Genomic DNA, 72,089 nt, shown 5'->3' on the forward strand with positions numbered 1-72,089 from the left:
TTTGACATCTACAAAACGGGAGAAATTCAAGTTAGTTGATTCAACCTTTAATATAACACCCAAATGAAATATTAAGGCTAGGATCCAACACAATATTCTACAACTCGGAAGAGGGGTGCCGTGATCCAGTTGCAGAACATTTGAAGGTAGGTAAATGACGATTTACCAATTTCCACCATGAAAAACGAAAAAGAAATTTAAGTTTTAAATGAATTGAAACTCCTAGATCTTTTGAGATTCATTGAAATTTTCAATGACATGTTTAATCTCGATTATGCCATTCAAGTTTGTGACTGGGATGCCGAGGATCAGTAACAACGTGTAGATAACCATGCAAATTAGCTTGGTACTCTCGAAGATGTCAATCACATAATCAATGTGCCGGTTAACCACACACGCTCCATTGATCTATGATAATCTACGAGCTACCCATTGCCATCCTTCATTGGTCCCATATTAGTGTGTCGCTTAACCACATACGCTCCACTAACGACCAACAAGGTGCAATGTGCAATTTCATGGATTAGCACCAACTCCACATTTTTCCTAAAGTAACTAAGATTTGGGAATTTATAAATATGTTTAGTTACTCCGTATTTCATTATACTTATAATGGAAGATTGTGTCCTATCCTACCCGTTCGGCTAACGACCCTCCACTAGTCAAGGGTGCGGTGGGTAAGAGTGGATACCCAATGGCGGTCATTTTATAGGCCGCTTCCTTAAACACCCCTTATAGACCAACTTCATGAATGAGGCCTACTAACGGTAAGACTGACATTTACTTATACATATATAATATTAAACTTTTAATTTTATATAGTATAAGGGTGTATTTTATATTTTTAAAATACTAGGTGGTTTAATCTATTAATAAATTAGACTTTTAATTTGATTAAACTTAAACCATATACTTATTGATTTATTAATTATCTCTTTTAATTAGACAGTTAATTAACTTAATAAAACCATAAGGGTGTAATTTGAACTTTTCAAAATACTAGGGTTGTAGAATTCAATATTTCAAAATTAATACTTTTTAATTAAATTTTAAATTCCAAAACTTGAGGACAAATTTTGAAACCTTTCAAAATATTAGGGTTTAACTATTTAAATTTCAAAAACTAAAACTTTTAAGTTCAAATTTAAACTATAAAACCTAAAGGGTGTAAATTGAAACTTTTCAAACTTACTAGGTCAAATATTTGAATCATAATAATCCTGTATTATCCATATTTAACCAAATCCATTAATTTTGATAAGGATAATCATACCAATCATGAAAAATCGATTTTAGGCAAGAAAAACGAGTTTTGGTAATTATCCTTATAAAAAACTATTCAAAAAATCAAAAATCCCGGCAACAGCACGATGTACTCGCCGAGTTCATGCAACTCGCCAAGTTCATGCAACTCGCCGAGTCCACTGATGGACTCGCCGAGTCGGCTTTGCAGACAGTAAAAATTCGACTTTTTGATCCTTTGGCATTTCACTTTTGCATCTATTCAACTAGAAAAACGACCTAGGCTCTGATACCACTGATGGGTTATGGGCATAACATCATTCCTATGGTGTACATGCAACCCCAATTGCTTTGATCTAGGTTTTTCTAATTTGAACATAACAACATTGAATACCAAAACAATGATCCTAAGAACTAGCATACAACAATCAAATTGACATATAAACTAGGGTTTAGATCTTACCTTTCTTGTTATGTAGTAATAACAAGTTCTCCTTGAATATCCTTGACCTTTGAAAGTTAGTGCCTCAAATGTTGCATCTCTAATGGAGTCACAAACACCACTAGCAACAAGATGACTTAGGAGAGGGAGGAGGAGGCACAAAATTCATCCAAGGGCTCTCTTAGAGGGTTAGGGACGAATTTGGTGGCCTAGAGGGTTCCTTTTATAGTTAGGCTTCTAGGGTTATCAACTTGGAAACCCTAATCCAGTTGCTTAGTCCTTAAGCAGCCCAATGGATCCTTCCAGAAGGCCCTTGGACGATTTCTATATGGACTCTCATATAGAATTCGTCCATTGCATCCTTATGGATCCTAAGCCCAACTTTGTAACTATCTTATAATTACAGTATCAGTCCCCTTTATTTAATTAATCTCTTTTGACCACAAAATTAATTCTAAATTAAATCGTGATCAATATCAATTAAACAATATGATTTCTCTTTTAATATATTATTCACATAATATATTAATAAATAATAATTAATCCTCTTTCTCCATAATTCATCTTATCAGTTGCTATGGTGAAGGCAACCCAAAAGGATCATGCTCATAATCAGGTTAAGTACATACCAAAATAGTTATGGGCTTAGACACCTAATCCAACAGTTCTGTCCTTGGAGGTGCATTTGGCATGTCAGGAGGCTTTCCTTCATCGGACACATCTTACATGGTTGAAAAAATGAGGATTGAGTTCCATCCTTTGGCTTCCGAAGCTTACGTTCCACGTTGGGCGGTTATTAAAAGCTAATTACTTTCAGAAGACATTGCCGCTCAGGTGTGGAGTTACTGTGCCCATCCTCCGGACACAATGAAGTTGCTTGCGGCCCAATCGGGTGCATGCATGGCCGGCAACCTTCGGTACGCAGCTGCTCAAACTTTTGTCCTTATGGTTGCTGCCGCTGACCGGGTTTGCCTCCATGGCATAAATGAAACTCAGTTGAAAACTTCGCAAGATGTTGTTGCTAGCCTGAGGGGGGAACTCCGTGATTCAGAGGCAGAATGTCGGAGGCTATCCGAGCAATATTACATTGTGTCCTGTGAAAAGGCTGATTTGGAATATCAAGTGGCCACTCTGGAAGACCAAGCGGAGCGACTTGAAAATCAAGTCAGTTCTCTAGCTCGAGAGAACGGTGTTCTGGCGAGGGAGTTGGCCAGGTACCAACGTCAACTGGCCCGTGCCCGGTTTGACGGTGTTGTTGCCCGTGGCAACTTGCAATGGATGTTGGAAAAGGGCGTGGTCCGGGTAACTGATAAAGTTATCGAAAGTGAGGAATTTGCCAGTGGGATCCAAGGCTTACAGAAGGCGTGCGAGGCCCTTGGACCGGAAAGAGGGAAACAGTTGGCTCGTTGACCGACAACTTCTAGTGAATCTAACGCCCCGGACCTTGACCGTGTCACAGAAAAGGCCGAAGAGGTGGATGTTTCCCTTTCGTCCCTCTCTGAGACAAATTTTGCAGGCCACTTTCGTCTGGGGGAGCTGGACTATGACAGCTTCTGTCGATTCTGTCGTAGGCCGGGTCTGGGAGGTTCTTCCTCGGACTCTTGGGACTAATTCTTGTTTGTCCCCTTTTGTTTATTTTGTAATGTATCCACACTCCCTTGTATTTTATGTGTAATGAAAGATATTGGTTGCCAACGACTAAGAACTGTGTACTTTGTGCTTTGTACTTGGTATATGAATGCTTTTTTTGTATTTTACATTGACCAGTGATATTTTTAGGCTAGGATTATTTGACATTTCTCCTGTAATTCTTTTCTACATATTCCCTTATTTTAGGGTTCGCGTTAATTAGCTAGTGTACGTTTTGGACGTCGTGTAACTGCTACTGTTGGCTTATATGCTTTCGACAACCATTGACTTGTATATTTAGTCGGATTCTTACATTAATTCGCAAAATGTTAGCCTATGTTCTTGGCTATATACTTTGAGCTTTAGCTACCTGCGTTTTGGCTGAGATCGTCAACTCAAGACCTTTTACTGTTTGATTTTCAGGGGAAAGGTTATGAATCTTTTTAGGACACCTTTTTTCATGCCATTAATTAAAGTTTGTACATTCTCAGCTTTGAGATGTTATTGATAAGTTTTAGGTAAAGATTATGATTCTTTGAGACCTATGGTTACATCCTTGTATGGATTTTGCTCAAGTAGCGTAGGTAATCAGCCGTTGTTGTTACTTGGAAAATATACACAACCTCTTTACTTTGTGTTTTTGCAATTGGTTAAACAGAATTCTGGAAAGCTATTTCAAAGCAAAAATTATATTGACTATAAAATGGAAAAACATGAAACATTAGACTCTAAATGTCTAAGTGCCAGGGCGCGGACCTGGTCTCCGCGCTGGCACTTGGAGTATGGTTATTCTATGCGGAGTTTGACCATACTCCCTTTTCTCAGCCTTCGTTTTATTTTCATTCAGGCGCTCTGATGTGGCTGCCTCGTCATAGCCGTGTGTCATTTTCTCATTTCCTCCAAGTGTTTCTTGCTAAGTTGGGGTTCTTTTCTGTTTCCACTACTGGGTTTTGGTGTGAATTTCTCCCATCACCGCCTGTCGAACTATCTGGGGCGTCTAGGGTGTAAACTGCCCTGTTCAATGTTGTGTTTTTCAAAACCGGTGTGATATTTCTGCTGTTGCTTTTCTTTAACACGGACGATGTCCGCCTCTCTAATTTTCGAATGGGTGTGAAAGAGCCGAATTTCATCTTCCATGCTCTATTGGCGCTCACACTTCCCCTTGTCCTTGGCCCAATATGTGTTTTAACCTTGGGGAGTGTCTCCCCTTGACTGGGTGAGAATGTCGTTTGCCCTTTTCTGCACGTGCCAATTAATCTTTCATTTCGCACGGTTATTCAGGGTTTTGTTGTTATCATTAGATACCATGCTTGGTTCTCCTCTACAGCGGAGCTTACGTGCTAGAGTGATTGATGCTCCGTTACTATCTGTATTGTTACTAGTGCCTGGCTTCTTCATCCCAAATGGGTTTTGTTCATCTTCAAGACTGGTGAAGAGTTGATTCGAGTCTCGAATCATTCTTCGCCTGGGCGTGGCTTGGCCACTGATTGCGGGCTGGACTGGTACTCCTGCCCGCGAGTAGGCATTCCCCTGTCTTGCGATTTTTGCTCCAGGTTCTGGCTGAACTATCTTCGTATCCGTGTTTGCTTCTTTCCATGGTTGGGATGTTGTGAGTCGTCTGAATGCATCTTTGTGCCTTTTCCTTGACTCGCTGGCCAGCGTTTCTGCCTCCGCTGATCTCCTCTGTCGATTCTCAACTTTCTGAAAACTTTCACTTTGACACGATCTAATTTCCTTCTTTGTTTCCTGTTGGGTACTGCATTCATTATCTGGCCTTGTTGCTACGACCGTCGCCGACCCATCTCTTGTGCTGAACTTGAGAATGCCATGGAGGGTGGACGGAGTCACTTATAGTTGAAAGAGTGTGGGTCGGCCTAGTAGGACATTATGTTATGCCGGATAATCAACGACCCAGAACTCGAGTACTCTCGTTATCTGCTCTGCCCCATCATGACTGACTAGTGTGAATGGGAGCATAGTTGTGCCTGCTCGCCAGATGCCATGACCACTAAACCCAATTAGCGGGCCCTGCTGTGGTGGTTAGATGTACTTTTTCCACTCGATTGGAAACCGCCGAACGCACTGCTCATAGATTACATTGACCCTGCTTCCATTATCAATGTATACATGCTTAACACGTTTTTGACTAATGAACCCTATGATGTGTAATGGGTCATTCGGATCCCAATGTTCTGGTCTGGGATCACTACTTCAAAATGCTATGTTAAGCATGTTTTGATTGTATACCATCGCACTGGCTTGTTGGCCTTGAAAATTGTTGCATGAGCGAGGCCCAGTGATGGTTAGTATCTCTGGCCTCTTATCATGGCCCTTTCCCCCGTCTTTTTGATTTCTAGGCTGGTGTTGGTCTTCATCAAATTTTATTCAGGGCTCTTTTGCGATGTCAAATATGTTTCCAACCAGCTGCTTCTCATCTATCTCCGTTTTCAACACCATGCATTCGGTGGTATCATGAGGTTTGCTCTTGTGGTACTCGCAAAACTTGGACTTGTCCTTGCTCTCCTTTGATGTAGTTTTGTTGATTGCATGGACATCCGCATGACCATTTCTATTGTCATCTTTGTTGAACGGCCTGTACCTCCTTGACATGTGTCTAGAGTGGCGATTGTGTTTCTGTTGGTTACCTTCTTGCCTCTCCTGCTGAGTTGAACTTGGTCAGGACGCCGCCTCCTCTTGTTTGATGTACGTGTTGGCTACGACTTTGACATTGGCCTCCTTTCTCTCTTCTCCTTCAATTTGTCTTAGGTATATTTCTACTTGGAACTTGAGCTCGTCCCTGGATTTGGGGACTGTCCCTTGCATCTTCTTAGATAGGGCCCCAGAAGCAGACCTTGAGCGAAGGTGCCTGTCACCAGGAACTCTTCATGTCCTGGGACGTTCAAGGTAGCTAACGTGAATCAATCGTAGTAGGCACGAATTGACTCTCCTTCTCTTTGCTTACACGCCATCACAGAGTTGGCGTCCCCTTTTCCTTTCCTCAACTGCATGAAGTTGTTGAGGAAAAGGAACTTCAGTTGCTCAAAATTCAAAATACTACCTGGTCTTAGAGACTTGAACCATTTTCCTGCTTTCCTATTAGGGTGCAGGGAAAATAGGTGCAGGTGAAGCGACAATCCATCTTAAGAGATGTCATCGTCCACTCATAGTTGTCGATGTGGTTATCTGGGTCAGAAGTGTCGTCGTATTTTGGCATGTTCGGTATCATCACAGTGTATGGGATATCGTATTATAGTAGTTCATGGCTGAAGTTAGAGCTTTCACTTCGTATGGGGTTGTCCATGTACGAGTACGACATACCACCATAGGCCATATGTTGCTGCGTCTGGTAGGGGTTCGCGTACATTTGGTTGTACATGACTGTCGTCGAGATGTACGGTTGATATTGTTGCAATTTTGGCTGTGACCCAAATTGTTGAAATACGTATTGCCCTGTTGGGTGAACTATGTGTGGGTTTGCTCTTGTGTACTGTTGTGTGGACGGGTTAAATGGTTGAGCAGTCGCCATGAAAGGGGTGAATTTTGGTGCTGCTAAGAAATGGACGTCAGGTCCGTAGGAGCTGGATCATGGTTGATCGAGGTCTGAACGCCTGTGACTTGTGGCTGAGACACTTCTGGGATTGGACCTTGAGCCTGTTGTACGAACGGGTTGAACACCGGTGGTTGCTGTATGAACAACAGCACGTGGGGCATGCCTGCCATGGTGTGGGTAGATCACCAATGAATATTATGATTGCGGTTGAACATTGTGAGGGATCCAGGTTCCGGTGCCCGAACTGTGTGGAAACGATTGTTTCTGAGATACAGGTATCTCTGTTTGATGTGTTGTGTCAATATGTGGAGTTGTGGTTATGATTGTTGTTAGCTGAGATGGGTTAACTGTTGGATGCCATAAACTGGCTATGTAGGTTGTTGTTGTTTCAGTTGCGGAGCTGGATGGTGTCTGTGAGACTGGCGTGCGATTTGAAGCGTGTTCTTCCTGGATGGAAACTTTGCACTCCGTATAATGGATGTATTGGACGCACCAGTCTTTTCTCCACTGCCCCCGACGTCGCCGGAATTTCGCCTGCCATCTTTGCTCTTTGGTTTTGCTTTGTGGATGTATCGTTCTGGAGATACGCCCGATGGCGCCAAATGTTGTGATATGTTGGAGATGGTAGGATTGAGATCAAGGGTGGGTGTTGAGTTGGTTCCTTCTCCTGATATCACAGTACAAAGAAAAGAGATGATCATTAGACAACGTCCAGGAGTGGTTCCCAAGACGAAGCTCTGACGATCAAGTTAGAATTGATTACGAGAGAAGATAGAGAATGTCTGAGAGAAAAAGAGTCCAGTCCCCTTCCCCGTGAGGAAGAAGGGTTCTTTTATACCTGATTGAGAGGCACGTGCCCCCTAACTGATTCTTTTGAGCCTTCCCTCGTGAGACGAGACGTGGCAGATCCGTATTGAAGGACCCTCCATCACTTCTTTCTATCTCGTTCCCCCATTGGCTAGAGGGGAATCTTCGATATGATGATGATCGTGGTTGTTGCCAGATAGGCAAGTGAAGCTCTCTGATTGGCTTCACGTTTGCCGGGGTATTTCTCCTGGGGAGAAGAGGGTAAGGCACATTTCTACCCCTTAACCGCCATACCAGTGAGTCCATGCAGGCGGAGGCCTGGCCTTGGCCTCAGATTGGGTATGACCAAACTCTAACTAGGCCAAGCTTGGCGCTAGTTTGACTATTCTTCTTTAACGTTTTTCCTAAGGGATACGCTGACATATATATATATATATATATATATATATATATATATATATATATATATACTAGTCGTTACCCGCGCAAAGTAGCGGACGATGAATATTTTGTTTCGACGCTTATTTGTGAGGGTATCCTATTACTGAGTTGAGACATTTGTTTATGAATTTTCATTTCCACTATCAAGGCTTATAGTTTATAGGGAAGACCAATATGGTTTCTATCTAGTAGTGTATCCATGCAATGCATCCGCGATAAATAGTTTCTTTCGACAAGTAGTATTCAGACGACGATTAGTTTACTTTCGACATGTTGTTTTGATTGATCTATTTTTAAATGGTACCAAACTCTCTTTGAAACAAATGTTAAACATTACAATATACTTGGAAGTTGTGTAAGTAAAGGGTATTGCATCTTCTTTTATGCCCTTTCCAGTCGAACATTTTACTTGACTACCCGCGCGAAGCGACAGAGACGATTACTTTCATTCGACAATTAGTTCTATTCGGAAAGATATTATATTTTATGGACCACAAAACATATACATATTGTTATTAGTCGGTTTTGCAGCAACGGATTGTTTCTTCTCGTCAAATAGTTTATTTTTGCGATTATATTCGTTTAAACGATTAGTTTCTATACGGAAACATGTCATCTTCCAAAGAACATGCAATGTATCGAAATTCTATTGCATCCCACAAAGGTCAGACACATTGTTTTGGTATGTTGTTCGTTATCCCGAATTGCAACGTCATTATAAAGTTTTTAGGGTTTTTAAGAACGGGTGGAAATTAGTTTTATTTCGGAAAATATTTTCCAAGCATTAATTAATTTTATTTCTTCAAATAATTTCTTTTTTACATTTCGTTCTTCTATAGCATATCATATTTTTCCCCAAATGTGTTCTTTGACCATAATTTTTTTAAAAGTCAACTATTATTTTACATGTAATTTATGTAACAATAATATAAATTGTTTATCATTATGAGATTGCATCATTTAACCATTCCACTCATTCCCTTTATCGGTTTGTCAACGCTCGATCCTAAAAAACTCGTCCCAAGGTTGCATATGCAGAATGTTTAAGCCCGACCGAAGGTATTTGGGGTTAAATATATAATAAAAGTAAATAAAAAGAAGGGCTAGTTATGCAGGAATTGTATTCCAAATTTAGAGGTTGTGTAAGAAGTGGCAAAACGGAAAAATGAAAATTGAGAGCTAAAATTCGAAAATGCAGGGGGATAGTGTGGTTTTCGAAGGTGGTTTGGCACAAAAAGAAGTTTGGATGTAACCTTTTCTTACAAATAAAGATGACAAGTTTGAGTTGTACAAAGTGCATAAAAAATAATTCTCGGTATTGGAAGGAAAGAAAATGGTATTGGAAAGTTATGAATAATTTTGTATTAATTAAATGTGCTTCTTGGTGCTGTACAAAATGTTTTTTTTATCGGTGGGAAGGTAGTGAGAAAATACACATTAGAATTTGGAAATTATATTAGCTTGATTGGCGTTTGTGAAATGACGATTAAAGCAAGTTCGAAGAAAAAGTGGTATCAATTTTGGATTATGCGAAAGGTTTGGGATGTAAGTCATTTATGGGTTGTATTTTTATCTTGGATGCATTTATATATTGCGCTGTTTAGCCTGGGCAATACAATTAGTGATTTAGTGGCATTTTATTTGGTGTACATCGGATAATTAACACTCCTTCTTTTACATCAAAATTTATTAAAAGGAAAGCGGAACAACGGGAAGCTGGAGAAATACAAAAATACTAAAATGGTTTACAAAATAAAGAACAAATATGAACTAACATAACATCTTTGAATCATCATACTAAAAGCACCAGTACTAAAGAGGCCAATAGAAACTAACATGAAATGAAGAAAATGTCTCATAATAATACTTGTCCAACAAGTGATGTCATTATAAGAATTGATAATAGAATCATACTTTTATACTATGCTCACCTGCTTGATTATCGGAATGATAGGTCTTGTCATGTGTTTTCATTTGTATCTACCACAACATTAAAGTCTGTTTGTTTTCTGTTTTCATCAATTTTTTTCTTCGTGATATCAGAATGAATCACACGCTTTCCTGTAGCAATATTTAAAGGTATTAATAAAATGATTTTTTTTAATAAAATAGATTTTTAAATGGAAACAGACTGGTTGTTACCTAACTTACACTGGTTGCTACCTAACTTACAAATGTTTGATATTTCAGGAAACCCTTCTTTGGTCCTTTTTCTATTAATTTGCAAATTGCAAACCATAGTTCAGTTAACCTCACCACCGAGTTTGCTTTTAAACTTAGAAATTGTAATGTGATCAATTAGACGATCATAAAAGACTGTGTTAAGGTTCTTTTGACCTTCAACCATGGTGGCCGGACTATTCTTTCTGAGGGCAGAATGAGTATGGTTTTTTCTTCCATAGTATCATATCTATTTTCCAATTTCCATAATTGACATTTTAAATCAGATTTAGTAAATAAATCATAAACATGGGCATTAAGTAATCAAACACTGAAGTTGTAAAAACTGTAATCACTTAGAACTACCTCTTTATCATCACCTATTGCCCCAAATATATCTTCTTATGCTTGTCAGGTACTCAGGTGTATCATCAACCTATTCAAAAAAACATGTGTTACAATCGAATGTTTTAAAGAAAATGTACGTTATGTTCATAAGCAATAAAAAAATAAAGAAAGAAGAGTACCTTACCAAGTTAACATTAGAGCAACTTTATCAAATTTTTTTGTAGTAGCTACTACATGATCAAAATTTTCTACAATAGCTACTTCATGGACAAATATGAATATGTGAATATGAAAGTTGAAACAAGCTTTAGTAGATCACCATTCAATTCTTTGACATATGGCCTGAATTGGTTAGTTGTTTACTGAAATTGTTTTCACATATGTTGTGTGTTGTATTACCATATTTTAGCTTGTGTACCATGGGAGGCAATGTCCATCCTTCAACAAACAGATGGAAATCCAAGGATAAATGGTAAGAAAAACATTATAATTAAAGTAGTATAATTACTTTCAACAATTTTTCAATGTAAGGATAGCCAACAAAAAATGACAAATTACCCTTCATAAAACCAAACATCACTTCCACACAGGTTTACCTATAAAACCATAGCTCTACCTGTTGAATTCCCCATTAACATATAAAATTAAGAGACTAAGAACATAGTGACAGGGGGTTATCTGTACACATACACACACACACACACACAGAGAGAGAGAGAGAGAGAGAGTTCCAATAGTTGCCAAAACATAAAAAGACTCTTCAGGAAAGGGAAATATTTTTGAAGAAACAAAATGAAACATCCACCCTCAAATCGAAGATTCTTCCTCCAGATCATATACTATGCTCAACTTAAAATACCCAACTAGTTCATCGATCTGTGTATTAAAGCAACAAACTGAAAAATGGACATCAAATCAAAACCACCTAGAAACAAAAAACCAGCTCTAAAAAATAAATTTAAACTTTTGAACCTGGATATAAAAATCATATCCACAATCAAAGCTATGGAGCCAATTATAAAAATAACATTCGAAGCTATATTACTCAGATCTAAAAATCCAAATAGAAGGTTAGCAATAGATGAAGAAGACATGTAATGAGTTATAGAACCTGATGGGCGGGTGTCTTCGTTTTCAGCAAATCGTGTCATTATTTCCAGCGGACAGTGGTCGCTTAGGGTTTTATTGGGGAGGAGGGAGTCATTCCCTCCCAACCCACTGAACCCACTGCCACATCACTTCTTCTCTTTTATTTTTCTTCATCTTTCCCAACCCACAACACACGGAAACCCTATCTTTTTGAACCCACTCAACCCATTCAATTAAAAAAAATACAAAACAATCAAAGGTAAAATCTTAATTAGCAATAGAGTTACCGGCGGTACCACTCCCGCTTCAATGAGTTGGTTAATTGGTTTCACTAACCCACTTCATCATCTCTCTCTACTTTCTCTCTCATTTTCTCTTGTACCCTGTGTTTTAAAACTTATACCTTAGTTGTTTAGTATTTTTTTTTAATTGAGTGGGTTGAGAAAGATAGGATTTCATGTGTTGTGGGTTAGGAAAGATGAAGAAAAAGAAGAGACAAAAATTGATGTGACAGTGGGTTCAGTGGGTTGCGAGGGAACGATTCCCTCCTCCCTTAGAGATATAGTTTCTTTCCAGCGGACAGTAGTCGCTTAGGGTTTTTGTGATATATATATATATATATATATATATATATATATATATATATATATATATATATATATATATATATATATATATATATATATATATATATATATATGCCCGGATTTCAGATGTTGGATGATGTAGGAGATGGTTTCAAGGGTTCTGAGTGGTTAGGCGGTGGTGATGTGAGAACGTGAGAGGAGAAACAAGAACAAAAGTTCTTCCAATTTGAATGATTCTCCACTGAATTTGGGATTAACGGATTCAATTAGATGAATACAAAGAGCGTCAGAGTGAATGAGAGAGGGTAGAAGAATGAAGAGCAACGTATTTGGCTTTCAAATTCAAAATGAGAATGATGGGGTGATGGGGAAAATCGAATTGCTAGAGATCTGAGGGACACAAAGGTACATATCTTGGGTGGCAATGGCATCATTAGGCAGAAGATGATATGGTGGTGGTTGCTAACTGATCATGATCATGGAGATCAAGGAGGGCGGAGCATTCGAATTTTGAGAGAAAAAATGAAAGAGAGTGTGTGTGGTGTTCATCATTTAAGAGACGAGAATTTTGGACTTCAAAATAAATGTAACTATACTTCCTTGATTTGTGCTTTGAATTGGTCAATCACCGTTCACAAAGTCGATTAAGGAGTCAAAGGGAAGAAAATAGATAATTAGGGAAACAGGTAAATTAGAGAAGTAAAGATATGCATTGGTTTATTGTACATTCAACTAAAAGTTTTGGACGTCTTAAATCTATTTTTAGAAATAGTAAGATATATATATATATATATATATATATATATATATATATATATATATATATATATATATATATATATATATAGAGAGAGAGAGAGAGGTAGGTTCAAATGTTTCTTACATCTATTGTGTACTAGAATGCACCAATAAGAATTTAGTAAAGATTTAATTATTATTTAATCAAATAAAAATATATATTAAATAATTTCCATAATTATATGTATATTAAATGATATCTATAATTATAATTCTTTTTTATGGAAACTAATTAAATTCGTCATTAATGTCAGCAATAATATTCTTTCAGAATGAATTCATATCAAGAAGAATGAGATTGTATTATGGCAGAATGAGGGTGTATTCTAGTAGAATACACCCTCGTTTTTCGTATTCCATGAAACTTTATTACATTTTAAGTGAGTGTGTCCTAAAACATAACACGAATCCATACATAAAAATTTAACATCCCAAAAATACAACCCAAAAATTTTTGTTTGAAAACTTTACTAAACCATAATATCAAATATTAATGGTGTTTAAATAGGGTACACACCCTGAAAATTAGGGCTTCATCCAGACTGGCAGACTCGCCGAGTCCGGAATATGGACTTGTCGAGTCGCCACGCCAACTCCACGTGCTGACCCGCTGCTACTCGACGAGTTAGGGCCACTGACTCGTCGAGTAGCTTCTAAAATAAGAAGAAAACTAATGTTTTAAATGCATACCAGGAACGTGGCGTTACAAAAAACCTAAAGAGTAAACTGCAAATTTGGTCCCTGTGGTTATCAAAAAATGTGGATGAAGTCCAAAATCTTTTCAACTTGCACCACTGGTCCAAAATCGATTTTTTTTTGTGGATATGGTCTCTGTCAAACTTAAAAAGACTATTATACACTTTTAATTTGTTTTTTACATTTATTTTTATATTTATGTCTTTATTTTTGTATTTTAATTATTAGAAAATAAGAAAAACCCTACCTTATCCTATTCCACTGCATCCTCTCTCTCCATCTCTTACTTTCTCTCTCTCTCTCTCTCTCTCTCTCACACACACACACACACTAACACATACACCTCCTTCTTCTATATATTGTCTTCTCCAAACTTCCCAAAAGTGATGAACAAAAACTAGAATCAGGCCATAGAAACCCATTTTCTTCTTCTCCAACTAGGTTTACAAACCCAAAGCATGAAACCCCTTGAACCCAAAAGGAAAATTATTTAAATATACCTAATATAGAGATTCTAGAGAATCAGAAGTCTCTCGTTGGAGCTCTTTTTGGCTGGTGCTCGATGGTTAGGGTTTCCTCCTAAAGTTCGTCAGGTTCATTGTCTAACCACAAAGAAGGGGGGATGAGTTCAGCAGATGAGCATAGACACATATACACTTATTTTAAATTTCAGAGGATGAACACACACACACACACCCACACACAATTTCCTTCATCGTCATAGTTTCAATGGTATTTCTAAAAGTTGTGTGATCTATAAGAATGATCTCATAAAGAAGAGGTATGCAGTGATGGATTTAACCCTAATTATGTGTGATTTCCAGTAAGATGTAGACATAAGAGAAATGAAGATGAAACATGTAAAATCAAACATAAAATTCAGTTTCAGGTGAGATAAGAGAGATCAGAGGCGACAACTGAGAGGGATAATAGGGATTAGGATATGTTGAACTCCCTGAAACCATCGAATTTCTTTTCTTTCTTTTTCCCATTGTGACCTAGCCACTGATGAACTCCCTGTCTCTTTTCTTCTTTCTATTCGCAACCTCTAAATCAGAAATGAGTTGTGACCTTTCTTTGATTTTTCGTTGTCTTGAAGATACATAGGAAGAAGCTTGTCATGGGATCACGAACAGGGATAGAAGGGTCGTTGTTATTTTGTTCATCAATAGAAGGAAGCACTGAGAAGAACATGATGAGTAGGTGAACTTTTTTTGGCAGAGAGAGAGAGAGAGAGATGGTGGTGTGGGATTCCTTTTTTTTTAATTTTTCTAATATTGAAAAAACATAAAAATAATGTAAAAAATTAGAAGGGCAAAAAAGTCTTTTTCATGTTATACAGGGACCATATCCACAAAAAAGATTCGATTTTGGACTAATGGTGCAAGTTGAAAAGATTTTGGACTCCATCCACATTTTTTAGCTAACCACAGGGACCAAATTTGCAGTTTAGTCAAACCTAAATACGAATTCATTCTGAAAAAATGTTATTGCTGACATTAATGACGAATTTAATTAGTTCCATAAAATGAGAAGTATAATTATGGATATCATTTAATATACATACAATTATGGAAATCATTTAATATCTATCTTCATTTAATTAAATAATTATTTAATTTTACTAAATTCTTATTTGTGCATTCTAGCACACAATAAATGTAAGAAACACATTAACCTAAACCTATATATATATATATATATATATATATATATATATATATATATAATTATGGAAATCATTTAATATCTATCTTCATTTAATTAAATAATTATTTAATTTTACTAAATTCTTATTTGTGCATTCTAGCACACAATAAATGTAAGAAACACATTAACCTAAACTTATATATATATATATATATATATATATATATATATATATATATATATATATATATATATATATATATACAATTATGGAAATCATTTAATATCTATCTTCATTTAATTAAATAATTATTTAATTTTACTAAATTTTTATTGGTGCATTCTAGCACACAATAAATGTAAGAAACGCATTAACCTATATATATATATATATATATATATATATATATATATATATATATATATATATATATATATATGGGCACAACATGAAGCTTTTTCCTGGCAAAGCCAAAAAAAAGGTCCAAGAAATTAATTTATTTGGCTTCAGTTGTTTGATTTCAAGGCTAAAGGTGGTCACTTATACATAATCAATATTGATAATATGGAAATTAATAAAAAGTGATAATGATTAACAAGAAAAGCGATAAAACAATAGTTGTACTAAATAAACAAATAAAATCAAGAGATGAATGCATATTTTACTTCATATCTCTATGAAGATCAAGAAAACAAAGGCCGAAACTTACATACTTTTAACATATTGACATTGACAACACATATAAAGGAGAGAGACACCTAAATTGTATTTGAATCTTCATGTCATTTTAAAATAGTTTCATTATCACATATTAAAATAGAGAAAATGAGAAGGCTAAAAAAGAGATAGAGTATCAGTATGAGATCATGAGATTAGACAAGAGAGATATGACTAAGTGTATATCGTGAAAGCGAGAGAGGTCAAGAGTCAAGATGTACTGAGACGTTGAGTTTTATCAAAGGAGTATGATGGATAGCTTGGTCTATGACGGGCAACAATGAGAGCTTGAGACAACAAGAGTCAGAGAGGTGACGGAGACCGCTACCATGTGGTTTTCATGTAACGCTCGATATGTCTGGTAAATGTTAATTAACTAAACTCATTCATTTGGACTATTGGACCCGAGTATGCTGGGTGTACATATGGTACGTCGGGCGTACTCCAATGCATGCATGAGGCAGGGTGTCCCCCCTGGTACATTGGGCGTGCAATGCGTACGCAGGGCGTACGTTAGTCAGGGGCAAACTCTTATTTTTAGTTTTTGCACCCTATTTAAACACATTAAGTCCCCCAAACCCTCACCTTATCAGCCTCCATTTCATCTTTGAGCTATACCTCAAAATCCTAATCCATTTCCCAAATAGATTGAACTTTGAATGTGTGTTTTGGTGTGTATGGTGCATATTGAAGAAGAAGAAGAAGACTTGTAGAGAAGCGTTGGACAAGAGGGAGCTTGTAAATCCAGAGACGAATCACTCTTTCCAGCTTTCCTTTTTCCATTATTTAAGTTTGCAAAACAAACCCTTCTATATGAACCTTCACCAATCAATGCCTTAGATCCAAAATTCTCAATTTTTTCTTTCAATTCATCGAGTGAAAGTGAAGGCACTGCTTTTTGAGCTTCACGTTTGACAGGTGGTTGTAATTGTTAGAGTACATATCCATGCTAAAAAATCTAAAACATATTCAATAGCAACTTCCAATCACATTTACGACACTACCAATCACAAGAAATCAAGTCAAAATAAATTTGTATCCAACAATTTATATTTTCCTCATATATTACATCAATGGTATATGAATCAACATCTACCTTAAACTGGATTCTACAATGAATTTAGTTACCAAATTTCACATGTGCATGCTAAGAGTAAACATACACATATACATATGAATAAATATATGCATATGCATATGCATATGTATAAGAATAAGTATATGCATATATATAAGAATAAGTATATGCATTTGGCAATTAAATACATATGATTATGTTTATGTATACGCATATACATAACAAGTATATGATATATGCATATGCATAATAATAAGTATATGCATAAGAATAAGTATATGCATATGCATATGCATATGCATAATAAAAAGTATATGCATAAGAATAAGTATATGCATATGCATATGCATATGAATATGCATAATAATAAGTATATGTATATGCATATGCATAATAATAAGTATATGCATAATAATAAGTAAATGCATATGAATAAGTATATGCATAAGAATAAATATATGCATATGCATATGAATAACTATATGCATATGCATATGAATAACTATATGCATAAGCCATTTAAATACATAAGAACGTTATTTTGATGTTACGGTAAGTTTTATAATTAATATGGAACGGACCTTCAAACATGAATGATAGTTTAGGGTGATCATTATTTAATTATAATTGTAAAAGAAATTGAACGTTATTTTTGATGTTACATATAACAGTAATATGAATAACTAAAATAAATATAATTGTAAAAGAAGTGTGAAATTGACCTAGTGTCATGATGTAACATTCAAGATTTAGTGGTATGTTCCTTTTTAACTCTTTATGTGAATCCTTTAGAATTTGGTCCCTAGACGAGTACGTTGGGCGTACTCTCTGAGTACGTTGGGCGTATTGGCTCTTTTATGGTCGCTGAGGTACCCACGTATGTTGGGCGTACATGGGAGTATGCGAGGCGTACGCTAAGCAGGGACAAACCCTAATTTTTAGGGTTTGTGCCCTATTTAAGCAACTCATGTTGCCTTGATGGTATCTTTTGGTCAGCCTTCACTATCCTAAACCCTAAGAACGAAACCCTAAGTGCCTTTTGTGATTTTTAAGCTTGGAAGTGAGTTTTGGTGGTGTTTTTGGTAATTTGAAGGAAGAAGAACACCTGGAGGTTGCTTCGGAATGACTTAAGCTTGTAGATCCAAAATCATCATCATCTTTGCAAGCTATTTGAGGTATAAAGTTCTCTACTTGATGATTCCTTATGCTAGATCCAATTTAGGGCTTCATTTGTGCATTTTTGAAACCTTAAGCCATATTTGTGAGTATGGTCTACTCCAAAAGCCATGGATGTTAGATCTTAGAACCTTTGAGGTCCCTTGACCATAAAAATGCAATCTTTATGAGTTATATTGGTCCATGCATGTGTTAGGATCCTTAATATGTTTTTTTTAGTTTTGGGTCCCATTAAGTCATGCATGAGAGTAAAGTTGCCAACTTTACGTGTTAAGTCACCATTTGGGATCAGATCTAAGAGTTTGGCTTACTGACTTAACCGATTAAGTGTCTAATGGTGAAGTTTGGTCAACTGCGTCGTACGCTGGGCGTACCCAACAAGTACGTTGCACGTACTGGCTACCGAGGTAGAACGCGGGGCGTACTCATCAGCCTTGATGTTCGGTTAACTTTCTCGGTATGGGCCATGTCTTGGACTTTTAGGGTTTGGGCCTTGTTGGGCCATTAGAATTTTGGATTTGGGTCATTGCTAGGCTATGGGCCTTCTTGGATTTAGGCCCATGATAGGTTTTGGGCCCATTTAGGAAGTTGGGCCATATTGGGCTTTGGGATGTCATTTATGAATTTGGGCTTTTTGAGCAAATGGGTTAGGCCTTGGTGTTTGCGTGAAGTAAGAAAAGGGTAAAATGGTCTTTTAACATGGATGGTGTACAAGTAATCTAGATTCTTGATTATAGGTTGAGACCCAATTTTTAATTGAATATTATTTGATGGTGTTAGCGCGAGGATTTTCCGGATCAGCAGACCGAGATTTTATCTGAGAGATTCAACAACTTAAGGTGGGTTTCCTCACTGTACTTGGCAGGTCGAAGGCACCAATATCGGCCCATGGTTTATTATGATTAGGATGTTAGTTGTATGCATGACTCTTGCATGTATGATATCTGATATGTATACCGGGCGGGGCCGAATGCCAGGCGGGGACTGATGAGTATATTGTATGTTATTTATCTTTGTGATTTTTGCATGTGTTTACATGTTTATATGTATACCGGGCGGGGCACTATGTCGGGCGGGGCTCGATGTTGGGCGGGACCCACTGTTTACTGACATATTTGTTCTGAGAGTGGCCAGATGCCAGGCGGGGCCCATTATATGTTTGATATGTATGGTATGTGGTATTTTGGGGAACTCACTAAGCTTCGTGCTTACGGTTTTCAGTTTATGTTTCAGGTACTTCTGGATCGAAAGGGAAGAACTCGGGGTGATCGCATCGCACACACCATGATTGTTCCGCATTTTACTTTACTCTGATGTATATGGATGTTTTGATCATACTTGGATTTTATTATGGTTTATGGATATGTTTTGAAGGATGGTATTTATTATAATTAAAAATAAATTTTTTGGCCTTAATTTTTTGGACATTACACATGAGAGTCTTCAAACATGCATAACTTCATTTGGGAGCATATTTTCTCCGGTTTTGCCTACAAGATATATAAATTAAACAAGTAATTTTTTTTTTTGTAATTTTGTGTATAAAAATGAAAATTAAAAAAAGGTACCTTAGATAAGAGCATATCAGTTATATACTTTCCATATTGCTCGATCAAAGTCTTGCATTCTTGGCTCATTAATCCACGAGCACCAATAGCTTGATTGATTTGAGTAACAACCTAAAAATGACGTTCCAGCCAACAAAATATGCATGTCTGAATGTGTATAAATGTATATTTTACCCCTGGAAATAGTAAAAAATACATACTGTTGGACCAACGAACAAAGAGGTTCCAATATCAGCAATTGTTGCACAACCATTGGTGCAAAATCCAAAAAAAGAAAAAAAATAGAAATTTTGATAATTAGAAACTATAAAAACACAATTTAAATATTAGAAAAGATAAAAGAATACCATAAAATTACCAATTGTTTCATTACTAATAAACACATCATTCATTTCAAACTATAACAAGAAAAACAACCAAATGAGTAATAAACTTTTATTAAAAAAAATTAAAAATGAAAATGAATATAAAGAATAGTAACCTGCCAGTAGCCTTTTTAAGTGACAAGGACATAAGTGTGTGCAACTCTGAAATGATTAGTGTCAACACCACCAAACACAAGTTCACCACCTTCATTATCTTTAGTATTTCGATTAAGCCAAAATGAAAACACAGGTTGATAAACAAGACCTTGGTCCCTGAGTTTGTTCAAAATTGCAGTTTTGGTCCCAGATAGTTTCCTCTTACAATTGAACAGATTAACAGAGGTACCAACATTGCAGGAGAGAACTATTTAGAACTAAAACTGAAACTTTTGAACAGACTTAGGGGGAAAATGTAATTTACTCCAAGAAAAAGTTTGGAAAGTGACTGAAGTACCAAACAAGAAGAGCACCCCCAACAGAGATTTCTTGATACCCAAGGCCAAGAATACCATCAAACTTTGCTGCAACAAAATTGTTTTCAGGCTCTTGGGTTGCTTCTATGAAATCTTGAAAATGGGTAATTCAGTAATTGTCAAAATGAAGAAATTTTAATAAAAAGATGCATAATTTCTTAATCTTTAGTCTTTACCTATTCCTTGATGGTAAAATCACCAAATCTTATAAAATCTTGGCTAAAGAAACCAGAGATAGCACCAGTTCCATATTTAATTGTAATAGATTTCCTTGGATGAAAATTGCAAGATCTTAAGCGTCAGTAATAGTAATATCACAAAACATACTTTAGGGTGATAATGATTTAATTAATTTGGATACAGGGTCAAAACATGAATGATAGTTTCACTTAGGCATTTCATCAAACATCTAGAATGTAACTGCTCAATTTCTTCCTTAGGGCTACATAAAAAGAAGTCTTCTTCCTAATAAGGGCATAAGGAACCACTCAAATAAGGTTTAAATCAATCATACATGAATAAAATTCTTGATCCATATCATGTTTGTCAGACCTCTATTCCATAGCTGATTACACAGGTGAATGGAAGTAAAACTATAAAGGAAATGAGACATGGGTTGGGAAATACTTAAATAAGACTAGAGAACATACTGAAAAACTGTTCAACAACGGAAATTAATAGATTGCAACCACACATCTCTTTTTTCCTTAAGCAAATCAAAGTCTCGGAAGGCCAGAGCATGAAGGTTTCTTATCAGATGGTGGAAAATGTTTCATCACCAACATCAACAGAGAGAACCGACCCACATATGTATTCGTGAATTGCTCAAGCGATCCTATCTCAGTAACAACATGATGTGGTATGTATTTAGAAGATAATACTGACTGGATTCAAACAATGTGATTGCGTAGAGATGAGAAAGCTTGTAGATGAACAATATATAAGAGCTTTTGGGTATGCTCAACGGGACAGACCACCATCAATGGTTGGTTGATTTTGACTTGCAAGGAAAATTAATCGATTGCTTTTAAAAAAAATGTATGCATCTGATTGTGCATAGTTCGTTGGTTTGCTCCAATTTAAGGAGTTCGTTGTTGAACTTGATTATATATATATATATATATATATATATATATATATATATATATATATATATAGGCTTAAGTTATTTTGTTTTTACTAACTATTGTGTGCCAAAATGCACAAATCTGGACCAACGGATGGAATTAATCAATAAACATGATTTGAGAGTGTATGATATTACAATGGGATAACATGTACCATATAATCACACAAATTTTAACAAAAGGGTATTTTGGACAATTCATTATATTTATAAAAGGAAATTTTCGAATTTTTAGGAATAATTAATTCTCCTGATTTTAAAATTTTGATTTTTTTTAATTAATTAACTTTTAATTCAAATGTAATTTGTAAACATAACTGATTTTATTCTATCAGAATATTTTTTTGCTAGAATGATGTTCTTTCAGAGTTTTATTCTATTAGAATAATATTGAAGAATAACACAATTCTTGAATCCGAGGTTGAAGAATAACAACATTCTAATATATATTCTTATACATCTGAACTTAAATACAAATTCATACATATTTTTACAGAGTAAAAGTCTTATACAATTTAATATAATTATACATATTCTAAAAGAATATCAACAAAAATGAATAAAATTCTTAAAAAATAACAACATTCTTAAATTGTGAGTATGATCAAACTTTATTTATTCTTCAAGTTATTCCAATTAGGTCTTCAACGCATTCTTCCAGCCATTCATATCACAAATACAATAAAAACTAATAATGGTTAAAAATATGTTACTTGCAGTTAACTATCACTTTATATATTTTGGTAGAATACATAGAATATGACGGAATACATAGAATACATTCAGAATACATAGATTTTATTCTGGCAGAATACATTCTGACAGAATACATAGAATTCATTCAAAAGTTACTGCTAATATTATTTTAGATTCTAAATATAGAATAACGAGGGACAATAGAAATTTGAATTCAAAATCACAAATTGAACCAAAATAATACAAAGACAAATTAATTACATTTTTAAACAACTATATAAAACATGTGTTGCTAGTAATTCTGACAGAATGCATACCACAAATTAATTACCTGTTTGAATGTACTATGTTCTCCATGTTATCATTCAAAATATTGAAGGGTTGCATACATAAATAGAACAATGACATATGATTCTTGATTTTGGTGTGATGGACAGAAACAATAAGCCAACTCCCTCTTTTTCATTCAATTGAATAAATAGAACAATGACATATGATTCTTGATTTTGGTGTGATGGACAGAAACAATAAGCCAACTCCCTCTTTTTCATTCAATTGAATGACAGGAGCAAAACATATTTAATCTAAATCTAGTGTAGCATAAAAAGTAATCTAATGCAAAAATACTTGTAAGAATATTTCTTACGCTAATTATATATATTCCACGTTTGAGATTCAAACCCATTGATATTTACATGTAAATTAGATAAAGCACTTTTGTTATTAAAATCTATATTTAAATGTCTTTCTGTGAAACTTACAATTTGTCTCATACAAATTGATTTATTAGAAATTGCATTTGAAATATAGCTTAGAAATGTTCGGTTTCTAGGAAATAGAATAAAAAAATAGTCGCATTCTTTTTGCTACTTCATACAGTGGTAGGGTTTATAAACGGTGCCCAAAGAATTTTGAGGGAAAGTGAATACTAGCCGAATTAATAACAATCAATTTCCATGATATTATTGAGATATAAAAATCTTGATAATGTCATTGATAGACCAATTTCCAGAAGTTAATTACAACATAGATTAGTTTACCTCTCCTCCACAACATATGAAGATGATGACGTTGGTGCTCGACGATGGTATTGGGCGGCAATGGTTGTCGGACTTGGGGAGGGGAAACAAGGTATACGACAGTGTTGATGATGATGAATGGTCGGTGTTTTGTAGGGTTAACAAACAAATTACCCTAATTTAAAGGATATTAAATGTTTTAAATATTTACCATAATTAAGTGTAGCCAAAATTACTATTACACCCTTTTATGATTTATTATTGAATTTTATTTTTCTTAATTTTGATTGGTTGTTAGAACATTTGAACCCAATTATATATATATATATATATATATATATATATATATATATATATATATATATATATATATATATATAATATTCACTTTTTTTTCTATTTTTATCACGTGGCATGAAATTAAGGAGTTTGCAATCTAAAACCACTAAAATAAGGTATTTATATAAAAAACTGGAATATTGTTTTTAAATGATTTATGTGAGAGATATGGTGTAATCACAAAGAGAAATTAAATATTCTCCTACTTTTTGTTCCTACAAATTCTCATACCCAATTAAATAGTGACATGTATAACATTTAATGTCCATTTAATGAACTTTTAGTATACTTATATGACACATGTCTTGATTTAATTGGGTAGGAGAATTTGTAGGAACAAAAGTAGAAGGATATTTAATTTCTCAATCACAAATGTTGACTCGCAATATGAATCAATCAATGTGATCCTTACTGTCAATGATCTCTACGATATCTTTTGATGCCTTTTGAGTATTTTATCTTTTTAAAAAATATTTTTTCATATGGATATCTTTTGATGCCTTTTGAGTATTTTATCATTTAAAAATTATTTTTTCATGGGGATATCTATAACATGGAATGGATATTATGTTTCAACTGAATTTACAATAATGATTAATGGCGTGTTCGACACGGAGCGTTTTGGAGCGTTTGAGAGCTTCTAGCTTCTAGCGTTTGACAAAACGTTCCGTTTAAAACAGAAAGCCTCGTTTGACACTACAAGCTTCTAGCGTTTAGTTTAATCATCAAAACGCTCAAAATCCAAATGCTACTTCATGTAGCGTTTAAGAAAACGCTACAAGCTACAAGCTACCCGCTACCTGCTACCTCTACCAGCTAGTTTTGCCGAACACACCCTAACCTAATTAGGAATAAGCATTTGGACGGAAAAATCAAACTGGAATCGGATCCAGAACCATTACCGAATAAGGACCGGTTACGTCATTCAGTTCGGTTTGCGGTTCTTAGTTTAAGGTTTATTCGGTTTTTGTTTTTTTCTGTTCCCAACACTTTATTAGATAGCAAATTTGTTAATAAAGCCGAACCGAACCGGAAACGGAACCGGTTGGAACCGAATGGTAGTATTCGGTTTCCGGTTTTCAGTTCTTAGTTTGAACCATCGGATCTATAAAATGAACGGTACGATGACCAGTCTGCGAAAACATTGTCGTACCTCCATTTGTTTTGCATTTGACATTTTATGAGGTGATATTTTGATATACAAGTGAAAATTATGGTCGGTTCTCTAAATTTATCCTCCCACTTTGGTGATTGAACCATATAACTCAGCGACCATAATAACCGCAGCTTATCGATGTACCATTTTAGGATTAAAAAAGAAAACAAAAAGGAAATTAGAGATGGAGGTTGACTAGGTCTATATTGTAATACAGAGAACTAGAGAAGCATCAATACTTCAGATTTCTGCGTCTCAAGCTTCAACCCTCATTCAACCTTCTCTGCCCTTCAGTTCGTTTGTTCCCCCCTCGATCCCTCTTTTTTGGTCTCAGATTTACTTGATAAAAAACAAACATCATGTCTTCTTCATCTTCCTACGAAGACTTTGCTCACTTAAAAATCCCATTTAAAGAGATAGTATCCGCCACCAACAACTTTTCTGATGCAAATCTTATTGAAGAAAGTGCATTAATGGGAAAGGCTTACAAAGGAAAGCTCATACGGTCCAACCAACAAATTGATATTGTAGCACAGAGGTTTGATCATGAGCATAGGGACAGAGTTACTGAGTTCCTGAAGGAGATTTTAAAACTCAAGCATAAAAATCTTGTCTCTTTGTTCGGGTTTTGTGATGAAGTTGGCATGATCATCATATACCATGAGGCAAAGGGAAGTCTCGACACATTTCTAGGAAACCCGGACTTAACATGGATGAAAAGATTGCAGATCTGTGTTGGTGTTGCGTACGCCTTGAGTTACATTTATTGTGATAATCCACGCGATTTTAGCGTCATACGTTGTGATATCAGGAGTTCAAAGATTTTGTTAGATGACAACTGGGAACCAAAACTATCTGGTTTTGAACTTTCCCAGAAGCAGACAGCAGCTCAAAGGAATGAAAGCTTGATGAGTTCGTTTGGCAAAGTATTAATTGAAGTACTATGCGGAAACATGGATGTGGGTAACGCGTCATTTGTTGCATTGTTCATATCCAAATATGAAGAGACAAGACTAGATGGTATGATTGATCAGGGTCTATGGAAACAAATGGATCCACAATCGTTTCGAATCTTCTCAGAAATAGCATACTACTGCTTGAAGGAAAAGCCATCACAATGCCCAAACATAGGGGTGGTTGTCATGGAACTTGAGAAAACGGTGGAATCTCAATGGAGACATGAACGTGCTGTAAGACAGTTCATTTCTTTCCAGCTTCCATTCAGTTCTCTGTCATAAAATAACTCATGCTTATCAAGTTATTTCCTGTAACTGCAGTTGATATCACATGTTTCCGTTGAAGGCACAACTTCCAAATACCTGGAGGTAATTGATTTCTTTTCGTTTTATAGGTAATTTTGATGAATAAATAAGGGACTAATAATGATCGGTAAAACTAGGTAAAAACAATTTTTCAGTAAAACCATCCATGGTTTAATAAAATTTGAAAATAAGGCAAATAGTCGGTTTCAACCAATGCAATGGTTAATAAAACTTAAGACTATATTGGTTTTTCAACTGTGATACATTATCTTTAATAATTTAATTACCTTTTATATGCAATTTCTTTAAAAAGTAGTTTCCATTAGAAATATTAACAACTATTTTATATTTTTTTTATACATATCCTAATTATCTATAAGTAGAAAATATTCAAGAAATAGCAACACCAATATAATACTGACAAGTGTTATTAAAATATATAATTTCGACATCTTTTGCCTATTATGTCAAATCTATTATATGTTTAGGAATAGGAAAGAGGTCCAGGCCCCGGTACACTTATTAAACAATAAAATTAAGATTTAGATCTTGGATCTCAACACTTTTTTGGACAAATTCCAAAAAAGGGCATATAGCCAAACCCAAAAGTCAACTAGTTCTCTCAAGTCTCAACAAAATAAGCAAGAATAAAAAGGCATAAAGCCAAACCCAACAATTAGCTGCCACCCCAAAGACCACCATTTAATTCTCAAGTCTAGATGTCTCCATTTAACGTCGGGGAACAATCTCTCTCTTCCAACTCATTATTAAATCAGGTTTTTTTGATTTATTCACATATCATTTTTAAACATCAAACTATTAAAACAAACTATTAAAAGAGATATAAAAAACTGAATATTATTAACAAATGAGGTAAAAGACTTAAAAACAATTACGTTTCGTTGTTAACAAAATATCAATAATAATAATATATTTACAAGACTATTAATTTCTATTTTTATGGAATGGGAAAGTATTCTCATTACCCTCAAAGGAGAACATACAAGAGTAATATATACAACTCTAAAATGGGCTAACCTAGGGCCTTAAGTGATAATACATATACATATACGACATATAAATAAACAAATATCCCCCAACGACAGTTTTATATGGAGGTCTGTCATTATGTTTAAAATGGAATGAAAACCATGAAACAAAATAGTTGGAAGGCCCTTGGTGAAAATGTTGGCATATCAAGCTATCGAAGGGACATAAAGAACTTAGATATGACCAAGAACTACCTTGTCTCATATAAAGTGGATGTTAATGCAACATTCCAAAAATACAAGGTAAAAATATCATTTTTCTAAAAACCAAAATCATTCATTCAATCACTCAAAATATAATAAGAGTATAATGTATTCTCAAAACATCAGAGTAAAGTCATAAAATAGATAGTGCGGAAAACTCCAAGAGATGCAGTGTAATCAAGCTGGACTCTTCCCTTTGGAACCAAAAGTAGCTGCAACATTTAGACATAAAACCGTAAACACAAAGGTTAATGAGTTCCACAAAATACCACATACAATACATAAGAGTGGTTCCAACCCTAGGGGTATATTTCAACCCATGTGAATGTTATGATCCAACCATAGTCTTACAATCACTTCTCTTTGTACAACCTAGCTGTAGTCTTTCCCGCCATTGACCGATCATGGTCTTCCATACAAGTGTTATGCACCAACCACATACAAGTGTTATGCACCAACCAAGGTCTTTCATACAAATGTTGTGATCTAACCACATTTTTTCATACAAGAGTCACAAAGACAATCTAGCATCCTACATAGTATAGTGAGAAGATTCACCTCATACTCGAAGTCGAAAACATCAAAGCTCGTACAATCGCAAAACTGGTGCTACTCCCCACCTCACAAAACACCCAATGTCAAACCTTAGTCTATTATCTAAAACTACTCAGTTGACCAAAAGTCAACCATGTCAAAAAGTCAACAAGCAATGGTCAACGGTCACCACACCGTGGCCAAGTACTACCCACATCGTGGCTATTCTCCAAAAAACAATCGCGTCCAGCTTCGCCACCACATCGTGGCAGCAACACGACAAAACAGTCGTGAGAACCCCTTCACTACATCGTGGCGAGCAACATAAAAATCTGATAAGGCATTTGCTCAAACTTTCCAAAAGGCTTCTTCACACTTATATCCATCATAAAAATCCTTACTTTGTGAACATGCATGTCTTTCACATAACTAGGTCATAAATGGGAGAAATAGGGTCAAAACCCCATGCATGGACTCAAAACTACATAACACTTCAGATCTTGAGCATCTAACCTCTTGGAACCTCAAGGATTAATAAAGTTGCCAAATTTATTGATCCTAACCATTCAAACCATCTCATACATAAATAAATATGCATAAAAACATAGATCTAGAAAGGTAGAGAAAAAGATATGATCTTGTACACTTACAAAGGTCCGTAAAGAGCTCAAGGAGGCTGAAATGAAGTTAGCTTGCTGATTCTTTTGCTCCACAACACTTCTATCTTCCTTCACAAGACCAAGAACACCATAAAGAGGCTTAAAAATGGAGGAAGGGGAATTAGGTTTGGATCTAAGCACTTGGAAGGGATGGAGGCTGAGGGTGGATGAAACCCTAGCCATCACGTCTTTTAAATAGGGCGTTAAGCCCGAAAAATAGGGTTTGAGTGTAGGATGTCGCCACGTCGTGGCCACTTAAAATGATTGCGACCCAAAAGGCCTTGCCACGTCGTGGTGATCCTCCCCGCCACATTATGGCCACCAAAACTCCACATGATTTAAGCATCAAAACTCATGCCTGGAAATCGGATGTTAAAGTTTATTAGGTTATCTATATTATAAAACAATACACTTGCGGATTTTACATAAACACTTATGGGTATATGCAACCTAAAAGGATCTATGGCTTTTTCACTATTATATCAATATACTTTATGAAACAAAACTTCTAACCTAATGAAGTCGAAATTATTAAATTTGAATACATAGATTTAACATAATCGATATGTCAAACTACATTGATCTTAAAAATCCATGGAAATCAAGAACCAATAATGTGAATGCCTCTAATAGCTCACACTCAAAACTCTTGAACACTTGAAATTTACAATGAGAGATGAGACAATGATGAAATTCGGATTTCATCATTCCATGAAGGTTATGAACGAAATTTGGTGCTTTAAGGGTCATATTTATAGTTTAGGTAACTTGCATATAAATCTAGATTTGAAATGATTAAATATTAGATTTAATCCCTAGTTCAAATGCTTTACTTATCAGCTACCAGGATAATCTTAGAACCCTTCTAGACTTTCCATAAAATTATCCCCACTACGAGAGGTTCTAGAATTGCTTCTTTTGTTCAATTATTGAAAAATTACAATTCACCCTTTGCACCTTTAATTAATTCCAGTTAATCCTGAATTAATTCAAGATTAGATCTGATTGATAATGAATTAATTTTGACTATTTCTAATTATTTCATAATTAATTATTAACTATTTTAACTTAATAAACTAATCATATATATATATATATATATATATATATATATATATATATATATATTATCTCTTTCTCATAATCATTTGTATCTATTTGGTTATGAGGACAACCCAAAAGGACTTTACTTTTATTCCATAAAGTTATATCAATTTAGAGGCCAATTTTGTTATGACCTTGGGCACTTATTCCAACACAAACATTGTCAATATATTTTATACACTGAAGTTGGATCGGGTTAGAAGACATGTATACCGCGCTGACATTATCACAATACATGTTAGTCGCTTTCTCGGTGGGATGTCGGAACTCAAGAAGAAGGTTGTGTAGCCAAGATGTATCAGATACGACATTAGTGCCATAAGGATATTTGAACTCCGATCTGGATCTGGAGATGGTACCCTCACGCTTAGATGACCATGAAATGATCAGATTGTCACAAAAAAAGACAATTGAATGTGAAGCGAGAAGTGGCTAGGCATCTGCCTCAATCTGCGTTTGAGTAAGCTATGATAAAGGAAGCAAATGATATGTGAGTCTGTAACCTGTAATCAACTATGCCATAAATATAACACTTGATATGCTTGAGAGCATGAAGATGTTGCTAGTGCGAGTCATGCAGGGATAGACACATCTTTTGAACTAGAAAGAAAATATATGTTTTGATGAAGTTCAGGTACCGAAGAGTACCAAACTGTTTGCGAAAAAGAGTCGTATCCATAAGAAGAGATCCAGAAGAATCCAGTTTGTAAATTTGTTCTACTGGGGTGCGACATGGGTTGCAGTTCATCATATGAGCTCTCTTAAGATTGTCAGTGGCATACTTTTATTGAGAAAGAAATATATCAGATGAAGAGAGAGCTGTATAAATACCCATAAAGTAATTTAGATGTCCAAGATCTGTCATTGCAAACTCACGGCTAAGCTGTGAAATAATTTGGTGAAGCATAGTTGTGGATGAAGCTATAAGCATAATGTCGTTAACAAAAAGTAACAAGTAAGTTGTAACATCAGGAGTCTGAAGCAAAAACAATGATGTATAGGTATAATTATTGTTGGTGATTTTATATCACTAATGTTATTTAAGTGTAATGGGGTTAATTTGTTGATCAATGTCACTTTGACAATTATTGAACAAATCGGTATGGTGCGGAGTGCACATTTGTTTAATTTTGTCTTTGTTGAAAGTATACTGCTATTTAGGGGCGAAGCCCCTAAACCGACGAGGGTCGGGGGCAGTGCCCCTGGGAGCGGGGTCTAAGGGGCGGCAACCCCTGGCGGGGTCCAAGGGCCAGAGCCCCTGGCTGGGGTCAGCCCTTGAAATTTTTTATATATGTTATGTTACTATATTAAAAATGCATTAGAAATCCAGATTTTTGGTAAATGTACCCGATTTTGTGATCTATATTCTAGACCCGGATTTAAGTTAGTTTATGATGTCTTGGACAGTTTTAGGACATAAAATTGTCATGTGGCAATTGTAACACAAGAAGTTTTTCTGGTTATATGATCATATTCGAAATCTGTGGTTGGTACACTTCTTCTTCATAACATCTTGAACATTCTCTCTTCTATTTTCTCAATTTTTTGAGTCTTATTCGATTAAAGATTGGGAGTACCACCCAAATACTTTAATCTGAAAGTATGTAACACGATTCTCAGAATTTCCAAGCCTTTCTATACCCAAAAATCTTACAATTATGTTGAAATCCAAAAGAGGCATCATACTGAGCAAATTTGTGAAACCAAGTTCTAGGTGTATGTTTAAGACCATAGAGAGATATCTGAAGATGGAAAACATGATTTGGAAATTGTGGATCACGAAAGCCCGAAGGTTGATGAATGTAAATAGTCTCTTAAGGATGTTTGTGAATAAAAGTGTTCTGCATGTCAAGATGATGAATAGGCGAGACCCGAGACGCTACAATGCTTAGAATAGTGCATATGGTGGCCGGTTTGACAACCATACTAAACATTCCATCACAATCCATACCGTATTATTGATTACAACCATTAGATATGAGGCGTGCCTTGAAGAGAGATAGAGAAAGAGAGACATGTTCATGAAATTTGTGGTGAAATAGCCACAAAGATCACATAATATTAAACCAAAGAGTCAAGGTACCAAATTCCAAGTCTCATTAGCAGTAGGAGCATTATACTCATAGTGCATAACCTGACGCCAGTTAGGGTCATCAATGGCCTGTAATTATAGTTAAGATCATGGAATAGGGGACATATATGAAATGTGAAGATTTAGACGCTAAGTAGGTTTAACTATCCCGCTACAAGCACGAGTAGTCATTGAATGAGTATAGGCAAGGTTAATAGGAAACGGATGAGATGTGTAGGGTAGAAGATTATCGGTTTGAGCCAAATGAGAGGAGGAAGTCATGTAAGACTGAGGAACATCTAGTAAAGGAACATAATATAAAAGGGGGTCTTAATTAAAAAACTAAAAACTAAAAATGCAGTGATATTAAACTAAATGAAAATCACTAATAAAAACGATTTCAGTTCTGCTGCGACTTTCCTAATTATGTAACTAATCCAGATCTGATTATTTGAGATGCATTCTATCTAAGCTGGTATTGAGAAAAACTAACAAGCTCTAGTAATTTCTCTTTAACCAAAATTAGTTAATCAAAACAAGTTGTTCTATTAACCCTAACTTTTTACTGTTCAATTAAACAAGCTCTTAATTAAATCAGAAAAATTGCATTAAGTTCTTTGTAAAATTCCCAACAATATCCAATACTTCTCACAGGCTCGGAAGCGTAAAGATATGATTTTTACAGTTTATAATAAAGTCAAATCCCAAACACGGAACCGATTTATTACTTGTTACTTATTACCAGTTGATAAGAACAATTACATATTCTATAACTGATTAACTGGAATGATAAAACCCTAGCTAGGTGATCAGACTAACAAGAATCAAAATCAAACATTCATTAAGAGCAAAACTGAAGAATCTAGATAGAAACACAAATCAAAAACCAGATCTAATGATCAATCACATGAAAAGTACTTGACTTTGCAAAACTAAAAACTAAGGTTTTAGCCAGACATGGCTAAAATCTGATAAAAACAAATGAAAAGATACATCAAACAACTAATCTTACTAATCTACTTGAAGGGGATGAGCCACAGTCTTCAGATCTTCAGAAATCGTTGAAATCAGAGAAGAAACACCTCCAAAATCATATTTTCGTCGTCTGGAACCTCTAGAATCTCCAATTTAGGTTACTGGAAGGTTATCAGGGTCTATTTATACATCTAGCAGCAAAAACGACGCGCATGCGATTGCATGTTTCAAAGTTGCGATCGCATGTGTTGATGAAAACGCGTCTCGGGCATTTTTAATGAAGTAGGATGCTATTTTTGCACTTTTTGGAAAACCTGAGATCGCATAGAGGGAACTTGCGATCCCATGCTTTGAGTTTTCACTCCCGGATGAATTTTTGGCACAAAAAAAACCTCGAAGAGAAGTTGCAACCCAACCTGCGATCGCATAAAGGCCCCATGCGATAGCATGGACCACAGTTGCGATCGCATGTCTTGCCTAAGATGTCAGAAATTTCGTCTACTTTTCATATCATTTTGAATCGCGTCAATCGGAGTTACGGTTAATGAGATATCGTCAAAATACTGACAGGGTGTCAAAGCTGCCAGCAACATCCTTTAACTTTAGATTGCAGATTCTATCTTCGTGTGACCAATTAAATTGAATGTTTCTTGACCAAAACATCTTGAAAGCATTCATCATGATCCTTCATAAGTCCCAAGCTCCATTTTAAGCTCAAAGCGTGCATCCAACTGCTCCCAAAGCACTACTCCACTTGAACTATCTGAAATTGACATAAAAACATGAGCAGTACGGGAATTCTAACGAAAGACATGAGTTGAACATTATTTAAATAAATGACACGCAAATGTACAAAATATAATGATAAAATGATAACAAAAACTACCCTATAAGATGCAAAAAATTACATCTAACAAATCTCCCCAAGCTTAAACCTTACTTGCCCTCAAGTAAGAAAAAGAATAAAACATTATAAACAAATGGAAATATGTAGATGACATAAAAAAAACATAGAATAAAATAAAAGAAACTAAGGACTTAAACTAAAATAATTCACTCTTTTTTGTCACATGATCAGATTTCACATCGAGGAAGCTCCAATGAAATCACTACCTAGACAACAGTCTCAATACCTTATATTAACGATTCATATTTCATATTTAATAAGTTAAACCAAGCTTGAGCAAATAATTTTTACGCCGAATTAAATTTGTGAAAACAGTGTATTTTTAAAAATAAGCTCACGAAAATTCATTTATTAAAACTTAGCTTGACCAACCCCTCCTTTTTTTCCGAACTTGTCCGGTAAACGCGGTAAGCTCCATTATGGACATAAAATCCAAGCTTACCCCTATGATTCCACTATCGAGGGATCAATCTCATTATACCACACATATTCTTTGTCTTGATCAACTCTTCAGATTTAACTTGTTTGCTTCTTGATTTCGACTTGAACTTGACTTGGATTTGACTTTGAATTGCAGATTTCTTCAAGTTGCTTGATATATACCATTTCTAACATATAAATATTAATTGGGCGCGAATTTTACTTTGAGACCCACCATATCTTCAATACTTCAAAAATGATAACTATTTTGTGGGTATAATAAGGGTTCCCTCCCAACATCAAAATGGCGCAGAAACTATAGGGTTCAATACTTCAAGGAATGACAAGAGTTATCCAATCTATGTTCTTTTTAAGGCATCTAAGGAAATTATTTTCAAAACACTGTTCGTTTTCCATCTCACACTTCCATTGTAAAAATTATCCGACTCTTATATTGGTTCATATTGAAAACATTTAAAGTACTTGAAAATATAATTCTTAAAATTGATTGTTATGAGACTGTTATTTTCAGTAACTATCACACTTCATCCTAACAAAGCTATCGAATGTAAATAATATCCTCATCTCATGTAAAAATTTTAAACTTTTTTTGATTTTTTTTTTTAGTTTTTCTGGTATTTTTAAATGCAGAAAATAAAAATAACCATAAATAAAAATCTTTTTGGGTTTTTTATTATGAATGCAGAAAAATAAAAACAGAAATATTTTTGGATTTTTTAAATTTTTTATATGCAAATGCAATGCAGAAAATAAAATGCAAAAAGAAAATTTTGAAAAATGTAACTAAAAAAAACTGAAAAATTAAAATTTTAAACACAAATGCAAATTTGTACACTAACCCCCTCCCCAAGCTTAAAATGATGCATTGTTCTCAATGCTTAGGGAGGAATGAACAACTCAATAAAGAATATAAGGGCAAAAGGTGCAGTTAGGAATGAATGTATCTGATAAGTTGGTAGAAATCTGATTTTGACGACAATGTGGCGAAAAATCTGAATTTCAGCGACTTTGAAGATCCTCATATTTCCCCAAGCTTGCTTGGAACTGCGACCATCTCTTTATTGAAAGCATAAAAACTAAAAACTACTCATCGGGTTGCCTCCCGAAAAGTCGCCCCTTTTTTAAGGTCGTTCGCTTGATCATGCCTGAAGACTAGATTACCTGCACGTAAAGATTTTGGCACAAAACAATTAGCAGTACCGTGTCACCGGCAACGGCGCCAATTTGTTAACACGCTATCACGCACGTATTAAGCAAATAAATTTATCACTGATGGTTGCACCAAAAAGATAGTACAAGGAAGCAGGGTCGAATCCTCAGGGACACAGCCTAAAAGTCAATACCTTTTTGCATCAGGCACATCTAGTAAATGAACATAATATAAAAGGGGATCTTAATTAAAAACTAAAAACTAAAAATGCATTGATATTAAACTAAATGAAAATCAATAATATAAACAATTTCAGTTATGTTGCGACTTTCTTAATCATGTAACTGATCCAAATCTGATTATTTGAGATGCATTCTATCTAAGCTGGTACTGAGAAAAACTAACAAGTTCTAGTAATTTCTCTTTTACCAAAATTAGTTAATCAAAACAAGTTCTTCAATTAACCCTAACTTTTTACTGTTCAATTAAACAAGCTCTTAATTAAATCAGAAAAATTGCATTAAGTTCCTTGTAAAATTCCCAGCAATATCCAACACTTCTCACAGGCTCGGAAGCGTAAAGATAAGATTTTTACAGTTTATAATAAAGTCAAATCCCAAACACGGAACCGATTTATTACTTGTTACTTATTAGCAGTTGATAAGAACAATTACGTATTTTATAATTGATTAACTGGTATGATAAAACCCTAGCTAGGTGATCAGACTAACAAGAATCAAAATCAAACATTCATTAAGAGCAAAACTGAAGAATCTAGATAGAAACACAAATCAAAAACCAGATCTAATGATCAATCACATGAAAAGTACTTGACTTTGCAAAACTGAAAACTAAGGTTTTAGCCAGACATGGCTAAAATCTGATAAAAACAAATGAAAAGAGACACCAAACAACTAATCTTACTAATCTACTTGAAGGAGATGACCCACAGTCTTCAGATCTTCAGAAATCATTGAAATCGGAGAAGAAACACCTCCAAAATCGTATTTTCGTGTTCTGGAACCTCTGGAATCGGCAATTTAGGTTACTGGAAGGTTATCAGTGTCTATTTATACATCTAGCAGCAAAAACGACGCGCATGCGATCACATGTTTCAAAGCTGTGATCGCATGTGTTGAAGAAAACGCGTCTCGGGCATTTTTTTAATGAAGTAGGATGTTATTTTGGCACTTTTTGGAAAACCTGCGATCGCATGTTTTGAGTTTTCACTCCCGGATGAATTTTTGGCACAAAAAAACCTCGAAGACAAGTTGCGACCCAACCTGCGATCGCATAAAGGCCCCATGCGATCGCATGGGCCATAGTTGCGATTGCATGTCTTACCTAAGATGTCCTAAATTTCGTCTACTTTTCAGATCATTTTGAATCGCGTCAATCGGAGTTACGGTTAATGAGATATGGTCAAAATACTCACAGGGGGTCAAAGCTGCCAGCAACATCCTTTAACTTTAGATTGCAGATTCTATCTTCGTGTGATCAGTTCAATTGAATGTTTCTTGACCAAAGCATCTTGAAAGCATTCCTCATAATCCTTCATAAGTCCCAAACTCCATTTTAAGCTCAAAGCGTGATCCAACTGCTCCCAAAGCACTACTCTACTTGAACTATCTGAAATTGACATAAAAACATGAGCAATATGAGAATTCTAACGAAAGACATGAGCTGAACATTATTTAAATAAATGACACGCAAATGTACAAAATATGATGCTAAAATGATAATAAAACTACCCTATAAGATGCAAAAAATGGCATCTAACAGTCTCATATAACGTCGTGATTTTTACCATAAATTTTTTCCTTTTTAAAACACTTTTTAACATAATACGTTAGCGGAAGACTTAGTTATTTGTTTTAAAACATTTTCATATCACAACATTACTTCAAAATCAAAATCATAATTCCAAACCATTTTAAACATAACAAAAGTAAATGTTTGAAATGATGAAACGTTAACTGTGTCCAAAATGGTATCATCAAAACCAACATAAATACCCCATATAGTAACTCCTCTCACCATGAATAAACTCCTAAGCTCCATGCAGTGATCATAAGGCACAAAAGACAAAAGAAACAAGTGACAGCCCCTACTGAGCGAGTTCATAAAGGTTACACATAAAACATACAAACCCCAAATGGGTTTCATTCATTTTATGATAAAGTTTAAAAGTGATAAACCAATACCACTTAGCAAACAACCGCATATCATAATTATTTAATCACATGTTGAACCGCATACATACATATATGTTTAACCATAATTCTAGCACATAACATATATGATCAGCCGTATACCATATAAACAACTGCATAACATATAAACAATCACAATTTATATATAACGAACATTTCATTATTTATTTAGCTTTTTATTAAATAACCAACATTTTGTTATATATACAATATTTTATTATATAACCAACCTTTTGTGATATATTCAACCTTTTATTATATATATCCAACCGTATGATAGACAAGTGTCCCTTAGTGCTACCTCACCCAAGAGAAACACCTCGTTCATTAATTATGTACACGATCAGTCGAATGCTCTAAGTGCCTCATGAATTCCATACAGAACACCAAATTCGAGACTCCACTTTTGCTACTTCGACTTTGAAAAGTACAAGTACTTTGTGGTTTCATTCAAGAATCGGTAAAAGCAGTGTCAATTATACTACAACACATCCCGACTCCCACGTGATGCTTGATCTGGCCACAAACGAGGGACCAACATCACTCCAACCTACGAACACAAAAGTACATGTAAACCATGTGTCGCACGCCCATCTAGAAGGACCAGAAACTAACAACCTCTATGCTATAACTCTTATGGTGGTTGTCGAGGCCAACAAAATAAAAAACCCTAAAGCTTGTACACAACAATAGTGTATAGTGGTAAAGGGATCGAATCCACGGAGATTAGTTCAATTTGTTACTCAATGTAAATCTCTTTGTAAAATACTTATAAAATGACAATAATAGTAAAATGGGTGGTTTTAGTATGTTGACATTTTTAAAAGAAAACTAGAGTTAAACTAAGATTTAAAGAGCATAATTAGAAAAAAAGCAAGAGTTTGATATTAAACATTAACAATCACAAGAATGTACTTTTTGTGATGGAAACTTTCGAAGATAGATGGTCCACAGAGATCAATATGAAGAAGTTCGAGTGGTTCCAAAATGGACTTTTCAATTAGAATAGGATGACCTTTCTTTCATTGCTTCCTACATTCACATGAAGCACAAATAAGATCGTTTTCAAATTTGAGGAGTGGCAAACCTCAGACCATTTCACCATAAACCAGATCATTCATGTACAAAAATTGAGATGAGCAAGCCTCCGATGCCACAGCTAACTTACGTCAGGAACGAATTTTGATAGAAGACACAATTGAGACTTCCCAATGATCATATTGATATCTAGAGGATACATATTTTTGATCCGACCTGATTTGATGAGGCATTCTTTTCGATCCTCATAACATAACTATGCTTATCACTGAATTCAACTCTCTGATTTGCATCAGTGAGTTGTGGCACACTGATCAGATTATGATTGATATCAGCCACGTAAGCCACATTTGAGATAGAGAAATTGTCGTTGGTTAGGACGCCATAACCTCGAATTTGGGAGTTTGAATTATTGCCATAAGTACTAGCATTTGGAGCAAGCTTCAGATCATGCACAAAATCCTTCTGCCCGATCATGTGCATGGAACAAACACTATCAGTATACCATATTGTATCTTGTTCCGAAGCACAAAAATCCTGAAAAATCAATGAGTTTTAGAGTTTTTAGGATCCGAGTTAGACTTAGGTACTTTAGTATGGGCTTTGTACTTAGCTTGTGATTTTTGAGTAGCTGGTGTTTCGGAAGGCTTTTTCTGAGATTCTTTGCGGAATATACAGAATGTCAGACTCTTTTTATTGATCCAAAAATCATACTCAACTATTGGTTGTTGAGACACTGCTTTCCTCGGAAGAATGTATTCTGAGGTGTTTTGATTGAGTTTTCAGTCCTTTTTACTTTCCATTCAAACTTTTGATTTGAGCCTTTAGAAGGTTTCTGAACAACAATGTTCTGAATATCTTTTCCTTTGTTCAATGCATTCGTAGGCACGCTTGATTTTGGAATTTTTTTTGGTTTGAAAATTGTGTCATCCGAGGTAGCAATAAACACAGAAGTATATACATCCCGAGGAGAGTCAATTTTCTTAGATGAGGTCTCAACAGTAACAATTTTCACACAACTTTTGATAGATGTATTATGAATATTCGAGCTAACAGGAATACATGGTCTCTTAAGAATCTTAACAGGCATGAAAGTATTGTGATTCCTAGTAGCTGGACTGACTATTTGAGGTACTTTCCTCTTGAATCTTTCAAGGGACCTCAAGTATTGCCTAAACCTAGTTTCATTTTCTATTGCTTTCCTAGCTTCAACCTCTGGATGAACAATATCCTTCTTATTCAACCAGGGTTTCTTCCGAGAGTCAGATAATGACTTGAAAGATTTTTTCCATCATATGTATTGTTGAAACGAGGCTTAATTGAAACTAGATTTGACTTAGAAACCACTTTTGAGTTAGAGACACAAGAATCAGACAAGGTGTCGTCATCACACCTAATTTCTTCATCTACATCACTATCAAAAGACGCCCAAAATGAATTTGTACGTGTCATTAAGTTTGTCCAAGTCATGTCTGTTTGTATAAGTAATGATTTCCTCAATAACAAAATTGTTCAGAGGACTAGAGTTAGGAAAACAATATCCAGTAGACAAGTACCACCTGTGCAATGTGAAGGTTCCGAAGACAGATTCAGGTCCATGGATATTAGAGGCGGAAATTGCATGGAATCAGGACATGTAATAGTGCTTGGTTTGAACTCGGGAATTAATGATTGATTTATATATATATATATATATATATATATATATATATATATATATATATATATATATATATATATATATATATATATATATATATATATATATGAGGTCTCGTGAAGGGACGATAATGGTGAGACAAGGGTATCTGAATAATTGTGATTCGGAATATATCTCCCATGAACATTAAGTTTTGGAGTTCCTTCAGGGACGAGCAATAGGTTTCGGAAACTCGCTTCCAAGACCAGGTGCTTTGGACCAGGGATGATGGAAATTATGATTCATTCTTTCATTAGCTTCAAGAACATCAATTGAGTTATGCAAACTATCAATTTTAGGATTAAGACGCTTGTTATCATTAACCAATAAATTTCTTTCAGTAATCGAAATTTCACATTTGTCATTCAGAATAATAGATTCATCTTTGGCCATTAAAAGTTCTCCCTCGAATGATTCAATCTTAAGCTTGCGGTCTTCCAATCGTAATCTAAGACGGGTCAACTCGCTATCCAACTTCTCACTAACTTCAATGGCAGACTCATATGTTTTCTGGATATCTGTCATATCTGATTAAATTTAAGTTAGATGAGGTTCACAAGAAGACAAATTAAAATTATTATTAGTAATCAAGGATTTTACCTACTAGATGATGCTACGACCAAGTGGCTCGTTAGTTGCCACGTAGTAGTAGTTTGGCTCATCATTAGCTTCCGAACAAGAAGACCAGTAACCTTCATTACACTCAATTGACTGTTTAGCCATAAGAGACAGGTTTCTTCCAGATTTTCCTTCACCCTCATCACTAGATGACCAATACACATCAACATTTCTTGAAATTGTAGTAACAAAAGCCTTTTCACTTTTAGCAAGTTCTTGTGCTCGACGAGCATAGTAGGCAGAGTCTTTCACCTTTGGTCTTTGAGGAACAACAACCAAATAGTCCTTTGTATAATGGTTGTCGAGACCACATTTATGACAGACAATCTTGGTTTTGGCTAAGTTTGGAACTTACTGAGGTTCCAAGGAGCAACTAGTAATGTTGGGTTGATAAGCTGGTGGATTTTCAATTGTTTTGGAATAAGGTTGAGGATTGCTTTGGTGAGGGGCTTGAAATCTGTTTTGAGGAGGTTTTTTATTAGGATTCCAAGGTCTTATTTATTTCACGGATAGAAGTGAAAACACATGCTGGAAATAAAGTTCAGAATCAACGACTTTGGAATCAAAATTATCTTCACACGTATACTTCGGAACTAGAGGAACATGTGCAACAGTTGGAGTAGGTCATATAGGTTAAGCATGTGGAATAGGTGGGATAGTTCCAAAAGGATCCAAAATAAATGGGTTCGGAAATAGTGGATTTATCGAGTTAACTAAAGGGCGAGGACCTCCTAAGAGTTCTCTCAACGTTTGAGCAACGTTGGATTCATGACCTTGCAGTTCATCAAACAACTAATAGAGCTTCAGTTTCTTGAGAGATCCATCACTCTAAAGACAAGATTTAACATTACCCCATCTTTTTCCTAAATTGTTGATGAACTTGAGATTGTACTCGAGAGGAGTTCGAATTACTCCATGTGCAGTCATGTTATTCACCACGATCCTATACTTTTTTGATGTAGAGGCTACATATTCACCAGGAATGGTAGTGAAGGTGACAAATTTGTTTACCACAGACGTCAAACGCTTATCATTCATGTTCTCTGATCCTTCAAATAGATCTTGTAGTGTATCCCAAATCTCTTTTGCAGATTTGCGCAACTTAATGTGCTCAAACAGAGATGGAGGTACACCAAAAACCATTTCAGAGAAAGCGACTTGATCTGCATGAAGTTTCTCAATGTCGTTTGTAGTTAGTGGTGATGGTCGAGTTTCTACTTGAACCATGAGAGTGGAAACAACATCTCTAACCACTTGTCTTACAGGAACATGAGGACCTTCATTCATTGACCTCCAAATTTCTTCACCGTTTTCTTTGCCAAGCAAAAATCTCTCCATTCTAACTGCCCAGTGATCGTACTCTTCAACAACTAGCAACGGGGAACGCGATGGGCAACCCACACTATTTGCTATTTGCATTGAATACATTTATTGAGATTGATTTGAAACAACCATTGAAGTTAAGATATTAGAGTTGAAGTGGTACATAGAAGAACTTTTATCCTGAATACATGTAACGACCCAAATTTGACAAAGAAATTTTTCATTTTAATTAATCAATCATTTTTGCATAGATCATAAAGCCCCAATCTTAATTGTTTTTGAATCCACATTCACTACAATTTATTTAAAAGAAAACATCACAGTGTCCCCCGATTCATATCAGTGAAAGAGAGATAGAGTGCACGCCACGTCATCACGCCTTGCCCTTGCCCTTGGGCTCCGAAGTACCTGAAACAAATCCAAAAACGGTAAGCTGAAAAGCTTAGTGAGTTCCCCAGAGCATACCACACACAATCACATACACATAACCCGTTAGCAATTAAGCTACAAACACATCATATAAGCTATGCATACATAAAACCTGAGAGAATGCCATGGGCTACCCCACATGGTCTTACATCCAATGCCATGGGCTACCCCACATGGTCTTACACCCAATGCCTCCGGCTCCCCCCGGGGTCTTCCATGCAGAACACACAATCACATAGCATATCAAAACACATAATGACTAACACATATACCATAATCACATAATGAGCCGACCTTGGTGCCTTAGACCCATAGGTATGGTGAGAAAACTCACCTCTGTCCGCTGAAATACAAAAGCTGCTCTCCTAACAGTCTAAAACCTCCCGTGCTGAATAATAATAATAAATTAATGTCAAGACCTTACTTAGTCAAAAGAAACCCAAACTCCAACCCCTTCATGAGGCCCAATTATCCCTTCCTTGCTAATGGGCCCAAAGTCTAAGCTTAATATCATTAATGGGCCTCTTGGCCCATTAAAGCCCAATCAATATATCCAAGGCCCATAACAGATGAAATGGCCCACAATTTACAGAATGTAATCCAAGTCCAATAACCAAGTGAGGCCCAAAAGCCCAAAATCCCAAAACATGTCCAAGCCCGTCTGCGACGCGTACGCTCAGCGTAAAACCATGGTACGCGCAGCGTATTGGGGCTCGGGGACTTACGCGCGGCGTACGCAGATCTACGCCCGGCGTACTAACAGATTAAGCACTTTTTCCATTAAGTGCGTAATGCTCGATTCTTTTACGTCCAGAAGTCAGATCTAGGCCTATTAAGACGACCCAAGGCATAAAGTTGGGAACTTTATGCCTTTGCATGTCCCATATGATCCCAACACCCTCATAAAGACCATTTTGAAGCTCTTAACCCATGCATGAGGTCAAAAATCCCACCAAGACTCCATTTTTATGTTGGAAAAGGACTAAGGGACCTCAGATATGTCATCTCCTTCCTCTGGAGTTGCTTAACTCACAAGAAAAGGGTCCAATATCAACTAAAGGGACAAGACTAGAAACCCTAGCTAGATCTAGTGATTAAAATGAAATGGTACAAGCTTTAGACCTCCAGAAGCTACTCAAGGTCGACAATAATCAGATTCTTGAAGCCAAGTGACACTCCAAGCTTCCTTGGCAACTTCTTCTTCTTGGATGAACACTAAAAGAACCACCAATGCACTCTTAAAGCTCAAGCTACACTCACAAATGATATTAGGGTTTTCAGGGACGTTTGAAGGTGAAGGAGGCTGTTAAAGGTGAGGTTCAAAGGAGTTAAGGATGTTTATATAGGTCTCAAGTCCGATTTTTAGGGTTTGAACATGCTGGCACGTACGCCCAGCGTACGTGCTGCTCCTCTGTGTTCCTCCTCACCAAGTACGCTAAGCGTACTCTTAAGTACGCCCAACATACTTAAGGGTCTCTTATACCAATATCAAGATACTTCAAGGGCTATAAGGTCATACCTGCTTTTGGGTGTTACAATACAGAAATGATTGAGATACCAAGGTAATCTTCAATCAACTATAATATGTTCTTATGGATTCAAAGGACAACCACTTAGGCTCTAATACCAATTGGGAATACAAGGATTTTCACGGACAAGGTTTGAGAACTCAAACCTTGAATTAACTTAAGATCAATGATTGCTTGTAATGATGATCCAGTCAAGTCTAGTAAACCAATCTTTTCTCGGAATAGATATAATCAACAAAGTGCTCAATATGGAATACTAATAAGTATGAACAACGTAAAGTCATTCAAGAACAAGAACAATGTAAGAGAGAATAATTGACTGAATGATTCTTGATTAGAGTGAAAAAGGTGTACACTTCTCTGTCTTGATACAAAGGATGACAACTCCTTAAATAGTCAAGGAGTTACTAAAAGACAAATCAGATAAAGTGCACATAGACTGAGAGACAATTGATAATCAATAGACTGACACAACCATTGTTGTTGATATTGTCTCTTGTACTATACTAGAAAACAATAAGAACAATACAAAATAGTACTTGCAACAATTAATGCATTACAGACACAAAATGCTTCTAAACAAACATAGATCTCGGACAGGTTTTCATCTTTGAAAACATCTTCACTTCAAACTTAATCTTCATTTTGGAAGTCTTCATCTCAGATTGCATAAGGATCACTTTTTTAATGTTCCAACATCTGGAGTCTTAAAAATGGGCATATAATAGTTAGCAAGACTTCCTATCACCACCTTGAGCAAAGTCAATATTTCTCCAGTCAACAATATTTTTGGATTCCAAGTTAATAATTTTGAAAAAAAATTATCAACTACCGGGGATTTCAGGAGCCAGTTAAGTTCATATTGCTACCAACAGATACTCCAAAATAAACAAAAGAAATATGAATGGAATTATATCAAATAATTGTAGCATAGTGACTAACCATATCAAAATTGACACCCATCCATATTAACTTACTTTTAAACAAGTTAATTTTCAATCCTAAAGCCAATTGAAACACCTTAAGCATATAAACAATGCAACGATCATTTTCCAAATTCTAGGCACAAAACATAATAGCATCATCCACATAAAGAAGATGGGAAAGCTCTAAATCCCCCGAACCAACCCTCACTCCTCTAAAAATGTCAGCTCTACTAGCCTCCAGCAACCCAATTTGATATCTTTCCATAGCAAAAAAAATAAAATAAATAAATAAATAAAAACAAAAATTTCGATAAAGAATCACCTTGTCTAAGACCCTGCTCATTTAGGAACCCCTTAGTTGGAGCCCCATTAAGAAGAACAAAGGCTTTAACTAAAGAGAGAGCTCACATAATCCACTTGCGTTGTCTCAAATTGAAGCCCATTTTATCCATGGCCTCATAGAGATACTCCCATATCAAGGAGTCATACACTTTTCCGAAGTCCACCTTAAACACCATTATTTTCTTCCTTATAGCCGGACCATCAAGACCTTGTTACTCCTTTATGAAGGTAGGTTGCTCAGAACTAACAACCGAATTAATGACAATAGCAAGAATTAGCAAGAAGTTAGCCGATAATCTTATATTGACGCGATGAGGCTAATTGGGTGAAAATTAGAAGTGAATTTCGAATCATTCACTTTTGGAATCAAGGAAAAGAACGAAGGATTACACCCCTGAAGAATATGGGATACATCTTGAAAATACCAAACCAGATTAAACACATGTTGTCTAATAAGCTCCAAATATTGCTTCAGAAACCTGAAACTAAAACCAATGGGTCCGAGACCCTTTTCATTCTCATAGTCCCACGTCGCCTTTTTTATCTCATCACAAGAGAAAGAAGCATAAAAAAGTAATCTGCTCCTCTTAAAGCCTACTAAAAATATTCGAGGAAAGAGTAGGCCGAGAACCACCCACCCCTCACTTGAAGAACAAGAAGAGAAATGATTTTGAAACTCAAGTTTAACTTCAATCGATTTAGTCTTCCAAATACCATTAACCATCACACTACAAATAGCCATCTGTCCCCTACGTCAATTAACAACATAATGAAAATATTTACTATTTTCATTCCCTTAAATACTCCATTTAACTTTTGCTTTAATTTCAAAGCTTATTTAGTTTGATAAATCAACAAAATTTGAAATTGCCTTCAACTGCACAAGCTATTTTTAAATCCTTCTCTAATATCTAACCATTCTCTCCTACTTAAAATGTTTTAAATTGCACCAACTGAATGAAAAAAAAAGTCTGCCTATAATACCGTGTTGTTAAACACAGTCTTTTATTTGTATTATTTTTTTATCAAGTATATAGATATTATATAGAAATATTGATTTTTATATATTTGGTATTTTTGAAAAGAGAATTAAAAACCCAAGAAATATAAAATATAAAATACAATTAAGAGAGGTAAAATGAAAATGTTATTTTAAGGAAGATCTAAGGTTGGTGGGTATGGTGTCACACTTATCACAGTCCACGTAGGTGCCACATCATTTTTGCCACACTTTCGCCAAAACTTGTTATTTGCTAGGCGCTGGTTGCCACACTTGTCATGCTAAATATATATTTTCTTTAATTAATTTAGAAAATAAATATTGCAAACATATTATTTTTTTTAAAAACTTAAATTCCATTAAAAAAACATAGAGATTAAAAAAAATACATCACATTAGAAATTCAGAAAAGAACATAAAAATTCAAAAAAAACATAGAAATTAAAAATATCACAAGAACACTACAAATTCAGAAACATTACACTAGAAATTCAAACACACAACCCATTAAAAATTAGAAGACAAAGACTTCAAATTTGATATCATTTGAGGCTCTGCCTCGCAATTTGCCAAAACTCAACAATCGTGAAATCTTTGTCAGTTTCAACACGGTAAGCCTTAAGAACATTCTGTAGCAAAGCATTTTCGTTATCACCATTTTCAGCATCACGCATCACCCTACGAAACATAATGGTAAACCGAGTTGTAAGTGCGTGTGCGTTTCTCCATTTGACGTAGAGTAGATCTTTTCTTCGTGGTTGAAGAGTTTGGCAGTTGTATATGTCGGCGACTCTACTTGAAAAAGTAGTCGAAGGGTGGTCATTGTGGTGTGGGTCTTCTGCTACATCAATCCATGAACGAGCGAGTAAGATCTCTTCTTCAGTCGACCAAACAATAGTCATTTTTTGTGATGAGGTGTAGAAAGGAATACAGTTTAGCTTCTTTAATCGTGCACTCCTCACGATGTTCTTCTTCCTGATTTGTTCGATCTTTCTCTATTTAAAAGTATCTTACAACAACAATACTAACGTCATTGGACGGATGGGTTTTAAATTAGAAAGCTTGTGATTTAATAATAGAAACCAACATCTTGGGAATAAGCAAGAATAAATACCACACATAAAGACACAATTGAAATTAACCCCGATTCAGTTAATGTGGCATACGTCGACCTACTTTGTCTACAAAGTGGTGTCTAGAGTTAATATAGGCATGATTCAAGAATAAAAAAGCCCCCCTTGAATATAAATTTATATAGAGAACTCCAAAAATATATTTGAGAGCATGCAAAGCAACTCACATGAACTCTTGTTTGTAACATGTTTTGTATAAAAAATTTATAGTACAACAAAAAACTTATTGAAATGTAATATAATAAGATTCGAACCTAGATAGTTTTCCTAATTAAGGTCAGCTCTATTCCTATACTGAACAAAACTTGATGGTTTTTAATTAATACTTTTAAACATTTTTTAAATAAAACATTTTTACCAGGAAATGAGATGAAAATTGGGCCCCTAGTTTTTATGGGGCCTTATATGGCCGACCAGAAGACCCTTTGGGCCGATGTTGAGTCCATAGGGAAGGAAAGAGTATTCTTATACACAAACTTGAAAACGATTGTATAACTGAAACCCTAGCTATCATTCTTATAATATAGGAAAAAGACAAAAGGTAACCCTAACTAAAGCAGGATCGGACCTAACTACGTACACTAATCAACACATAACTATACCTACCCCAAACACTTAGATATTGGGTTTTGGATTTCTTAACATTGCTCAGGCAGGCTGACATCTATCTGGGTCATCAGTACTCAGGTCACATTTAACACGATAGAAGGTGTCTTTTGGAGGTGGCAAGGAAGGAAGTTATCCACCCTTATATTGGGTTTTGGATTTCTTAACATTGCTCAGGCAGGCTGACATCTATCTGGGTCATCAGTACTCAGGTCACATTTAACACGATAGAAGGTGTCTTTTGGAGGTGGCAAGGAAGGAAGTTATCCACCCTTGTAATCTATAAGAGCTCTTTTCTTTAATTTGAAGGATTATTCTGTGAAAGTAAAGGAGAGAGGAAACACGATGAGCTTTGAAGAAGAAGAAAAAGTGGATGGTGGGAGTAAGAAGGGGAGACGTTATTCGCATAAAATTGGGGTTTTTTTGCTTCACTATTGTAAAGATGGAAGCAATCATGTAAAAAGATAAAGAGAAAGAGAAAGAGAAGATACTCTAACAAATAGCTTCAAAAACAAAATATGAATTGTTATTGTAAAACTTACATCAAAGCTCCCTAGGTTGAATTTCATACTAGGTTTTCATCTTTTCAGTTATCTAATAGAGATAAAAACCAAGAAAATGGGAGACATGAAAATGGTAAGTCGTGGTTGTATAAGGGCATGATGGATGAAGGCGATGATGATAAGTGATATCGGAGACGAATGAGGACAACAATTTAGGCATAATTGTAAGATTTTGTTTTGTGGAAGGAGGTCGTGCTGATAACATAGACCGATAGTGAGGGTATTTTGAAGCGTTAGTAAAAATTAATACGAGAAAGAATATTGGATATGGTCGCTCCATTCTTGGGTACAGAGAGATGGAAGAGGTGATGGTGTATTGGGATAGCTAGAGTAAGGTGAAGAAACATACATATATCTAAAGTGATGGAGGAAAGTGTGTGGTCGACAATAATGGTGATGAAAAAAATTGAATCACAAATCCTAGAGACTATATACGACAGGGAAATAGAGTTTCTGCTTGGACCCACAAGACGTATACACCATCTTGGTGGTTATATGGTGGGACGTTGTGTGGTCTCCCATGAAAATTGAAACAATGAGCAATGCAAGATAAAGAGGGGTTGTTTGGCTTTTCGACTGCTCAACGGCTAAGAACAAAAAAAAAAATTAAAATCATTATAAAATTTACCTATAAATACATATAATTTCACCTATATTTATACACACCATTATTTTCCTTATTTATTACACACACTAAATTACCTTCCAATTAGTGTTTTCTATACGCTCCCCCAATGGAACAAAATCCAAATACTCCACCACGGAAAAGACGAATCGACAAAAAATGTAAGGAGATGTGATTGTTTTTTCCAGATTTATGTTAATTTTATGTAGTTTTTCTTTTATAAAAATTAATGTAACCTATTTTTTTTATTAAATTTAGTATTTTTTATAAGCTTCATTTATTGTTTAATTTATTTGATAACTAAAACTTAAAATTTTTTGTTTTTGATGATGTGAATTGGTGAATACCCTTGTGTGGATGTGGTGATAAGGTGAAATCACTTTTATATGGTGGCATGGAGTACTCTTGATACCCTAATTTGGAAGTCCCAGTTAATGATACTTAATTCTAATAAAAAAACCTACCTACTGTTTTCGAGTAAATTTTTTCCATTGTAGTTATTTCTTATATATCCTACTAGAATACATTGGCTACAAAACTCTTTTAACTTGGGCACAATTTTGCAGGGAAACGAATTGAAACACCTAGAGATCCCACTTAAAGATATTAAATTGGCTACTAAGAAGTTCACTCAGACAGTCATTGGCGAAGGCACATATGGTGATGTATACAGAGCAGAACTCGATCATTTTGATAGAAAAGTATTCTTGTCATTAGAGAAGAAGAAGAAAGGTGGAGTACCTCCAAAGAAACGCAGCACTGTAGCTATAAAACGTATAAAAATTAGAAAAGATAAGCAAGGAGAAGAAGGGTTCCATGCAGAGATTAAAATGCTTACTTGTTGTCATCATCAGAACATAGTCTCTCTTCTTGGCTTTTGTAAGGACCGTCATATTATACTCGTGTATGAGTACGTTTCCAGAGGAAGCCTTGATAGGTATTTGGGAAGCACCGATAACTTTCTTAATCTTAATTGGGTGCAACGTGTAAAGATGTGCATTGATATTGCACACGGACTGAAATATCTTCACATCAAGGCAGGGAAAAAAGCAAGGATAATACACCGTGACATAAAAAGCGGTAACATTTTGTTAAATGAGAATTGGGAGGCAAAGATTGCTGATTTTGGGCTCTCCAAATTTGGCCCCGAGAATACAAAAGAGAATAGTCTCCATACAATCCATATTGCTGGTACAGAAGTGTATTTGGATCCAGAATATGAGAAAGAGGGTAAGCTAACAACTGCAACAGATATTTATTCATTCGGAGTTGTTTTATTTGAGATCTTGTCTGGCACACTTGCCTATGATCCAGTTTACACCAAGGAGCATCCTAGAGGGATTGCACACGTGGCACATCGACGCTTAAAAGAAGGAACAATGAGTGATATGGTAGATCATAGATTATGGGAAACTACCCATGAAAATAGCTCCACTATATCTACACGACCCAAACAATGTTCCTTACATGCATTTTTTAAAGTTGCATATCGGTGCCTGGAAGATACACAAGCTAAACGTCCAACAGCGAAACACATCATCAAGAAACTTGAAGACGTATTATGCTTGCAAGTAAGTAAATATCTACAAAAATAACTTAATGTTGCTTCGTTTTTATTTTAAGGTAACTGTGGTATTTATGATGTTAATTTGAAATACACAACCGATAGACTTGAACTTTATACAGATTTGTATTACTAATATATTTAAATATTAATTTTATTGATTTATCAAACTATAGAAAAGTTATAATGAAATACATCTAATAGTTTTAGACATTTTGGATAATATCCATCACATGCCCTTAACGCCTAATTCTTGAGTTTTAGCAAAAATAAATAAATAAATAAATAAATAAATAAAGGGGAAAGAATGTAAGGAGAGATAAGAAGATAAAGGAAAGCAAAAAGAAATTTGTATTTTGTGTTATCGGATTGAAAAGAAATGAAAAGAAAATTAAACATTTTGTTACGTTCTCTTCAAAAACTTCCAAATATTTGGAAAGAAAGTTAGGGGGGAAAGTGAACTTTCCACTTCTTTCCTTTATTGAAACTCAAAAACATCAATTTGTTTTACTTTTTTCTAGGGCGTAAAAGATTAAGAAACTTTTGTACTTCTACATATATCGTAAAGTTTCAAACATAGACATCATGTAATTTTATATTTTTACAAGCTTTCAGGTATTTTTCCAAAAGCTTCTATACAAATAAAAGCTATAACTTTCAACTTCCAAGTTCCAACAATATTGTGTTATATAGCTTTTATTTGTGAGTGGGTTTACGAAAAGCAAAGTTGCTATGGTGTTTTCTTATTAATGACTGGGTTTAAGAAAAGCAAAGGTGTAGTCATTAATTAAGAAATCTCATATTTGATAAGTGGGTGAAAGGGATCGAAAGATATTCGATCTGTTTTTTAAATGAGTAAAAAAAATGAAATATTAGTCCCTCCGCTCCCACAATATTGCTCCTTGTAAGAAACTATCCTAGTTTGTTTAGTTTATAAAAGCCAAAACGTGAGGTAAGCCATATTCTAGTATTACTCAAGGACTTTATGTTTCAAACCATTAACCAACTGGGCTTGCTATCATCCTCTCGCCCAATTATAAAGTTTAACCGGTTAAATTTCACTGGCTATGTATAACCGGTTTTTAAGAGCTACCTAACCAGTGACTGGTTCCTAGTTAAGCGGTTGAATTTGTTGGCCGGTAGAACCTAAAATCGTGAATTAGGTCGACATGGATTATTTTGAAAAAAGTATAACGTTCAAGTGATAAAAATTACTTAAAATTTAAGTGTGTTTATACATTCACTTTCAACTTTAACAAGGTGTTTGCTACAATTAATGTTGTAATGTCCCTAATCTTTTTTGGAATACATTTTCAACTCTTTGGTAACATTCGAATGAAAATATTCAGTTGTTACATCTGAATCAGTAACCATCCTGTGCGTTTGGTACAACTTCTGAATTAATCATGGCCTTGGAACTGATGCTTAAACAATCTTACCTCTTTTAAGCTTTAATCTTTAAGAGTAAGAGGTAGGAACCATTTAATTAATTAGTTCACCATTATTTACCAATTAAAGCCCTTACTTTCATTTTCTAATTTGGAAGTCCCATATTAAGACGGTTAACTCAATCGAAAAAAAATTAATGATGTTTCTTTTATGTCTTGTATATTTTGGATATTTATCTTCTACATGAACACAAAAATTACAAATGACTTGATAACTTGAACTTGTTTACCTTCTTTGTCATCCTTACTAACATATATATGTTGTAACTCTCTTATTAATATAAGTGCATTATTGTTGCAGGAGACAAATTTGAAACGCTTGCCGATCTCATTCATTGATATACAGTCGGCCACCCAGGATTTTGCTATAACACACCTCACTGGGTCAGACGCATTTGGTAAGGTGTACACAGCAGCACTTGACCATTTTGATAGCAATTATTTTTTTTCATTACAAGAAAAGACTAGAGATGAAAGCCCCAGGAAAAGTTGCAGCACTGTAGTTATAAGACGCATATTGGTTAGAAAGGACAAACAACAAGGGTTCCTTGCAGACATTCGAATGCTTACTACTTATAAGCATCCCAACATTGTCTCTCTTCTTGGCTTTTGTGAGGAAGGTACTAATATAGTACTTGTTTATGAGCATGCTTCTAAAGGAAGCCTCCGTGATTATTTGGGAAACATTGGTTACTTGGGTAATCTTACTTGGGTGCAACGTTTGAAGATCTGCATTGATATTGCTCGTGGGTTGATATACCTTCACAGACCGGTGGAGAACAAACCAAGTATAATACACGGTCACATAACAAGCGGTAGCATTTTTTTTACTGAGAATTGGCAGGCGAAAATTGCTGATTTGGGGCTCTCCAAGTTCTGCCACAAGAATCAAAAACCAAGCACTATGGATAAGAAAGGTATTGTACACACACAGGTGTACATGGATCCAGAATATCACCCGTCGAATAAACAATCAGATATTTATTCTTTTGGGGTCATTTTATTTGAAATCCTGTCCGGGAGGCTTGCCTATGATTCAATTTACACCAAGAAAAATACAAAAGGGATTGCAACAGTTGCACAACAACGATTCCATAATGAAACAATAGAGGAAATGGTAGATCCTTGGTTAATGGAAGAAACTGATGAAAACATTTCCACTCTAAATAAAAGACCCTATCTAGATTCCTTGGATGTATTTTCAGAAATTGCATATAAATGTGTGGCAGAAACTCAAGCCCGACGTCCATCAGCAGAAGAAATTGTCAAGAAACTTGAGGAAGCATTGTCTTTGCAAGTAAGTATATATTAAAACTATATATAATCAATGTTTATTATTATTATTATTATTATTATTATTATTATTATTATTATTTTGAAACGGCAAACTATCCTACTCGTAATCTAATCCTAAACACCACCTATGTCTCCTAGTGAGACTTGAACCCATGACCTCTCATTTGACCGAATATTTGATGATTTACAGGAAAACCCCTCAGACTACAAAAAATTCCTACTTAAGGACATAGAATTGGCCACACATAACTTCAGTGACAACAATCTCATTGGAAGAGGAAGATTTGGGAACCTCTACAAAGGAGAAGTTACACATGCTAATGGACGTAATACTATTGCTGCAAAGCATTTGGATATGAAGCATGGTCATGGAGAACCACAATTTTCTAACGAGCTTAAAGTTCTTATGAACAATAAACACGAGAACATCATTGGTCTTGTAGGCTATTGCAAGAAAATGAATGAAAAAATCCTTGTTTATGAGTATGCGTCCAGACAAAGTCTTGACAAGCATCTGAGTGACAGTGGTCTTACGTGGATGAAACGGCTGGAAATATGCATTGATATTTCAAGTGGGTTGGATTTTCTTCATGGGGGCGAAGCAACACATAAGTTGGTGATACATAGAGATATCAATAGCTCCAACGTTCTGCTAACTGATGATTGGAAAGCAAAGATCAGTGATTTTAGGATTTCCTTAATTATCCCAATAAATGAGGATATAGACTCTGTCATTGATAAGGCTTGTGGCACGCACGGCTATGTTGACCCACTATACGAGGTATCACATTGCTTAACTAAAGAATCTGATGTATATTCACTTGGCATTGTTTTGTTTGAGATATTGTGTGGGAGATTGGGGTATGATGCTCGTAAGGACTCCTATCTATCTCAATTGGTTGAGGACAACCATAATGAGGGAAAACTTGATGAGTTAGTTTTTGAAGGCATAAAGGACGAAATTGCTCCAAAGTCATTGAATGCATTTCAAAGCATAGCCCTTAAATGCTTACATCGCAAGAGAGAAGAACGACCCACAACATATGAAGTGCTACAACAACTTAAGAAAGCATTGGAATTCCAAGTAAGATTTTAATGTAATTTCCTAGAATAATAATGTTCATCGAAAATATGCGATATTATGGAAGGTAAAACTAAATGAAAAGTTTAATTGTACAATCTTGGTCAAGTATTAAACTACTGCTTCCCCTTAATAGTAAACAAAGAGAAAATATTTTTAATAAATAAGGATGATAATATTTTAAATTTGCTTTTGAAATTAGTAAGGAATAAACAGAATTTATCTAAATCAAACAGTTGCGTTCAGAAAGTGCAGATAAGCGTGTGGTACAGAGTTTTTTATTTTTTAACGGATATACATACAGGAGGATTATGAAATATGGAAGCCCAGATTGCCCAAGAACTATAAAAAAATATTCCAGATGTCAAACTCTCCAGATATCTCTACTGAGAGAGAAAAGGACCTCTATAACATGCTGTGCAACGGAATCCTTCTTGAAGAAGACAAAGTGGTAATTTGTTCTCATATTTAAGTACTTCTATATGTTATCTACATTAATTCATTTTCACCTTTTTCTATTTTAAATTTAGGTAAATTATAAATTTAGTCTCTATGAGTTTTAGTGGTGGTTCATTTTGTCTTTTGGATATGATTTCCACCCTTCAGGCAGCCATCCCAAATACTCCATGGACCTCAAAATAAATACTTTAAATTTAATCATTTTTAATTTGTAAAATAGAATATTAAATATAGAGTAACCCTAAACTTGGGATTATTAGTGTCATATGTAATGATTAATGGGGATTTAAAAGCAGGATTTGGGGACAAACAAGGTAATTTAACTAGGATTATACTGGTGGGAGGAAAAAAAAGGGTATTTTTAGGGGGCGGGTCCAAATTTGTAATTTATAAAAACGGTAGTGTTTTCAATTTGTTGGTTTGTTTAATTTCACTCAGCCTTTTCACTTGAACATATCTGGAATTACCAAAATGTCCTCTAACTTTAGAACTCAACTACCCTTGCTCATGATTGTTCAGTGCTGCTTGCATAACTAAATAATGAATCTTTTCTTACAAAGTATCTTGGATATAATCAATTATTGTGAGGGATAGTGCAAATCATACATACATTTACATGTAACAGAATTTGGGCTTATTTGTTTTGTTTTGTATAACAGTTGTTTGCACTAGACTGCAATGGAGAAAGAAATGAAATGATATCAGCAAAAACATTTTCATACATTAACCATTGTCGATATAGATGGCGATCAGTTCCAGAATCAAGGTTCTACGCTCTTTCTCTATGCATGTTTGTTCATACATGCATATAAACATGGATCATCTTAAATGAACCCTCACCTGTAGTCTAGACCTAGTGGTGGACAACACCCCCCCCCCCCCCCAACCCCACACACATGCTCTATTATTGGAGGTTTTTTAGCAGCACACAGTTTTATTAGATGTGTTTTAATTAAATGGTGCTTCTAAATAAACTCCCACCCACACTCTCATGATATGGGAACCAAACACATAAAAACACTATTTACAGAGTTTTTTGAGCAGCATACTTTATTAACAATATTAGTTCATAGCCTATTTGTAACTTCATCATTAAAGAAATAGAAGAAATATATGATACATCATCGGCACAGTATAGTTTAATGGAGTGGTTGAATACGATGAAATGATTAATTAACATTTAATTGGTTAAACTCCATCATAGTGGGATGCTATGTTGGCGTTAATGATCATTAAAATTTTCAATTGAAAAAAATATATTTTCTTTAATTTAAAAAAAAAGTATTCAATCAAACTTTTATAAAGTTAAGTGCATTGTATGAAAAAGAAAATAGTATAGTTGTCTAAGAATATGATGATGATGTGTGAATTCATTAGACTCCACATAGTTCAACAAATCATAGATATCGTTACATAAACACCATATATTTGAACATGTAGCCCCATTTTTGCAAAAAGATATTAAATTTAAAGTAGAACCAGTACACAGGGGAATGGGGTCATGGCTAATATTTTAAAACATGTGCAGGTTTAGAGTGGTAGCACAGATGTTGGATATTATGAATCTAAATGTCAAAATCAAGACAAAAGCTCCCCATCGTTTATCTCCCCATGTCGTTTATGGGGTTTATTTAGTCTTCAAATTTTGTGATCCAAGAACAGTTTCAACTAAACCTGTTTATGTGAACCTAAAGTACAAAAATGGGAGCGAAAAGGCTGAAACCTCACATGCATATTTTGCAACATGGAGAGACAACGAGTGGATGATGATTGAGTTATGCCGATTCTTGAATAACAAGGGACATATCGTTTTTAAGTTTTTACTGGAGAGCTTCTCACGATATTACTGTGGAGATAGTAACATATATGTTCAAGGCATTGAATTTCGAGCCATTGGCAATGTAAGTTTGAAAATACTCTCTGGTTCCTAATCTAGATTCTTTATTTATGTTTTTGAAGCAGACAAAGACGTATGGAGATTCTAGTTTACATGTTATTAATTGCCTTGCAATTTTTATGCAGGCGGAACATGAAAATTTGGAGGGACTAATGGATGTTCAAGAAGTCTTAACATCAAACTCATATGTGGATTGGGTCCGAACTCTCCTACCAATTGGCCTGACAACTCGCTTGCGAAGTATCTATAGCCTGCCAACTCGCCTGCCAAGTATTTATAGCCTGCGAACTAGTCTATCAAGTGTCCGTAGCCTGGGAACTAGACAGGCAACTTCGATTACTAATTTTTTTTCCAGAAACGATGATGGTGGTGAAAAGGTCCTTTTTTTAATAACAAAAGTTATCTGTAGGATGAAAATTTTCCTTTTGCTTTTGTGATAAATTTTGTGAAAACCTTTGACCTACAGATATCGATCAATGTGAATGGAAAGAAACATCATCTGGTTTCAGCAAAGGCGGCTCTACACAACTATTCGGAAGTGGAATGTTTTAAAACACAACAAACAGATCAATACAGGTTTTCTTTTTGAGCTGGCTAACTTAATTAAGTCTCCTCATTCTGGCCAAGAAACTTTTCCTTTTTACATTTCCCATTAATATATGCGTACAAGTGCATCTCCAACATTACTTTATTTTTGTCATTACACTCTATTTATAGAATGTAAAATAGAGTTAAGCTCAAACTCAACTCTATTTTACACTCTAAAAAAGAGCGTAAAAATAAAGTATAGTTGGAGATGCTCTAATAGAAATTAATGTGTTTAGCTATGGCTACCCAAATATTTGTTCAATATCTCATGATACACCAACTTTTGATAGTTTCAAATGCTATTATTGTGTATTTGAATAAGATACCAATGATGTATCACTAGAAGATCGACAACAGTTTTGTTTTTTTAAGTGGTTTTCCATGTCAAGGGAAGCATGCAATCACATGATATAATATATGTATATGCAGATTTCCAGAGGTGATTGAGCTTCTACCACAACAAGTATTTGGTATCAAATGCACGATTATAAGTCGCATGTTATCATGGGATACAAACTATGTGTGCTACCTTGTGTTCAAGCTTTCGGACACATGTCGTGGGCTGCATTGTCCAGTGAAAGTAAGAGATCTACCCCATTTCGAAAACAAAGATGATGAAATTATTTATTTTAGATCACCAAGCCCAAGGAATTTACATGATAGTAATGAAGCTCCAATACCAAGGGCAGATGGATGGATGGAAGTTAGGATCTGGAAATTCAACTTAAATGAAGTACTCACAAACTATTATTTAAGTATAGATTTGAAGTTAATTAGTTATGAAGGAACTGTTTCCGGTCTTATTGTAGGTGGCCTTGAGTTCCGACCGATATCATAAGAAAATTTCGGTCACATACTATGTTCAGAACTAATATTAATTTTCATGAATTACTTGTGTGTTTGAAATCCTATACCCATAAGTTCATGGGTCTATTTCATGCCGTCAATGCTCCTAAATGCAATAAAAAAATGAGAATTTTGTATATGCCATTTTTATACATCAAAATATCATATTTGTCTAATCTAATTTTTAAATATCATATTTACCCTTAATAAACTTTCACAATACCATACTTTCCCAAATCCTTATTTTTAACATCTATAATCATTTTAAATCTTTATTTTTATCAGTTAACTATTATACCCTTCTAACAAATCTAAGTTTAAACTATAATTGTTCAAGCGATCCGCATAGGAAGGAGGCCTACGTACCTCTGCTAGTGAATGATTGAAATCTAGAGGGATCCAAGGAACGGGACCTCTTCAGGACACGACCAGAACTAGTTCCTTCACCACCGGTCATCGCCACATCAAAAGCAACATAAGTTCTTGCCCCTCTCCTTTTTCGGGTAGTTAACGGTGTATGGTCAGTAGCAACATCAGGCTTATCAATTTCAATATTTGTTCACAATACACCACCAGTTGAGAAACCACCCCTGTCGTCTACATCGGAATCATAGGAGTGATGCACAAGAATGTAAGATTGAGACTCGTCATTGTCGTCACCGCCACCGTTGCCGTCGTCGTTATATCCCTCTTCTACTTCACCATTATCAATACTGCCATCCATAATTTGTAACTCGAATTCATCAGAACTAATATCCCTGGCGGATATCTTTCCCTCAACAAAACTCAAGCAAAACGGAGATCGAGCATCATTTGTACAAAGCAATTAGAGGTCAAGAAATTCTTAAAAACAACCTCTCCAAAAAAAACCCTGGGACCATGCCAAGCAGAGAGAATGAGAAAATATACCTGTAACATCCGGATTTTCAGGGATATTATTGTGTATGTTAATCTTGAGATTGAAGGAGAGACTCGACGAGTTGAGGGTCAAACTCGCCGAGTCGAGTCAAGTTGCTCGCGTGGATTTAATGAATGGACTCGACGAGTCAGAGGAGGGACTCGCCGAGTAGGTGCTGGACAGAGAAACCCTAATTTCTCGGGTTTGGGACCTATTTAAAGGCACTTATAGCCTCATTTACGGCTACCTTCCCCTGAGAGCAAACCCTAATTGCTATTGGAGCTAGAGAGTGAGAGAGAAGCTCATATTGTGGTTCTTGTGCATCATTTTAGGAAGAGGAGGAGGTTATCAAGCAAGGAGCTGGAGGTGAGGCTGTTGGATCCAGTGATTTCCTGTTCAGAGCTCCTGAGGAAGGTAAGAAGTCTTTACCTTTCTTCTTATTTTGGATAGATCTCATATCTATGGAGATTTAGGGCTTTTTGCCGTCTTTTGTTTGGGTTTTTGAGTAACATCAGTTACCAAGAAGTCTAGACTTCAGATCTGGACTTTGTGAGGTCCAGAGAGTCCAAAGATTATAGCTTTATTTAGCCATATAAGAGTTATTGTGGTTAATCATCCTTGTTAGAGTTATATTGGCATTATGAGCCCTATATGCCATGTTTAAACGTAAAGCTTGTAGTTTTATGTGACAATCGACCCTTAGGATGGTAGATCTAGTGTTTAGGGTGATGGATCTACCTTAAATCGTTTGAATGAGGAATCTGATCGAAGGGACTCACCGAGTCCATGGCCTGACTCGACGAGTCGGTTAGGGTTTGTCCCGATGAGTTTGATCATGTGATAACTCGGCGAGTTGGGGGTCAACTCGACGAGCTGAGCTGGACTTTCTGGAGACTTCTGAGGAAAAGAGGGGACTCGACGAGTTGCATGAGTGCACACGACGAGTCAGGTCAAACATGGACTATTGACTTGATTTTGACTTCTGTTGACTTTGGGGTTCTTGTCAACATGAGTGATGGAGACCGTGGAGGGGTAAAATGGTATTTTATCTACTTCAAGAGTTAGACAGAGAAAGAGGGTAGCCTTTGGAATAGGCGAGTATTAATAGAGCATTAATTAGAGATATTTATCCTATGTGATAGGCGGAGGCTAGTTCGAGATTTCCGAGTACGAGACTGTCATCTGCTGGCTTGCCAGGTGAGTCTTCTCACTATACTTTACCTAGAGTGGTAACTATGTGTGACCAGAGGGTCTTATGTGCTTGCTTGAGTTATGCATTTTCTGTGTGATATATGTGTTGTATGTTATGTTATGTGATACCTAGACCGGACCGGAGGGTCCAACAAATATCGAGACCAAAGGGTTCTCACCAGACCGGACCAGAGGGTCCAACGATTCATGAGACCGGAAGGTCCTCACTAGACCGGACCATAGGGTCCAACGAGCAGTGAGACCGGAAGGGCTTTCATCTAGACCGGACCGGAGGGTCCAATGATTCATGGGACTGGAGGGTCCCACTGAGACACACGGGCTGGAGGGCCCTATAGAGTTATAGCCTCGAGTGGCTAGTATGTGTATGTGGTATTTTGGGGAACTCACTAAGCTTCGTGCTTACCGTGTTATGTATTATGTGTTTCAGGTATCTCATAAGATCACGGGAAGGCGCCGGCTTGATTGTACACACACCAGTGAAAGAGCTACGTTTTGAGGATCTTGGATTTTAACCGAGAAATTGTGAAATTTTGAAGTGCAAATTTAATAAATGAGATTTTTGTAAGATACATTATGAGAATTATGTGATTTTGAAATGAAAAATTGTTTTGGAAATTTACGGTGTTACAATACCACAGAAACCTTTTTCTCAAACAAATAAAGCATGAACAATTTGTTGGTGATTTTAGTGTTATCAACATATTTTGGTGTAATTATTATTAATAATGAGATAGGCCGTGTACCATTTACTTATCGAGTTTGGAGGTGCAGGGTGCACACTCGGTGTGATAAATGTGACCTCGGGTATACGGGGGTCCAGGGGTAGCGCTCATGGATACAGGGTTCCAAGGGGTTGCAGCCCCTTGGCAGGGTCTAGGGGCAGCGCCCCTAGCAGGGTCCAAGTGGCATAGCCCATGGCAGTGGTTCCACTGATGACTCCGACCATACAAATTACCGCCAAAAACACACTAATGACCTTATGGTTGTGTAGGTATCGGTTCCAACTAGGGGTGCAAACGAGCCAAGCTACTCGGGATCGACTCGGTAAAAGCTTGACTCGAGATCAGTTTTTATCGAGCCCGAGCTGAGCTCGAGCCTAATTTTAAGCTCGTTTATTAAACGAGCTCAAGCTCGAGCCTGTGTAACAAAGATCGATTAGGCTCACGAGCCTAAACGAGCCTATATATAAATATACTATATATTTTATTTTTATATTTTATATATTCAAATAGATATTTGGAAAATTAATAAATTATTGAATTAGGTTTTGGGTATGACCGTATGAGGGAGTTTCATTCATAGTTTCAAATCAAAAGAAAATGAACTGCCACTCCTCACGTCCCTCCCCTGTTCTGTTGTGATTCAATTCTATTCTGCGATTCCTATCGGCGGCGAGCCGGCGACCACGCACCACGAAGACCACCACAAGACAATCTCCCATTGACGTCTGCCCTCCATTCGAACCCTGTTGGCCGACATCGAGAACCATCGGTCTATCAGTCCGACCACCGACGACTCATCTTCACTGGCATCCTTAGCTCTGATAACCTCCATCGTCTTCTGATGTAAGTTACTTTCATTGTTCACTCATCTGTTTTTTTCTGTTGAGTCTTATTTGTCGATCACTTTCGTTTTGCTGCCTCACATCTATTTCGTTTTCCGTTATCACATCTGTTTGTGTTTGTTTTTTTCTGCTGAGTCGAAGATAGCTTCCATCGTTTATCACTCATCTGTTTCACATATTTACCTCCATCGTTTTGGATGTGGGATTGTTGTCAATCTCTATTTTTCTATTTTTTTGATTGTTTGTCTCCTGGGATATATTGACTTGGTTTTATTGAAATACTACTTTTAATTGTTAAGTCTAGATTCTTAGGAGATTGTGTTATGGGTTCATATATTTCTACTTGTTGGAATTATGAATTCTAGTTTTAAGTTTGCATATTTGTCGTTTTGCTAAAGATAACTCATATTATTCACTGTTTATTAATTAAAGATCCTTATCAGGAAAAATTATTGTTGAATGCTGATCAATTGAGTATGCTTATTAAATGTACATATTTTGACAAATTTTCTTTCATAAACCATGTTGCAGATATTACGGATGGTGATGTGAGTTCAGATCCAATGGAAGGGGTTGGGAATAAGGAGCAATCTGCTCCAATAAATGTAGATGCCGATGAACAACCAACTCCTCAAAATCATATACCAAGCCAAAATGCAGAAATCCATGCGGGAGAAGAGGAAATAGTAATGAAACGAAAATGAAAAAAAACATCAAAGGCATGGGGCGGTTTCACTGTAGTGACTCTATCTAATGGTACCAAAAAAAAAGCTCAGTGTAATCATTGTAAAAAATGTTAACTTATGGTGATAGCGGGACTACATCAACTTTAAAAAGGCACTTGCTTATATGCAAGCCACATAAAGATTATGAAGAAAAGCAGAATTTATTGAATTTTCCACTTATTAAGTCTAATGGAGATGCAAGACATGAGAAGCTTCATTCATTGATCAGGCCTGATGCAAAGTATGATAGTAACAAAATGAGAGAAGCAATAGCTACTTGGGTGTTGGGTACTGAGCAACCTTTTTTTGTTGTGGAAGATGATTTATTCGTGCATATGATGAAGACAGCTACTCCATTATTTGAGAAAACAAGTAGGAATTCAACCAAATCAGATTGTTTTAAGATATATGAGCATGAGAAAAAAAAACACTGAAAGCTCTTACAAAAGCAGCCTCAAAAATCAGTTTGACCACTGATTGTTGGAAGTCATCTCATCAGAAGATTAAGTACATGGTTACCACAGGGCACTTTATTGATCATAATTGGAAGTTTGATTTCTTTTTCTATTTTTTAATAAGGCTTGTCCATTTTATTTAATATATTCATATTGGTATTTGGACTTGCTTTTGTAGATTGCAAAAACATGTCCTGAGTTTTGTACATGTTCCTCCTCCTCGTACCAGACTTGATATTGTTGATGGTATTTATAAATGTTTGAAGCATTGGGAAATTGAGGACAAGATATTCACGATATTTGTAGACAATTCTGCATACATTGATAGGGCGTTGCAAAGACTGAAAGAAATTTTTTCTAGAGTGAGAAAACTCACGTATGGTGGGAGGTTGTTTCATGTTAGATGTTGTGCACACATTTTGAATCTTCTTGTGAAAGATGGTCTTGGTATGATTGATTCTATTATCGGGGAAGTTCGTGAGGGTATCAAATATATCAACAATTCTAAGGCGAGACTTTAAACATTTTCAAATATTGCACATCAACTGCAAATACAAGATAGAAAGTTATTGCTTGATGTCCCAAGGTATACATCAAATTTTAATAAAAATAGTTTTGAATGTTGTGATTTTCATATTTTCAAATATTATACATCACTAAGTTGTTGTGATTTTCATAGATTTGCGGAGCACGAGTCACATTTCCATCACCTTCCTAACGAAGAGGAGTGGGCACATGTGGAGAACGTATGTGAAATCTTTAAGGTTTTCAAGGTGCATATTACCTTTATTTAAGTGTTCTTTTAAATATTTTATCATGCCTAATACTAAAACAACTTATTTTCAGGTATGCACAAATGTCATTTTTGGAAGTGATTATCCAACATCCAATCTGTATTTGATTGAGGTGTTTAGACTAAAAGAAACTTTGGATAAAGTTGCTCTATCAAAAAATGATTTCATTAGGACTATGTTCACTAAGACGAAGGAGAAGTTTGACAAATATTGGGGGGAGTGTCATCTTGTTATGGCTTTTGCTTCAGTGTTAGATCCAAGATTCAAAATGAAGTTAGTAGAATTTAGTTTCCCAACCATATACTCTAATCTCGGAAAGAACATTGAAGAAGTGAAGATAGCACTTTATGAAATGTACGAGGAGTATTTGGAAATACATGATGCATCAGTTCGAGAAGCTACAACGCCTGCAAATGGATGTGGAGGACATGCTGTTTCAAAAACAACATCACTCGGGTTAGGATGGGAGGCTTTTGGGGAGTTTATAAAAAATATCGTTTTAGAGAGACCAGAAAATATATGTATTTGGAAGAAGGTGTTTAGAGGGACCAGGGACAAAAAGGATCAAATTCATTCAAGGCTTTGATGTGACATCCCCATTTTCACGGTCAGAAAAGACCAATTTTGTTTATGCTTTATAAAAATCAGAGTACTTCTTTTAATAAAAATGTTGCGGAATTTGTTCCCAGAAAAACATGATAAATGTGTAATCAAAGCATCTCCGAAGAAATGTTTTTTATTTCTTTTAAAACCTTGGGATGTCATCGTCAATACAGAAACATAAGCATAAACATAACTTACATTTATTTACACTAGTGATCTACATCCCTTTTAAATCTCTCAATGTAAAGTAGTCTCGTATCGACACATGTGATACAAATAAGCTTGAGTGGGCCAGGTTGGGAAACCTGGTGAGTACATAGGGTTTTCAACCCACAATAATATAATTATTATGTTTAAACATCAAACCATCAACCCAATTACCCATCACCCTTATATTCTTTACTCTTAAGGATCTACCCTAAGAATCGGCTATTCCTCGTTAATTCATTCCTAAGGATCATCCTAAGGAATAGGCACGAAGTTCATCGTTACCAGGGTTTATAGATTACAACTGGTGAACACGTAGTCCAAAACATCTGGTGAACACTTAGTTCTAAAATACCTAGTGAACACACTCAGTTGAAAGATACCTAGTGAACACACTCAGTTCAAAAAATACCTAATGAGCACCTAGTTCAAAAACACCTACAGGTTACGAGCCTGCTAGCGTTCCACTGGACTGTCTAGTATAGTCCGTGGTCGTCATCTATACTCCACTAGATGACTGGATCACTGTCAATATTGAGGTCTTTCATCGTATTATCACACAACAACTATTTCATCTACCTATGTTTTACCCAACACATTTTGTAGATATAAAATACATGTACAGTTTAAATCATTTAAAACATGTATAAAAATCTTTCACCCAGCATAGACAGCAAGTATTAATACAATATGCACATATAGCACGTAATTTATATTAAAATACTTCATATCTATGTGTAAGATGAAAGGGACTATGCAGTCACCTGATTAGGAGGTGACTCGGCACTCGGACAACATTTCGTTACTCTTAAAACAATTTCCTTCGACAAAACCTAGTATCATTATCACTAGGGTTTAGTCTATTATTCACCGAGACTAATTAATAGTCTAACTATTATTACTATTATATAAGGGTTAACACGATACTCTTCACCCACTATGTACAGACAGGGGCCAGACATGGAACACCAGTGGGCAGGATCATTTTGGCGTATAACACTTCTGAATCCAACAACCCAAGCGGTCCTCCACACCAGATTCCCCGTACCGCGAGTGGTTAAAAATATATTATAACGAAACTTATATAACTCATAATAATAGCCCAAATACTTATTATAAGGTTCTAATAACATTACTATATTAAAACATAAGCTATACTAGAGATAGGTTAGGCGTAGCTCACTTACAGCGGGTTTTCTCGAAAACCAGGCTTCGCTGGAGCAGCGTTCCCAAGCCGAAAGGCTCTTTTCTCGGGGCTTCGGGAGCGTCGGGGCTTCCTTCGGGTTCTAGGGGGTTTACTTAGGCTTTAGGGGGGTTTTGGGGCTTAGAGAGAGAAAGTAGAGAGAGAGAGAGAGAGAGAGAGAGAATGGTTTGAATGGTATGGGAAATGAGGGAACCCGGCACCTCTATTTATAGTGAGGCTGGCAGCTCGACTCGCCGAGTTGGAGTACTGACTCGCCGAGTCCATGCCACATGTCAACTTTCTGGTGGCCACACGTGTGTGGCCTATATTGTGTCACGTCACCCCTTTTGCAGCAGCACCCTGCCGACTTCTAAACCCCGTAACTTTCGCATACGAGCTCCGTTTTTGACGTTCGTTTTTTCCACGCGTAGGTAAAAACAAGATCTACAACTTTCATTTAGACTTTGTCGGCTAATTCTCGACCGATCTTAAATGTAACAGTATGAGGAGATTAGACTGTTAAATGACCGCGAAAAATTCGTAACTCCTTCATACGGACTCCGTTTTCGTCTGTCTTTCTACCGTTGAGTTCCTACTAATGAGATCTTCAACTCTCATTTAGGTCGTGTAGGCCAAAAACCGCTCGAACTAAAATTCGAGTTTCGGGTCGTGCACTGCTAAGCCAAATCTTAGAAAAATCATAACTTACTCATACGAAGTCAGATTTGGACGTTCATTTTTTTTGTATGTTCTCGGTTTAACGTATACTACAACTTTTGTTTAGATTACTAAGGCCAAAAAGTTCTCTATCGTAAATTCACTATTTACGTCTCCCGGTGCCGTGTCGGTTCCGTCGTGAAACTTCGACGGGCCATAACTTCTTCGTTATAACTCGGATTTCGGTGTTCTTTATATGTAGGGAATCCTTGTAACATATGCTACAACTTTTATTAAGACTATTCCTTCTAAATAATCTTCCATCAAAAACTCATTTTTGATGCTCATTGTCTCTAAATTGACTAGCCCGGATCTACGGGCGTTACATTTGAAGTGGTGGAATGTTCACAAACTGAAGTATCGTGTTTTATCGAAGATGGCTATGGATGTGCTTGCGATCCTGGTTTTTTCTGTTGCATCTGAGGCAACATTTAATGTTGGGGGTAGAGTAATTGATCCATACCGATCTTCATTGGCACCGGACAGTGTTCAAAAGTTGATTTGTTGAATAGATTGGATTAGACATCGTTATGGATTCAAGAAAAAAATTGATGGTACATTTGATAATCTTGTTGGTTTACTTATATTATATTGTACATCTCATAAAGTGTTTTAATTTGCAAATTTTGCTAGATTGAATTTGCTTCGAGGAAGACTGGCTTTGAAGTTTTGATAATATGTTATGTTAAAATTTAATCATTTTTATAGTACTTTTGTAATTTGAACTTCCATGATAGGAAGACTTTCTTTTGGATGATTTAATTACATTTTAGGTTGTATTTTGGTGTTTAAAACTTATGTAATTTGAAGATTTTATTTTTGCATCTTGGTTGGAATTTAAGTAGGTTGCACCTTGCTAAAAATCAAGTAAATTCGTGCTTCTTTTTTTTTCCTGGAATTCATTTGTAAACAAGCTTTTAACGAGCTCGAGCTAAGATTAAGTTCGTTTAGGATCAGTTAGACAAAACGAGTCGTGCTCAAGCTTATGTATTACTTCACGAGCCGATCTCAAGCTCTGTATTTAGGGCTTAAAACGAGCCGAGCTCGAGATCGAGCCATACAAATTTTAAGCGAACCGAGCTCGAGCTTGGTCAAGCTCGGGCTCAGCTCGGCTCGTTTGCACCCTAGTTCCAACTACAATGTTTTGGCGCCATTTTTGGTTTAACCGATTTTAACCACTTTTCCGTCAAGTATAAGAACTCTTCTCTACTTTCAAAAAAAAAGGTTGGACATTGATATACTCGAAATGACATCATAATTATCTATCTCTCAAGAACACAAATAACAGGTACTATGTGTTTCTCAATCTGAATTAGGTCTGTAATTCAGATTGGTTCATTCTTGGATTATCCTACTTCCAAATTCGTGTACCCCAAACAAAAGGGATGAATTACAGATTTCGGAAAGTGTTTGATAAACATGATCCTTGAATCTATCCAAGTCTAATTTAATTGGTATTCTAAACCCTTTGTTTCTAACACAATTCACATACATACCAGTGAGGATTCATGCCGACTTGCCCTAAAACTGTCTTAGGAAATTTTTTTCGTTGACACACTCTTAGCAAGGAAATTTTGGAAATATCCTAATCGAGATTGGCCGTCCTATTAGGTATCTGGTCCTTAATGGTACTTGATGTATAAAAGACGTTGGGAAAAGCAAATCACAAAGCGTTAAGCCAAATGAACTCGTTTTTTTTTATAGATTTTGGGATATCTTCTATAAAACTCTTTCCTTGAGAGTGAAAGTAAAACCAGGCACTGCTACTACAAATATAAAAGAGATATCGAAACAAATCTATTGTCGGACACCAAAGGTGGCATGACATAATAACTGAAAGCATATCAGTTTGGAGATAGAGTTTGGTTTCAGTTGGCACATATGAATCTTGTAAGTCTCAATAAACAAATCTAAGGTGAAAGGGGCAACCACAAACCTGCTTCAAAATAATAGATATAGAACCCTATCTTATCCGGAGGAGGAAAATCGATAGTGGCACCTGAACCAAGAATTTGAGCACAATCTTCTTCAATAAGATGATACTTCTCAGAGACTTTGGCTAATCGATCACGAGAAATAGAAGAATGAAAAACGGGCATAGAATATCAACAAATCTTTCTAAAAACCAGAGCAACAACAGAAAAATGAAGCAAATGTGAGATAAAATAGGCAATAACTGATGTGACGGATATTAATAGGGTCACAAGGGTGGGAATGTATATTCCTAACATACTAATAATCGTTCGAGCGGTCATGCAAGTACATATGTGTATAACCTACAATGAACTATTCGTTTCCCAAAAAACTAAATACCATCTAAAGTCCATTTATCAAAGCCCGATAAGAACCAACCTTTATCTTAAAGGCTTAACCGGCACGATAAGAAAATATTAACCAGGCCGGTTATCTCCAAAAGTCTGGGCCAACTACGCACCCGAGACAACAACATCCTATATTAATAAAATACTCAAGCAAGTACCCACGCAATATCCCGAGAAATATGGATAAAGCTTCACTATTATATTAAAGGGTACTACCCTTGCAACCCCAAGGCGACATCATCACCCGGATAATAACGATAACCCAACGTCCACCATCCATGTATTAATACTTTGATACATATTGGTAAGGGGGATACAGTCTCTTTACATATAGTAATAAGTAAGAATCACTCATGTCTAATATTTAACATAGGCATCGGAGAACAATATCGAGCTCTTATCCCCGGTAGTGTGTTTCCTAACCTAGTGTCTAACCTAGATTATATCTATTTTGTAGTGTAACTCCGTATATTGGCCCTATTAGAGGATATCATTAGCGCACCAACAACCACCCTAGGAAGCTACATATCATCAAAGTGCAAGCCTGACAATGGAACCAATTTGATAATTATGAACTATGAACTCAAATAACAAACAACGGTAACCAAATGAATATTGAACATAAGAAACTTACTTGAATGATTGTAATAACTAGAGTGATTTCATAGAAACAATTCCCAAGATGGAATGCTTCTTGTCCAAGCTAACAAAATGTAAAAAATGAACATTGGAAAAGATAATTGAAGATCTCCTCTACTAATTATTATTATAGCAACATTCTCTCTCTTCAGTCAAAACTGCCTCGTTCCCTCTTAGCCAATCACGTGATATTCTTTTGATTGCTCCTCATGTACACTCTCCAAACTGGGCATGTTTTACTACTGGATTGTGTTAGGCTCGTACTGGACCAAGGCTAATATTGTCATTGTTTTTATCATACGTGAACCTCAAGTACAAACTGGGGAAGGAAACCGTACATACATATTTCGCAATATAGAGAGAAGATGGGTGGATGATAATTAAATTACATTGATTCTTAAATCATGAGGAAGATAATGACTTTGAGTTTCTACTTGAGAGCTTTTTTATGATGCTAATGTGAATGCCAGGATATCTATATTGAAGGCATCTAGTTGCGAGCCATTGATGATGCACGTTTGAGGATAATTCTTTAGTTCCTATTCTAATTTTTTTATATATATGACGATGTGCATATTGACCACATCTTCGCATTCTATATTACACTTCAATAACACATTGCCTTATATTTTTATGCAGGTCAAACATGAATTAGAAACCAAGAAATTGAAGGAGGTCCAACAACTCTTGATCAAATCCGACTTGAACGTGGAACATGTGCTACAATTTCAACTAATTCTGAAAAATAAGTTGAGTGATTTGAAAATCATGACGAGGATGAAAAGGTCCTTTCTATCTCTATCATATTTTATACAAGTGTAGTAGATTTATACATATCTCATGGTATTTTGGTAATAAATCATAGGGAAAACTGCAATAAAGTCCTTACATATTGGTCTCATAATCGATTTAGTCACTATATATTTTTTTTATTCAATTAAGTCCCAAATACCGGTAATCGTATTCAATTTAACCCTTTGACCCGGTCAACAGGTCATCCAACTTTCAAAAATTACATTTTTGGCCCAGATTTCAAAGTTTATTATAAATTTGGTCCAAAATTCACACGTTTGGCCCAGATTTTAAATTTTGTTACAAATTTGGTCCAAACTTTACCCTTTTTGCCCAAATTTTAAAATTTTATTATGAATTCATCCTAACGTTAGTTTTTTTTACAACTTTTTTTCTCCAAAAATTGTTTCTAATATGTTTTTTCTTTATAAAATCATTTTTATACAAAAAAAACGTATTTTCACATAAAAATCTTATATTTTCTATATAAGAACTTTTTTAAAAAGTGTTTTGTATATGAAATATCTAGTTATAAAATAATGTATTTATTAAGTATATAAATATATACAAATCCGTTTTTATAAAAAAATGTATACAAAAACGTATTTTACAAAAAAATGTATACAAACATATATCACCTTATATATATATATATATATATATATATATATATATATATATATATATATATATATGTATATATATATATAGGTGTGTATCTATATGTTTTTTATAAAATCGTGTTTGTTTATATTTTTTTTATAAAAACGTGTTTGAATAATTTTTTATATAATACGTGTTTATATACATTTTATAAAATCTTGTTTGTATAATTGTTTTTTATATAATACGTGTTTGTATATATTTTATAAAATCGTGTTTGTATACATTTTATAAAATGTATACAAACACGTATTATATAAAATATTATTCAAACACGTTTTTATAAAAAAAATGTAAACAAACACTGTTGGAACCTGAAAGTGAACCTCTAGCAATCCTAAGTACATATTCCGAAGTGTGTTGGTTCCGAAGGAAAATGTAATCTGGAACCCGTCCGGAGCTGGAGGAAAGAAGAGGAGGAGTATTCTGAAGAGGAACACATTCCGGAGCTAATCCTGATGTTCGAAATATATGCTGGTTCGGATCAAACTGTCATCTCCGGAACAATACCTGTCCGAAATGAGGTCATTTTGTCTATTGTGCATTTATTACTTTTGTCTTGTATTTGATGTAACGTTTCATAG

At 35.5% G+C, this 72,089-nt stretch overlaps 2 protein-coding genes and 1 pseudogene across 2 annotated transcripts; 2 read left to right on the forward strand and 1 right to left on the reverse strand.

Annotated features, from left to right (window-relative positions):
* Window positions 1–19,838: 19,838 nt before the first annotated feature.
* On the reverse strand, window positions 19,839–22,996 carry LOC145115917 (cyprosin-like; annotated as a pseudogene).
* A 2,373-nt stretch (window positions 22,997–25,369) lies between these two features.
* On the forward strand, window positions 25,370–58,830 carry LOC145148851 (uncharacterized). Its single transcript, XM_079075174.1, has 11 exons — window positions 25,370–26,343; window positions 26,431–26,478; window positions 50,120–51,124; window positions 52,867–53,862; window positions 54,052–54,945; window positions 55,247–55,393; window positions 56,061–56,167; window positions 56,930–57,302; window positions 57,424–57,675; window positions 57,765–57,874; window positions 58,316–58,830. Exons 1-11 carry the CDS (start codon window positions 25,513–25,515, stop codon window positions 58,722–58,724), a joined length of 5,172 nt encoding a protein of 1,723 aa, XP_078931300.1. The 5' UTR covers window positions 25,370–25,512; the 3' UTR covers window positions 58,725–58,830.
* Window positions 58,831–63,199: 4,369 nt separating this feature from the next.
* Window positions 63,200–64,966, forward strand: LOC145115926 (zinc finger BED domain-containing protein RICESLEEPER 2-like). The gene is made up of 5 exons (XM_079052281.1): window positions 63,200–63,372; window positions 63,765–64,033; window positions 64,145–64,172; window positions 64,266–64,332; window positions 64,433–64,966. Exons 1-5 carry the CDS (start codon window positions 63,200–63,202, stop codon window positions 64,964–64,966), a joined length of 1,071 nt encoding a protein of 356 aa, XP_078908407.1.
* The last annotated feature ends 7,123 nt before the right edge of the window (window positions 64,967–72,089 follow it).

The sequence above is a fragment of the Lactuca virosa genome, chromosome 1, assembly GCF_052849685.1.
Source record: "Lactuca virosa cultivar CGN04683 chromosome 1, Lactuca_virosa_CGN04683_v6, whole genome shotgun sequence".
Taxonomy (NCBI): Eukaryota; Viridiplantae; Streptophyta; class Magnoliopsida; order Asterales; family Asteraceae; genus Lactuca; species Lactuca virosa.

Coding starts and splice junctions, on each gene's coding strand:
- LOC145115926 (XM_079052281.1), top strand. CDS start 63,200: ATGTTAACTTATGGTGATAGCGGGACTACATCAACTTTAAAAAGGCAC. Junction 63,373..63,764: donor TTGATCAGGCCTGATGCAAA/GTATGATAGTAA, acceptor TTGCTTTTGTAG/ATTGCAAAAACATGTCCTGA. Junction 64,034..64,144: donor TCTTGTGAAAGATGGTCTTG/GTATGATTGATT, acceptor TGCAAATACAAG/ATAGAAAGTTATTGCTTGAT.
- LOC145148851 (XM_079075174.1), top strand. CDS start 25,513: ATGTCTTCTTCATCTTCCTACGAAGACTTTGCTCACTTAAAAATCCCA. Junction 54,946..55,246: donor AGAAAGCATTGGAATTCCAA/GTAAGATTTTAA, acceptor ATATACATACAG/GAGGATTATGAAATATGGAA. Junction 56,168..56,929: donor CGATCAGTTCCAGAATCAAG/GTTCTACGCTCT, acceptor AAACATGTGCAG/GTTTAGAGTGGTAGCACAGA.